Raw genomic sequence first — 70,548 nt, forward strand, 5'->3', positions numbered from 1 at the left:
CTACTCCGCTCGCACCATGCCCATATAATGGGCACAAGCATCGCCGATGGTCATGGTGCAATGGACCGACGAGGGTGGCCTTGTCTCGTCGTCGGAGGCGTCCTCCATTTGCATGCCGTCGTCCTCCTCCGGCTGCCTACCAGCCTGCCAGTCGACAACAATGACGACCATCTCCTTCTTCTGCTCCGACGTCAGCCGTCCCAAATAGCTTTGGTGGCGGGGGGGGGGGTCCATGGCGGGGAGTGGTGCAGAGAGGGATGACTGTGGCTATGTCCGGGGCATCGGGACAACAGTTTATATAGCACCGGCGGGCGGCAGAGGGACGAACAGGTGACACCGAGAGAGATGCCTCGGCAACCGCGTGCCATCAACGCGGGTGCCAGATGGACGGAAGGGCGACCATCATGTCGTTTGAACGCGCGGCTGTTGCCTGCACCGGGAAGCGGCGTGGGCGACACCCTCTTGGTCGGCGTACCGCTTCAATGCCGGTGCCAGTGAGCAGTCGTGTCCGCTCTGGTCGGGCATGAATGCTGGGGTTGACTAGATGACCGTTTCGGGCAGTAACGCACGCGAGCGCATAAGGAGGGGTTTTGGTGGGCCAGGATGGCCAGAAGCGGTCAGAACTCCCGCAAAGCCCCACGTTTATCTCTGGTTTGCGAAAGAAAACAAATCCGAACCACTTCACGAATCGATACATATCCGTGTTGGATGACTTCCACGATCCGGACGCATGCGGGAGATTTCTTGGTGAGGTTGGAGATGCCCTTACTATAGCTGAGTGATGCATGGGACCATACCGTGCTGAGGACTACAGGGCAGCGGCTCTGTGGCGGCACATGGTCAGCCTAGTCCGTCAGCAAGTCAGACCTGGCCAAACGGGCCGGCCCGACACGGCATGGCCCAGCCCGTGCTAATCGTGCCTGGCCCGGCACGGCTTGCCATGGCATGTTTAATAGCTGGGCCGTGCCGTGCCGACCCACGGGCGTGGCTCTCTGGCCCAGGCACGACCTGATTATTAAACGGGCCGGCCCGTGGCACGTTTAGCATGCTGGCCCATCTGATTTTTAACATGTTGGGTTGTATTTTAGGCCTATTGGACTGTATTTTAGGCCTATTGGGCTGTAATTTAGGTCATATATAAAAAAATCTGAAAAAAATTAAACGGGCCATGCCGTGCCGGCCCGTGTGCCCAGCCTCCAGGCCCAGGCATGGCCCATGGCGTGCCGCGTGCTGGGCCTAGCCCGTTTAGCTCGGGCCGTGCCGTTCCTGCGTGCTACCGGGCCGGCCCAGTTAGCACGGCCCGTTTGGCCAGCTATACAGCAAGTCCTCTGCTCTCCGCGTTTCCCTTATTTCTACCGCGTCTGGAGAGTGGGAGACTCACTGAGAAACAGAGAGACAGAGAGAGGGGGTAACCGTGGAGTCGATCTCGCGGCGGGGACTCCTCCGACGCTTGTACGTCTTGCCGACCACCGGCGGCCTGTTCGCCGGTGAGTTCCTGCAGCGGCCCGAAGAGGCACGTGCTCGCAGTGGGAGGGGGGAGGCGCCGGATCTAACGGGACAAGTGCGTCAACAACGTGTGGTATATTTCGTTTCTTCCTCACCTGGATCCGACTAGTTTAGTTTTTGAGTTTAACGACGAAGTAGATCTACTGTGTGAACTGTTGGTGGTCAGCCGTAGGTTCCCTTCAGCGTTACTTCTTTCTTCTTCTTCTTCTTCTTCTTCTATTCTAGATCCGATTGAGCTAGATTTGTTCGGCTAAGTTCATGGTGGTATGGATCTGAAATGCAACCTGTCGGTCATCCATTCCACCATAGGTTTCCTTCCGTTCTACTCCAACTCTCCAAGTGAATCGTGCGTCTACTTCGAGATCCAGTTAAATCATGAGTGGATCTAGTTTCTTCAAGCAAATCACGAGTGCCAAGCATTTGTTTTCCTGGCCGGCCGGTGTGTGCATCTTAATTCTTCAGTGCAAATTGCTTCCCATGCATGATAGATTTACAGTGCTAATTTGGTCGTACAAGCTACTTGACAACATCCACCAAAAGCTTCCTTTTCCGTGTTCTACTTGAGGCAATCAATCCTAGCTAGGTGGATCTGTATTAGATGCATCTTGAGCTCATCCACCAAAAGCTTCCTATGTGTGTTTAGTCTATGAAGAACTGTGTACTAGTCATACTAGTAGGGTGAAAATCACAACTGCCCGGGGACTTGAAAAGATGCTGCTGTGAAAGAAATGAAAGGATGTCGTTATTCACCTGTACCATCCACTGTTCTTTTTTGTGCTGGTTGATGTTTGATATAAGCTGTTTTTCTTTTAGGTTTTGCTTGTATTTGCCTAGATAGATAACTAGCTCATATTCTTGCTGATTTGCTTGCTGCTAATCATTCCAAAAACTTTCATTTGAACAGGTACCTTGCATGGGGTGAAGTGAAGGCTGTTTTATTAATCAATCATCGTATTATGTGCACAATAAGCTTTTGCTATGCTTTCACCGTCGATGCCCACTGGTTGGATCATGCTTCTGTTTATGAGCTCATTGAAGTAACTCTCTCCAAGCTCAAATGGGCCAATTTCTCGTTTGCATTATATATAAAACCTTCAGCTATCCATCTCCATATCAGTCCGTCTCTCTTAATTTTGTAATCTTTTGGAAATATGCTTAAATATCCTCGAACATAAGAACGAGCCACACATGCTGCACCAATACTGTGAAAAGTAGCATAGAATGAGTAAAAGAGGCTCTTGACTTTTAGATTATGCAAGAGCTTTGATCTACAAGTCAACCCTTTTTTACTAACTACTAGTAGCTTTGATCTGCCTTCTTATCTATAGGATTAGTTATTATGTTTAACTATGTTTTTAGAAGATTAAGCAAGCTTATTCGATATGTAAATGGATAGTTTGAGGTTTTATTTATAATGATAAACAAGGGATTAGCAAGTTTGAGCTCGGTGATAGAATTACTCAATGAGATCCTAAATAGAAGCATGGTTCAACCAATCGACATCAATGTTGATAAAGGCATGGAAAAATCTTATCGTATACATGATATGGTGATTGATTCCATATGTTTTTGCCAAGTGAAGAAAAACCATTTGCATGGCACTCAGTCAAAGGCAAGATTTGAAGTTCAAACATTCCAAAGAGCATGACAGGTAGCAGCGATGCCACAAGTGAGGTTTGTTGCAATTGTTGATTCAGTGTAGCTTATGCTGAGTGTTCCAAGTTCTACATGTGCTGGATTTAGAATATTATGCTGTATGCCTCCGTTCTTGCCAATCATAATGATTCAAGAGCACTGCATTTGTCTTGGTGTTTTGATTTGTTTTCCTTTTGCAACGACATGAAGCTCTCATTTTATTTATATCCACTTATGCTGAATTGTATTGTCATGAAGCTCACATTGTATTTGTACCCACTTGTGCTGAATTATATTGTCACTTCACTTGAGTCCAGAACCATCAAGTTTCTGTGTTGGCTCCTGCAATTGACTGATGATTAACTTGTTTTCCCATTTATTTATCTTGTACGGTTTCTTGCTGGTTAATCTGCCTGGTTTTAGCTGTCCATTGTGTCTCTTATATTTATAACAGCTTTCAGTGTCGTTTTACTCTACACTGAAATGAAATATTAGGTCATTCAGTTTGTGCAATGTTCTGAGATTTCACCTTTTAGGTCATTAATTTTGTTTATGGCCCTCTATGTGACACATTTGTTTGAATTTGACTGCACAAATCTGGCAGTGCTACGAGCCTGAATTGGTGCCTATGATTTTTTTGATGTAAAATGGTTTGGATAAGCAAGCAATACGATAACCTTTTGTAGTTTACAGTTACAACGTCATAACTGTTACTCTTTTGTCTTTTGTCTTAACAGTTAATGCCTGTTTCTGTTGAGCGTTCAACGGTTCAAGTTCTCCTCTTCTTGGATTTAGTTAGGATATATGCTTCCATTCTTGTCAATTGAGACTGCCTGAGAACACTGCATTTGCCTTGGTGTTTTGATTTGTCTTTCTTCTGCAACACATACATGAGAGTTCTCGATGAGATCCTACCCACTTACTCAGCAGTGCCTGCTGTACTTTGCTCATGAAGAACTTCTTTTCTCCATTTCTCTGTTTTGTAAGGAGTATAGAAGTAAGGTGTACTGTTGGGCTTGGACCATGTCTTTCTGTTTCCAGCAGCTTGCCGAGTCGTTTTACTCAATACTTGTGGACTGAAATTTAAGTCGTTCAGTTTGTACAACATGTCGTGATTTCACCTTTTATTTGTAGATGTTGCTATTGCCTTGCTTCTTCCGCAGTTTTCTTGAGGGCAAGGCGGGGCACCGTCTGTGCAGGCGACGGCAGCAGGAGCGGCGCAGCGCCACGATACCCGAGCACAACCTTGGTCGGACCGCCCCGCGACACCCCACGTGGAGCGCGGCGGCGGCGAGCGCGTCCGGGAGCCAAGGAGGCCCTTTTGCCAGCCGGCGTGACTGCGAGAGAGTGCCCGAGCCTACCACGCCGAGTGGCAGCCCGCTCTCCACGGCAGGTCACAAGCCAGACGAGCCGGAGGCTCCCGGCCGCACGATCGGCTGGCCGGCCCACGTCGTCAGCCTCTACGAAGTCGGCCCAACGCAGCTCCGAGCACAGCGCGGGGGTCGGGGAGGGAGACGAGGGGGCGGCAGGCGGCGCATCCGAGGAAGGGGCTACCGCGGGGAGGCGCTCCGGCGTGTCTCTGCTTTCTTTCTGCTTCTAATATCTTTCTGCTTCTAACCATCTGATTGATTTCAATTCTTTTATGATATGCATGGCAATATAAAAATAAGTTCATCACTGACATCTGCATGTGCGAAAAAGAAAGTCGAATGGACTTCATCCTACCTGGGTGTGCACCTTCACGAGAAAAGAATCCGCCTAGCTAACATGTTGTCGACGAAACAAGAGGAAGGTGTCCTTTTATATTGGCTAAACGAATTTTGTCAAAAAGAATTACAATGAAGGAAATGAGGTAAATGGAGGAGTTCCACTGTTATGAGCTTGGAAGGAAAGCAAAAAAAAAAGGAATAAATGGTCATCCTTATGATAATTAAGGCAGGAAGGGAAGGAATTAAAGGAAAAAATAAAAGATGGAATAAACTCGATTCTTTATGATAAGGTAGGACGCGAAGGAATTAAAGGAAAGAATGAAAGAAGGAAAAAAATAATTTTCCCTATTATATAAGAGGCATGAAGGAAGGAATTAAAGGAGAAATAAATTTCACAAGGAAAGAATAAAAGAAAAATTGAGTTTCACTAATTATATGAGGAATGAACAGAAGGAATTAAAGAGGAAATAAAATTCGCTGGGAACTAAAATAAGAAATCAAAATTTCACAGTTAAGGAATTAACAGAGCTAAATAAATTCTGTTGTGGACCAATAAAATATATTGAGTCATGCATCATCGACTGTGTGTGCACAAAAAAAGTTCCGTCATGCCTCTATCTAGGAATATATGGGGTCACGCTAATACATAAAAAAAAAAAGACTTGGATCGTGGAGGAGCTTGTCAAAAGTGACCATGTTACTTTTGAATCTCCTGTTGTTGTTGTTTTTCTTAAATTTGATGTGAGTTATTATAATTTGTAATGAGTTATTATTTATGGCAGAGTGAATGTCAAGTTAACAACTAATTGATTTGTAGGAATGGGAATGAACTTCATGAAAATTAGTTTTCGCCTTTTTCTCACACTTGATGGTTAGAACAATGAGTTCACTCTCACATTGCTTTGTCACGGAGTTATCATCATGTAATAATAATGATTCCTATGTACGTGAGAGCTGACAATAGGTATATGTGACTCTACCTTCTACTATTACAGGTGATCCAGTCACTTCCGTGTTACGAGTTTATTTGCAAGTTTTGCGGCAGTGGAGGCAAGAGTGAAGTCATCCCAAATCACTGCACCGGGGCTCTGTATTTCACAAGATCGCGCACGCATTGGCGGGGGATGAGCCGGGTATTCCATTTATTTTTGTGAGTTAATGCGGAACAAACCCAAATAGTTGAATTGGCCCTGCTGAAATATCAAATCAAGATTTTCAGCTCGTATACAGACATCCAAATGCATGGTTAAATTGCTTTGGCGGAACGACACGACATGGTTCACTGCTAGAAACATGTCGAAGTTCATGTTAGAGACGATTAAGGTGGACCGTGGCGATAGTGAAGTGGTTTAAGTTGAGTCAACAAGTTAATGACCTCACACCTTAATTTAATTTTGCATTAATAATTATTATTGTGAGCTCTTAATAAATAAATGCATCGCCAGGTATATTAAGACATGATTGGTGTTGAATCATACGAACATGTATGTGCGGCTGCAACACACAAGGAATTACAAGCTGTTGCACGTAGGGCTCGAGAAATCGACATGGTGATTGTGATGACCAAGATCGCTGCCTTGGGACGATCATATTTGATGAAATAGGCAGGCAAGTGATCAACATGGATGATGATGACGAAGAGGAGAAGTGACAACACAGATGACTCGTTGTGGGTGTGTGAGAGTTTATTTCTTCCGTTGCAACGCACGGGCATTTGTGCTAGTATGTACCTTAAATACATAAACTGACTTTATAAAATATATGGTTTCATGTGTGCTATAGATGAGATGCATAAAAAAGATCTATTTATGGGCACCGAGATTAAACATGCGGAATTTCCTGGGAGTTTAGATCATCTTCAATAGATGGTCCAAATGTAAAAGTAACTAATTTTTGAACTGTCTGAGGCCTAAAACGCAGCTTCAACAGACGGTCCATATATAAAAAAAAGGATCGCGGCCTCGCCGTGATGTAAAATACAACACCTCACGGTGCAAATTTAGATGACAAGGTGCATCTTGTCCAAAGCCAGCCGCCGTCCGCGAAAGCCCAACCGTCTCATTGCTTTATATGTAAAGCGGGGCGAAAACCTTTTTCGCCCAACCGCCAGTTCCTTTCCTTTCCTTTCCGCCCGCCCGCGACCTCCCGCCCGTCTGCCGCCGCCCGCGAACGCCCAACCGCCAGTTTCTTTCCTTTCCGTCCGCCCGCCCGCGACCTCCCGCCCATCTGCCGCCGCCCCGCAGCTCCGCCCCGCCCAGCTCCGGCCGCCACCGCCCCGGCCGCACGCCACCGCCGCTCCACCGCTCTCACCGCTCTCCGATGGCGTCGAAGAAGACGTCGAAGGGCAAGTCGGGCTTCTTCGGCGTGAGGCGGAACCCCTCTGGTAACTTCAGAGTGGAGTTCTCCGACGCCGGGAGGCATTGGTGGATCGGCACGTACCCCTCCGCCCACGAGGCCGTGCGTACCTACGACGTGGCGGTGTGGCGTGCCGAGAGGCCTCGGAAGCACCCCAACTCCCCAGAGATCGAGAGTCGGGCGGAAGTGGAGATGCTTGTGCCGCAGGGCATCAAGATGAAGGAGATCCCGACGAAGAACAAGATGACGAAGAAGCCGTCGGTTGTCGTCAGTGCCGGCGAGACCGACGAGGAGGCGATGGCAAGGTTTGCTCAGGAGCATCCGGAGTACGTCCAGGCCGAGCTGGAGTACTACTGGAAGCGTGAGGCGGAGCAGAAGAAGGAGGACGAGGTCGGTCCCTCGACGGTGATCCCCATCGAGTCCTCTTCCGAGGAGGACTGGGCAGACTTCTCGGAAGAGGAGGAGGAGGGGTGCGACAACCCGGAGAAGGAGGAGTTCTGGGCGCAGTTCCGCAACTCCGACGGTGAGGAGTAGTTTATCTAGTAGTTTGAATAAGTAGTAGTTGAAGTTCATGTATGAAACTATGTTGAATTTGATGTTTGAACTATGTTGAATGAATTAGTAGTTTGTCGTTTTAAGAAATTTACATCTTCATTTTGGACCATCTATTGGAGCTTGCTCTTTTGAACCATCAATTTGGACCATTTGTTGGAGTTGAGCTTTTTTCGGAGCTCCAAAATGCATTTTTTGGCGGTCCAAATTTTACATCTCCGGTTTTGGACCGCCAAATTTTGGACCATCTATTAGAGATGCTCTTAGACAAGATAAACCACCCTGACATAGATCTACCGGCTGCCGGTATGGCATCGACTACAGGGCCCCATGAGCTCAAATTGAACAGCCAATGGAACTCTCCCAGCTATGTATCTACCAACAGTCTTCACAGCTCTATGAGCTTCGTCAACACCTCTCTTGCTCATCGGCCAGCATTTGGCAATCCTACTTGAGGTAGTGCATTTGCCAATGGTACCAGGCCCTTGAATACACCTATTGTAGTCATAGGTTGTGTCCAGCGTCAAGCGCTCAAGCGAGTGTGTGCTCTCAAGGATGTGAACCGTGAGCTCAACCAGGCTCTTGGCTGAACAGAATCCCGTGATCGTCATGTGTCTGAGGCGGTTATGCGACAAGTCCAGCTTCTGCCTCGGGCATTCGTAATTATCTCCAACAACAGGATAGTGTTTCATGACATACTCATTTACCTGCATATATATATGTAGGATTAACATCAAATGTCAATGTCGAAGTGTAATACGGTAATACCATAGATACATCTGAGAGATATGGATAGTGACTTACGTGTAGGGTGAAAGACTCCAAGGCAGGAGAAGCATCAAGAAAAGAAACCAAAGAAAAGAAGTTATAGCTTGGAGGGGAGCCTTTGGGGTGGACTGCTCTGAGTCTAATTTCCAAGTTCTTGAGGTGGGGTAGCTTGGATTGTAGCAACGGAGTGTTGGCATTCTGAAAAACGATAAATTACAAGATTAATCACATGTTCCTGCATCAAACTACTCCTATACACTGTTCCCTATATACTTGAATGGTCCCAATAATTTGATCATTATAAGATGGTAAATGCACATACCTCGCTACGACCAACCAAAATAAGACTCTCAACATTCCGTGCGATGGACGGAAGACTAGTGCGAGCATAAAAAAGAACACCAGACGAGCGTGCAGATGATAACTGTACATGCTTAAGTTGAGAACAATTTCTCACGTAGAATTCTGGCAAAGCGCTGTCATAGTTAAAATAGCAGAGGTTTGGAGCATCAATCTCTACAAACCGCAGCATGTTGCAAAGTTGAACATCAAGTATCTTGAGATGCTGCATCGTACAAGGTATTTTCAAGCAAATTATCCCATGGCATGCGAATATTCTGAGCTCCTGTAGGGTAGAAGATTTTGAAAACAAGTGCTCCAATCCTTCCTCGGTAGTGTGGACAAAAGACAATCTTACAGTTTTCAACCTTGCCAAGGAGCCAAGTGTTGATGTGGGATGAAAAGTGCAAGAGCCGATGTTAAGAAACTGAATTGAACTTGCAGCTCCCTCATCAGACAAAACTGAACACGGGAATTTGTAAATTTTCTTCATGGATAAAGGCATCTCCAAGTAAAGATCTTTAAACCCAGACTTAACTGTTCTTCGGAGCCACCTGTCCAGGTAGGAGGCTTTGATATTGGTGCAAGGGGTAAGAATAAGGTTAAGTGTCTCCACCTTCACCCCTTTGTCATGATGATTTTTAAGAATTTTGTCAACTTTGTCAATGAGATAGATTTTTCTTTCCTCAAATTCTATGTGATTCAACCCAAGCGCACAGTCGTTGAGTATGAGTTTGGAATAGCATCTCCATGAACGCAGAAATGCATGAGACACACAGGCAGCACAAGCAGCGTCTTGTATTGGTAAGAGAGAATGTATACGATGTAAGATGTCCTGCAAAAACAAGGTTCATCAGTTATACTGTAGTACCTATTAGCTGACTGCAATAATAAATCGAATCAAAGACCAGTAAAGTAATGAATGAAGATGACAATGCATCAATAGAGCCAAGTAAATGTAAATATCATTGGAGGAGCACGGGCAAACAGTCGGTTTGTTATTTTTCCTATCGCCAAAGTTGTATCTTGTATGCCCAAATGTAATAATACGTATTCTTGTGCCAGCAGTTATGATAAAGAATCAATTGTATCTGAATACTTTGTTGACAGCAAAGTAAGCAAAACATACATCCGGTAGTTTGTCAAAAAGAGTTTGTTGTTTCATATTCTCAGCAGCAACTTGAGGAATATCAGTACCACCTTGATGATGGTTTATTTGAGCCGACGAAGCCTTTGATCCACTAGTATCTGCAATGCAGCAGAGAAGGTAATGTCACAGTTTTACTCAAGCAACCAGGAGAAGATAAGGTAAAATAGTCGGTCCGGCTATAAAGAGTCAATAATCTGAAAAATTGTTTACATGCAGCAGCCGTATGACGTTTCCGCAGCCAACACCAGCGATGCCGGTGCCGATGCCGATGCCGTGTCCTGTGCACCGCGTGGAGGATCGCCACGGATCGAGATGGGAAAAAACATAGGTGCCGACGACGACGAGGGGGCGACATGGATGGAGGCTCGAGGAGAGATAGACGGTTAGGCTTGAGGAAGGAGGTCGCGGTGAGAGAGATCTGGCGCGGCGACGGCGGAAATTAAGAAGGGTCCGCCGACCTGCCTGACTGGTATTGTCCCCTAGGCCCAACAGCCCAGTTAAAAGATGGATCGCTGAAGGGAATAATAAAAAGGTAAAAGTAAATAGTAAAGACAATCGAACTCTACTCAACTGGGCGGCTCGCGAGCGGACGGACGGCGAGTCGGCGTTGCCGCGCTGGGCTGACCGGCTGAGCAAGGGGCGACGAGCGACGCGGCGGCCGGCGGCCCTGGCTGTGGCTTGGGAGGCAAGCCAGATCTGCTAGTTTCTGTTTAACTCCGTTCCCCCAAAAGCTGTACTTCTAGACACTCATTAATCGGGGATTGAATTTACCCGGAACCGAAAGAGAGAGAGAAAGAGGATCCTTTTTAACTCGGGGAAATCTCCTTTGATCTACCGGCTGCCGGTATGGCATCGACTACAGGGCCCCATGAGCTCAAATTGAACAGCCAATGGAACTCTCCCAGCTATGTATCTACCAACAGTCTTCACAGCTCTATGAGCTTCGTCAACACCTCTCTTGCTCATCGGCCAGCATTTGGCAATCCTACTTGAGGTAGTGCATTTGCCAATGGTACCAGGCCCTTGAATACACCTATTGTAGTCATAGGTTGTGTCCAGCGTCAAGCGCTCAAGCGAGTGTGTGCTCTCAAGGATGTGAACCGTGAGCTCAACCAGGCTCTTGGCTGAACAGAATCCCGTGATCGTCATGTGTCTGAGGCGGTTATGCGACAAGTCCAGCTTCTGCCTCGGGCATTCGTAATTATCTCCAACAACAGGATAGTGTTTCATGACATACTCATTTACCTGCATATATATATGTAGGATTAACATCAAATGTCAATGTCGAAGTGTAATACGGTAATACCATAGATACATCTGAGAGATATGGATAGTGACTTACGTGTAGGGTGAAAGACTCCAAGGCAGGAGAAGCATCAAGAAAAGAAACCAAAGAAAAGAAGTTATAGCTTGGAGGGGAGCCTTTGGGGTGGACTGCTCTGAGTCTAATTTCCAAGTTCTTGAGGTGGGGTAGCTTGGATTGTAGCAACGGAGTGTTGGCATTCTGAAAAACGATAAATTACAAGATTAATCACATGTTCCTGCATCAAACTACTCCTATACACTGTTCCCTATATACTTGAATGGTCCCAATAATTTGATCATTATAAGATGGTAAATGCACATACCTCGCTACGACCAACCAAAATAAGACTCTCAACATTCCGTGCGATGGACGGAAGACTAGTGCGAGCATAAAAAAGAACACCAGACGAGCGTGCAGATGATAACTGTACATGCTTAAGTTGAGAACAATTTCTCACGTAGAATTCTGGCAAAGCGCTGTCATAGTTAAAATAGCAGAGGTTTGGAGCATCAATCTCTACAAACCGCAGCATGTTGCAAAGTTGAACATCAAGTATCTTGAGATGCTGCATCGTACAAGGTATTTTCAAGCAAATTATCCCATGGCATGCGAATATTCTGAGCTCCTGTAGGGTAGAAGATTTTGAAAACAAGTGCTCCAATCCTTCCTCGGTAGTGTGGACAAAAGACAATCTTACAGTTTTCAACCTTGCCAAGGAGCCAAGTGTTGATGTGGGATGAAAAGTGCAAGAGCCGATGTTAAGAAACTGAATTGAACTTGCAGCTCCCTCATCAGACAAAACTGAACACGGGAATTTGTAAATTTTCTTCATGGATAAAGGCATCTCCAAGTAAAGATCTTTAAACCCAGACTTAACTGTTCTTCGGAGCCACCTGTCCAGGTAGGAGGCTTTGATATTGGTGCAAGGGGTAAGAATAAGGTTAAGTGTCTCCACCTTCACCCCTTTGTCATGATGATTTTTAAGAATTTTGTCAACTTTGTCAATGAGATAGATTTTTCTTTCCTCAAATTCTATGTGATTCAACCCAAGCGCACAGTCGTTGAGTATGAGTTTGGAATAGCATCTCCATGAACGCAGAAATGCATGAGACACACAGGCAGCACAAGCAGCGTCTTGTATTGGTAAGAGAGAATGTATACGATGTAAGATGTCCTGCAAAAACAAGGTTCATCAGTTATACTGTAGTACCTATTAGCTGACTGCAATAATAAATCGAATCAAAGACCAGTAAAGTAATGAATGAAGATGACAATGCATCAATAGAGCCAAGTAAATGTAAATATCATTGGAGGAGCACGGGCAAACAGTCGGTTTGTTATTTTTCCTATCGCCAAAGTTGTATCTTGTATGCCCAAATGTAATAATACGTATTCTTGTGCCAGCAGTTATGATAAAGAATCAATTGTATCTGAATACTTTGTTGACAGCAAAGTAAGCAAAACATACATCCGGTAGTTTGTCAAAAAGAGTTTGTTGTTTCATATTCTCAGCAGCAACTTGAGGAATATCAGTACCACCTTGATGATGGTTTATTTGAGCCGACGAAGCCTTTGATCCACTAGTATCTGCAATGCAGCAGAGAAGGTAATGTCACAGTTTTACTCAAGCAACCAGGAGAAGATAAGGTAAAATAGTCGGTCCGGCTATAAAGAGTCAATAATCTGAAAAATTGTTTACATGCAGCAGCCGTATGACGTTTCCGCAGCCAACACCAGCGATGCCGGTGCCGATGCCGATGCCGTGTCCTGTGCACCGCGTGGAGGATCGCCACGGATCGAGATGGGAAAAAACATAGGTGCCGACGACGACGAGGGGGCGACATGGATGGAGGCTCGAGGAGAGATAGACGGTTAGGCTTGAGGAAGGAGGTCGCGGTGAGAGAGATCTGGCGCGGCGACGGCGGAAATTAAGAAGGGTCCGCCGACCTGCCTGACTGGTATTGTCCCCTAGGCCCAACAGCCCAGTTAAAAGATGGATCGCTGAAGGGAATAATAAAAAGGTAAAAGTAAATAGTAAAGACAATCGAACTCTACTCAACTGGGCGGCTCGCGAGCGGACGGACGGCGAGTCGGCGTTGCCGCGCTGGGCTGACCGGCTGAGCAAGGGGCGACGAGCGACGCGGCGGCCGGCGGCCTTGGCTGTGGCTTGGGAGGGCAGCCAGATCTGCTAGTTTCTGTTACCTCCGTTCCCCCCAAAAGCTATGTACTATCTAGACACTCATAATGGGGATTGAATTTACACCGGAAGAGAGAGAGAGAAAGAGGATCCTTTTTTTTAATAAAGGGGCGAAGAGAGATAGAAAGGGATTTGGGGAGACCGCCGCGCCCGGGTGCTGCGGTGACTCTAGAGCCACATCGATAGCTCCGCCCTTGACGATACGATTTGTTTGTCGGAATAGAGAGGAAGATATTTGCATTTGTGTTGTGGTTGAACATTGCGTGCAATGTGCTTGTTTATGGGAGTAAAATGAGTATTGTTTACAAATTCATTTGTTGGCCCGTGGCAACGCACAGGCAGTCTATTAGTAGCGACTAGATTTTCCTGTCCCTCACTCTGTAATGTAACGTGTACGTCACACAAAAAAATAGGCTATTGTACAAAGCAATGGGGAACGCACGCACGCATGCCTAGGTCAGATCAGATCGTGGCTATGTTGGTGGCTGCTACGCACAACGTGAAGGCCTTTGCTGCTATTGGGGAGGGGAACCGTCTAGAGTAGTTCATGATCCACCCACATGGAGCTTCCAATCTTTAGTCCAGTCTAGAATTGCTCAAGGGGAAGGAAATCAAGACCATGCACAACATGAGGGGCAACTAGGCTAGGCATGGAAAAATGGTTAGATTACTTTCTCTTCTTCTCAATTACTTTGTCGATGGATGGCTGACGTTTTGAGATTAGATTAACTTGTGCCTTTACAAGTAGGTAGAGCCCAAGTAGGAGTACAAGATTTCATCTCTATAAATAAACTACAAAAAAATATATTAACCGTGAGACATGGTTTTGCATTGGTTATCCGTCTCTCTAGTTGAACGATTTAGTTACATCCGAATTGCTTTCAGAATTTGCTTTATGAAAACTTCTGATTGAAATTGCGCCAATTTTCTTTGCTTGATTATTAGGATGGACATATGGTTCATCAAAATAGGCTATTGTCCCACTAAAAAAACTAGGCCACTGTGTCTCTCCATCATCTTCTTATAAGTTTACACACCCCTATGTTAGAATACTGGCTCCGTCCCTGCCTAGAAATATGATGGTTATACTTTGGGCCCTGTCCATACACCTAAATAAATTAAATAAACAGGGGCCAATAAAGAAGAGAAGAAAACCGACCCACCATGAACTTCCTATTTTGCTAGCTGCAAATCCACACAAAAGAAGACAAGAAAACTGCGGAAGAAGCAAGGCCTCACCCCCGGTTAAAGCAAGCTCATATGTGTTGATGGTCATTGGGCAGCCGTCGGCGTCCACCAGTTGACGCAGCCAGGGGTCAATAAAGGAATGTTTAACCAAATCGGATGACTGTTGGGTGGTAGGTGCGACATATGCCAACGGATGGCTTATCATTGTGGGAGCCAGTAAGACGTCGCCGATGCCTGGAAACGGGATGAGGCGAAGGCATGCACGCCGGCGAATCTTACCCAGCTTCGGGGCTCTCCGTGGAGATAACACCCCTACTGGTGCTCTACGGGGTCTCCGCATGGTCACTAGATGAACAAGTAGCTACACGGTGCTCCTTGAGCTGTTTGGCTAGAGGAGGAAGAAGGGCACGGCTTGCTCTCTTCTCCTCCCTATGTGGTGTCTGAAACTAGCAGGGCTTGATCACTCTTTGCATGCATGCCCCAGGGGGTTTATATAGGCCTACCCCCCGGGGGTACAATGGTAATCCGGCTGGGCGCGGGGCCCAGCCGTCTGTGTCTACGCTCTCCGGCTTCTGCGCCGGCTGCCGGCTCCTTGGTCGACAGGCAGGCCCCACTGTCAGGGCCTTGTCGGCGGCTGGTTACTGTTGCTCAATCTTGGTGGCGAGAGCTTCGCCGAAGTGGGCGTGGCTACAGTGCCGCCGCCCGGTGGGCGATCACTGTAGCCCCACCGCGTCTTGTCTCCTTAATGGGGCGTCTTCTTCGAGGGAGGTGGCAAGCCGGCTGTGGGGAGCCGGCTCTATCTTGGGCCGACTGGGGGAGGTCTGGCCACCTTCGGGTGTCTCTCTGCCCGAAGGGGCCCACCGCCCGTGGGCCGTACTGGTAGCCCGTCGTGGATGACATCAGAGTCAACGTGGCAACAGTGCTGCGCCGGACGGGTCATGGCCACCCATACGAAGCACTGTGCCAGGCGTGCTCTGGGATTCGAGGGTGGCAGGCTTCACTGTAGCCATGCCCCGTCACATCGCCGTTATGTGGATGCAGACTTCGAGGGTACGATCTTGACCGCTTTATTGGAGCCGGCTTCTTGGAGTCGGCCTTCTCGCGGCCGGCTTCTCGGAGCCGGCTCTCCCACGGCTTCTCTTCATGAGGGCTGAAGTCGGGCCGCCTTCCGATAGCCGGCCTGGAGACAGCCGGCAAGGGGAAGGCGGCCCTGTGTCTTGGATTCTTGAGGGCCGAATCGACTCGTAATTTTTTTAGAAGGGCCAGGGGAGCCGGCTAGGCTACCCATGGTTATTTACTCCGACAGTAGTCCCCGAAGCTGATCGAGCTTCGAGGCTGACAAAGGGACGAGAAACTAGGTCAGCTTCCTATCCCGAGGGGCCGGCTTTGCTCGTGCGCGCCGTCTTCGGAAAAGCTCCGTTTCTCGTAGGCGGGAACGCGGGCCACGTGGCGAGAAAATCCTGCCAACGCACGCGCGTGACGGGACGCCGCCGCAGGCCCGGGCCCGCCACTCGCAGGCCTCGGTCCGAGCACGGATCTTCTGCGGCCCACATGGACCGCTCACCTTCCCGCGGTGGTTTTATTCTGCCATCAAGGCACAATAATCGCGGGACGTGGGGGAGTGGACGCAGTTGATCCCCACGTTCCCCCACGCCGCGCCTCCTCGGCTCCGCCGCGCGGTCTATAAGTAGTAGGAGGAGGGGGAGCGGCAGAGGCTCGCGCGCTCTCCCTCACTCCGCCCCTTCTCGCCCTCCTTCTTCTTCTCTTCGCCGCAGCAACTCTTTGCCGCGCCGTTCCGCCGTCGCTTCATCTTGCTCCCCGCCGCAGCAATCCTTTGCCGCGCCGTTTCGCCGTCGCTTCATCTTGCTCCCCGCCGCATCGCTCCCATGGCGCTGTCGAGCTCGTGGGATGGCTCCGACGTCCACAAGGACCACGTCGAGTTCCTCCGCCGGACGCGGCGTCTGCCCGGCGAGATTCTTGTGCGGGTTCGTCAAGCGCCGGCGAGGGAGATTTCGCCGGCACCGGAGGAGGGCGAGCGAGTGATCTTCCGCTCGCACTGCCTGCGCGGCTTCGGCCTCCCGGCGAGCGGATTCCTTCGAGCCTCCCTCGAGTTCTACCACCTCCAGCCGCATCACCTCACGCCCAACGCGGTGATGCTGCTGTCGGCCTTCGTCACCCTGTGCGAGGGCTTTTTTGGAGTTCTCCCCACGCTCGAGCTCTGGGGGGAGTTCTTCCAAAGCAAGCTTGGCACCGTCGTCGCGGGCGTGCCCGCCCCCTGCGAAGCCTTCATTGCCATGAGGCGGGCGAGCGAGAACAATCCGTTCTCGTCCATTCCGCTGATCCAGTCGGTGAAGCTTTGGCAGAAGTCTTATTTCTACGTGAAGAACGTCGCCCAGCAAGGCGACTACGTCAACCTGTCGGATTACATAGCCGGCCCGCCGGCCGGGAGGTAGCCTTCGTGGAGCTACCGGGCCAGGTCGCTGTCTCAGGCCGGGAACGCAGCCGTCTCCCGGCTTCGGGTGATGATCCAGTCGGAGCGCCTGACCGGAGCCGACTTGGTGGCCGCCTTCGTGGAGCGCCGGTTTCTTCCGCTCCAAGGCCGGCCTCACATGATCTGCCAAATGAGCGGCCGCTTCGACCCATGCCGGCTGAGCACCAGGGAGATGCCTCACGCAGAGGTGTCTTACATGGTGAATTATATCTCCAACTGCAAGCTCGTCGAGGATTGGCGATACGGCAAGGAGCCGTATTCCCGCGCCAACCCTCCGCTTGTCGTAAGTTCTTTCTTCTTTTCTTCCTTTTTTGTAGCCGGCCTCATGATAGCCGACTCTTGATCAATTGGTTTGCCTTTTGCAGAACCCTCTTCTCCCGCCGATAGCCGGGGCCGCGGGGGTAGAACGCCAGCTCCTCCCCGACCGCACGGTGGACAAAGCCGACGATCCGGACCTGGGAGCGGCCGCCATGGAAGACGCCATCGTGGGGAAAGGCGACGAGGCCGGAGGCGCGGGACTCGGAGCCATCTTCGAGGACTGGCCGGATGACGACGAGGTCGAAGTCGCCCCGCACCGCCAGCCGGCGCCCGATCATCAAGGCACAAGCTCGTCTGCCGTGCCGGCTGCCCGTGGCGGCGCGCAGAAGCGCCGGGCCGCGTCAACCTTCTTCGGCAGCCGGCCGAAAAAATCCAAGGCCTTTACGGCGGCGACCAAGTGGGATGAGGCGGCCGCGAAGGCGGCCCGCTTCCGCAAGGCGGTGAAGCAGCCGCAGGCGATCTCTGCGTAAGTCGTCGAATGTCTTGCGTATATATTTTTTGTCTTCTTCATCCGAAACTCTTCTAAACCTTTCTTTTCTTGCCGAACAGGGCACCGCTTTCTCTCGAGCGAGGTCCTAGCGGCTCCGTAGTCGGGCCGACTGGAGGGTCTTCAAGCTCCCGCCGCGTGGATCCCCGCACCGACCTTAAGGAGGCCACGGAGCGGAACGCGCGGGAGGCGCGGGAGGAGTGGGAGGCGGCGGAGCGAAGGACCGCCCAGGCGACGAAGGAGCAGGCCGACGCGGCGGCCAAGGCCCGGGCGAAGGCGGCAGCCGCGGAGACGGAGGCGGAGGCCTCGCACAACCGGCCTCCGCTGCTCGTTGTTCCCCTCCGCGCCGTGGCCCCCGACGTTCCCGTGCCCCCGTCGGAGGAGGTCGACCAAGGCCCGCCGGTGATGGAGAGGCGAGAGGACCCCGTGATCAGCTGCGGCGCCAGAGCAGCCGTCCAGGTGCGAGCCGGCGGCAGGGGCCGGCCTCGAGGTGCAGCCGGCATTGCGCCGGCGCGCAGGGGGTGGCGCCTCTGCGCCGGAACCGCACCGAGCAGCGGGCGCCAGCCAGACGGCGGAGGCCCTGGAGGCGGCCAGCGTCAGCGCGTCTGAGTGGACTCCCAGCGGGGGGACGGGCGAGCTGAACGCGGCGGCCCAGGAGGTCCGGAACCGGCTTCAAGCTCAGGCCGCCTCGCTGCAGCGATGCACTCAAGAGTTTCTCTCGACGCGGGCAGTCATTCGGGTGAGTCTTCTGTCCTTGGTTATTTTGCTCTTTCGATTTCTTCCGTAGGGGCGCGTCAGCGCACCCACTGGGTGTAGTCCCCGAGTGGAACTTACTAGGTTCTGACAACTTAACTTATCCTTGCCTCCTGTATAATCTTCCAGGAGTATCATAACCTTCGCGCAGCTGCCTTCAACTCCCAGGCTCAGGAGCTGGGCCGGAGAACTGAGGACCTGACCAGCAGCCGGAGTGCGTGTTTGTCTCGTTCATCTCCTGTGGGGGCGCGTCAGCACACCCACTGGGTGTAGTCCCCGAGATTCGGGCCGACTGCTGAGCAGCCGGGTCGGATCTTCCTTGACGACTTCCCCTTATTAATTTTTCCTTTGTCTTCATGCTTGCAGGAGCCAATGCCGACCTGAGGGAGCAGCTCAGCGGGGCGCAGGCCGCCCTTCGCGCCAAGAAAACTGAGTATGACGCCTTGGTCCTGGAGCGTGACCGCCTGGCCAAGAAGCTGGCTGACCAGGAGGAGAGCCACAAGGCGGCCCTAAAGAAGGCGCAGGATAACGAAACCGCCCTGAAGGCCGAGTTTGAGACCGAAGCGGCGGGCTGGGCCGAGACCAGGCAAGCGCTGAATGAAGGCTTCAGCCGTATTGAGTATTTGATCAATGGTAAGCCGTCTTCCTTGCTCCTTGCATGCCCCTTGCCGCCTGATTTGTGTTCTGACTTGTGCTGCTTTTTATTCTCTGTGCAGACTACTTTTCCGGCTACTCCGTCTTCGCTACCCAAACCATCGAGGCCCATCGCGAAGCGCGCCATCAGGCGGGGGCCGACATCGCGCCGGACGCGAGTCGGACGCTTGAGGAGCAACTCTTTGGCGGTCCAAGCGCGGCTGCAGCCGGCTCATCGTATGCTCCGCCGCCTCCAGCGCGCCGGGGCACATGTGTTGGCCGCCCTCTGGCCAAGCGAGATGATTCCCCACACCCCAAGTCGGACTGCCGACTGGCTGGAAGTTGCGGTTGGCCGCTTCGAGGCTTGGAAAGCATCAGCGGCCCGGCTTGGAGCTGGGCGGGCGTTGGAGTTCGTCCGAGCTTGGTATCCGGGGCTGAACCTGGACCAGCTGCGCACCTGGCGGCTAGAGGCCGATGAAGAGCTGGAGGAGGTGCGGTCGGCTATCGCTCAGCGCGCTTCGACGATCGCCGAGTGTACTGACATCAGCGTCTTCGCTCCTGAGATCAATGACGACGGCGTTGCCCAGCCGGAGGAGTGGTTTGGGCTGGACCCGGCAGCGGGTGAAGACTCGGCAGAGGAAATCGCCTCCAGCGATGAAGGCGAAGACGACGAAGGAGAGGAGGGCGAAGACGTTGAGCCGGCCGGTGAAGCGGCCAGCCAGCCTCAGCCTGATCGTGCCTCCAGCAACGAGGCGCGTGTTAGCGCGCCCTCTGCGGGAGGCGGTGATCATGCCGAGGTTCGCCAGCCGGCCACTCCTCCAGCCGTCACTGCCGTCTCCACCGACCTGCCCGACTCGCCAGTCGCTCCCTTGGCTTAGTCTGCCGTTCTTGTTTTTTCCTGCTTGTTGCCTTTTGAACAACTTTATTAAATTTGCGCAGTTTCACCCACTGGGGGTGTATTCGAACTATATTGAATGCTGGCCTTTTGAAGGTCTTTTATGTAAATATTATTGCGTGTTTGGTTTCCATTCATGTATGCTTTTTATCCTTAGGCTGTTTCCTTTGCCGCCTTCCCCTTCTGGGAAGGCAAGTACTCGAGCTTTCTTAGATTGGAGCGAGGTGAATGGAAGCCGGCCGGCCGGCTACTCTGGTAGCCGGTCGGCGGTGGGAGAAAAATCGGCTTTTGTTATATTAGTCCGTTAGTCCCTAGCCGTTTTTCGTGTGGGCACCCGTTCCTGCCCTTAACTCTTGCCAGCCGGACAGCCGGTTCTTCGAACTGCGACTTTTGACAAGAGAAGGCTTGGGAGCCGGCACACTACTTGTCTGACTGCGGGTAGGACTTCTAATATAACTCCAGGCGGCCAGTCCCCGGGCCGACTAGTCGAACCCGGTGCCGGACGGAAAAAAGTGAATGCAATGACAAGGCCATAAGCATGATACTTTTCATTCATAGACAAAAGATGGCAGTCCCCGAGCTCTCCTGGGGGGGCCTATTATCTCGTACTTAGTACAAAAGTTAGCGTGATACATACTGCATTTCAACTGTAAAACCTTCGGAGGAGGTTGGCGTTCCATGGTCGTTCCGACTCCTTGCCGGAGTCGTCTCTCTTTCGTGCCTTCGGCTTCTGCGCGTCGATCAGGTAGTAGGAGTCGTTGCCTAAGGCTCTGCTGATGACGAAGGGGCCCTCCCAAGAGGTCGAGAGCTTATGCTGGCCGGCTGTTCGCTGGATCAGCCGGAGCACAAGATCGCCCTCTTGGAAGGATCTTGGCTTGACCTTCCGGCTGTGGTAGCGGCGCAGGCCCTGCTGATAGATGGCGGACCGGCTGAGGGCTAACAGCCGGCCTTCTTCCAGCAGGTCGACGCCGTCTTCTCGTGCTTCCTTGGCCTCGGCTTCCGTGTACATGGTTACCCGAGGCGAGTCGAACTCGGTGTCAGTTGGGATGACCGCCTCGGCACCATATACGAGGAAGAAAGGAGTGAAGCCGGTTGACTTGTTTGGTGTAGTGCGCAGACTCCAGAGGATAGCCGGCAGCTCATCGAGCCAACAGCTGGCTGAACGCTCCAGTGGTACGATCAGTCGGGGCTTGATGCCGGAAAGGATGAGGCCGTTGGCTCGCTCGACCTGGCCGTTTGACTGCGGGTGGGCGACGGACGCTAGGTCCAACCGGATGCCTTGCGTCGCGCAGAAACGTGCCAAGGCTCCCTTGGCGAAATTCATGCCATTGTCGGTGATGATGCTGCGTGGCACGCCGTACCGAGTTGTTATATCTGCGATAAATGTCACGGCAGTCGGCCCATTCAGCTTCTTGATCGGCTTTGCCTCAACCCATTTGGTGAATTTGTCCACGGCGACAAGCAGATGTGTCATGCCGCCGCGCGCCGTCTTGAATGGGCCCACCATGTCCAGTCCCCAAACAACGAAGGGCCAAGTGAGGGGAATGGTCTTGAGTGCTGAAGCCAGCATGTGTTGCTTGGAGCTGAAGAGTTGGCACCCTTTGCAATGTTTAACTAACTCCTTGGCGTCATCCAAAGCAGTCGGCCAAAAGAAACCATGGCGAAAGGCTTTGGCGACGAGTGATCTTGAGGCCGCATGGTGGCCGCATTCTCCTTGGTGGATGCCTCTAAGGATTGCAATGCCCTTCTCTTGCTCAACGCATCGCTGGAGGACTCCAGTGACACTACACTTGACGAGTTCTCTGTTGATGATTGTGTATGCTCCGGCTCGGCGTTGGACTTGTCTTGCCTCTACTTCGTCAGCCGGCAGATATTGGTTTATTAGGAAGTTGAGGATGGATTGAGCCCATGACGGAGCTGCGACTTCTTCTATTGCCAAAACGGCTACTGCGACCAGGGCGGGCGGGCTGGGCGGTGAAATGCTGGAGTCGGCCGCCGCCTGTTGTGTTGGTGTAGTCTCCGGGCCGACTACCGCAGTCCCCGAGCCGGGTGAGGCAGTCCCCTGGTCGGGCGTAACTACGGAAGTCCCCGAGCCGCCTGCTGATACCCCCTGGCCGACTATCGAAGTGCCCAGGTCACCTGCTTGGTTCTTCGAGCCGGCTGCGTCGGGGTCAGGCGGCACGAAGATGGAATCGGATTCTGGAGACGGCTTGATAGACGGCTTGAGGAGGCGTTGTAGAGCGACACCGGTTGGTATTGCTTGCCGAGTGGAGCCTATTCGAGCCAGGGCATCAGCTGGCTCGTTGTCGGCTCGTGGTACGTGAAGGAACTCGCATCCTTCAAAATACCCACTGATCTGCTGAACGAGGAAGCGGTAGCTTGCCATATTTGCGTCCTTGGCATCTCAGTCGCCGGATGATTGCTGGACCACCAAGTCCGAGTCGCCATAACATAGGATCCGGCGAATGCCGAGTTCTTTGGCAAGCCGGAGCCCGTGTATGAGCGCCTCGTACTCGGCCACGTTGTTGGAGGCGGCAAAGTGAATTTGCAGCGTGTATCTGAGCTTGTCGCCTTTGGGAGAGGTCAAGATGACGCCGGCTCCCAAGCCGGTGCGCATCTTGGACCCATCGAAGTGCATGCGCCAATGAGTGGAGTCGGGAGCCGGCGGTAGGTACTGGGTCTCGGCCCAGTCGACGAGGAAGTCGGCCAATGCTTGGGACTTGATGGCGGTGCGAGGCTGGTAGAAGATCGTATAGGGGGGCCAGCTCGATGGCCCATTTCGCCACCCGGCCGGATGCATCCCGGCTACCTATGATCTCGGCCAGCGGGGCGGTGCATACAACCGTGATGGGATGCTCTTGGAAGTAGGGCTTCAGCTTCTTGGCGGCGAAGTACACGCCGTAGCACATCTTCTAGTAGTGCGGGTAGTTCTGCTTCGAGGTAGACAACACCTCGCTCAAATAGTACACCGGCCTCTGGACCGGCTGGGCTCGGCCTTCTTCTGGGCGTTGGACCACGATGACGGTGCTGACCACCCGGCTGGTTGCGGCAATGTAGAGGAGCATGGGCTCTTTCTCAGTCGGCGCCGCCAGGATAGGCGGCGTGGCCAGCATCTTCTTCAGTTCGTGAAAAGCTTGATCGGCTTGGTCATTCCACTCGAAGTGGTTGGTCTTCTTCATGAGGCGGTAGAGGGGAAGAGCTTTCTCTTCGAGCCGGCTGATGAAGCGGTTCAGGGAGGCCAAGCATCCGGTAAACTTCTGGACGTCTCGAAGTTTGGTCCGCCACTCCACGGCCCGGGGGTGGCCTTCTGTGTCTCGCTCGATGGAGATTCGGGTTCGGCTTCGGCTGGCAGCCGGTTCTTTCTCGCGCCGCGCGCGGGTTTTACCCGTAGTCGGCATCCGGGACGTCGCGTCGTGATCTTGGTGCGGGGAAGGGCTTTTCGCGCGGGCGTCGGCTTCGTGCTGCTGCGCGAGTGCATCGATCAGCTGCTGGATGCGTCGGGTCATGTGGGGGAGTTCTTCGGCCCCCAGTCCATCTAGCTCGTCTACAGCCGCCTGGGCGGCGTGCAGGTTCTCGAGTGGAGTAGCGTAGACTGGGCGGTCGACTCCTAGCATATCGGCGATGACAGCGCCGCGCTGTCTGACAACGCCGGCCCAGCTAGGCCCGCCTGGGGGCGGCGTGCCAAAGGCGGCGCGGTCGGCCTCGCGTCGGTGGGCCTCAGCGAGGCGTCTCATGGAAACCAACTTTCGGCCCTCCGCGAGGAGGGCAAGGCGGCGAGCTTCCAGTGCTTCAGCGTCGGCATCGGCCGGGAGGGGGATGGACAAGTCGTGGACCGCCGCGGGCGGGGCGTCGTGGGCGCTCTCGTCAGAAGCGCCGCCGTGGCCGATGACCATCACCTCGGTGGTGACAGCGTCGCAGCCATCGGCCCGGGGAAGCGGGTCGTTGTAGATCGCGACGTTGGTGGGGAACGTGTCGAGTGAGGCCGTGTCGGAGTCGACAGACATCGGATCGATGGAGCCAACCGACTCCAAGTCCACGGCAGGCTCGCCGGAGACGTGGAGCTGGTCGAGGAGGTTGACGAGGTGGTCGGTGCCCGCGTCGAAGGCGAGCTCGTCAGAGATGAGAGTCTTGTCAAGGAGATCGGCGAGGCTGCTCGCCGCACAGATGTTGGTGACGCCTTGTAGAACGTCGTGGCAAGCGCCATCGGGCGTGCTGGGCTGGCTACGCTCGCGGGGAGGAAGAGGGTTCCCGTCCAGAACAGGTCTCCGGACGGCGGTGCACCTGGCCCCATAGTGGGCGCCAAATGCCGGGTGGTAGGTGCGACATATGCCAATGGGTGGCTTATCATTATGGAAGCCAGTAAGACGTCACCGGTGCCTGGAAACGGGATGAGGCGAAGACATGCACGCCGGCAAATCTTACCCAGCTTCGGGGCTCTCCGTGGAGATAACACCCCTACTGCTGCTCTGCGGGGTCTCCGTATGGTCACTACATGAACAAGTAGCTACACGGTGCTCCTTGAGCTGTTTGGCTAGAGGAGGAAGAAGGGCACGGCTTGCTCTCTTCTCCTCCCTATGTGGTGTCTGAAACTAGCAGGGCTTGATCTCTCTTTGCATGGATGCCCCGGAGGTACAATGGTAATCCGGCTGGGCGCGGGGCTCAGTCGTCTGTGTCTACGCTCTCCGGCTTCTGCGCCGGCTGCTGCGGCCGGCCGGCTAGTGGGTCCCGCCGACTGCCGGCTCCTTGGTCGACAGGCAGGCCCCACTGTCAGGGCCTTGTCGGCGGCTGGTTACTGTTGCTCAATCTTGGTGGCGAGGGCTTCGCCGAAGTGGGCGTGGCTACAGTGCCGCCACCCGGTGGGCGATCACTATAGCCCCACCGCGTCTTGTCTCCTTAATGGGGCGTCTTCTTCGAGGGAGGTGGCAAGCCGGCTATGGGGAGCCGGCTCTATCTTGGGCCGACTGGGGGAGGTCTGGCCGCCTTCGGGTGTCTCTCTGCCCGAAGGGGCCCACCGCCCGTGGGCCGTACTGGTAGCCCGTCGTGGATGACATCAGGGTCAACGTGGCAACAGTGCTGCGTCGGACGGTTCATGACCACCCGTACGGCGCATTGTGCCAGGCGTGCTCCGGGATTCGAGGGTGGCAGGCTTCACTGTAGCCATGCCCCGTCACATCGCCGTTATGTGGATGCAGACTTCGAGGGTACGATCTTGACCGCTTTATTGGAGCCGGCTTCTTGGAGTCGGCCTTCTCGCGGCCGGCTTCTCTTCATGAGGGCTGAAGTCGGGCCGCCTTCCGATAGCCGGCCTGGAGACAGCCGGCAAGGGGAAGGCGGCCCTGTGTCTTGGATTCTTGAGGGCCGAATCGGCTCGTAATTTTTTCAGAAGGGCCAGGGGGAGCCGGCTAGGCTACCCATGGTTATTTACTCCGACAATGACGGAGGAGTAAATTTTGGCGAGGACAGCCTGGGAGGCTTTTTTTTTTACCAGCAATATTTCTCCCTGGCTCATTTCATGCTCATCTACACCCCACGTGCTTCATCATTACACTACACACGTTAATTAGGTTCAGTTTATACAACAAATATACTGGAAATCATGAAAAAGAAAACAAATACATAGGAAGAATCAAGCACCACGAATATCTCAGCAGTCACTATAAGACCAAAAGAATCAAGCTCCTCGACGCTCCATCCAACCTCTGCATGGCAGTAAAGCAAAACTAAGATCCATGTCATGATAAGCTTTCCAAAAAAATCAGTCTTCTTAACTAATGCATCTAAAAATCATTATTTGACTACAAAAATAGGTGCAAGATTATACGAACAATTCAGCATCAAACCCGTTGGGCATTTGAACTAACATGTCTATCCCACAAAACTAAAATGCGCTGGACCTTGGCTCCGGCAGAACCTATTTCATGACAAAACAATCAATCATGAAATCCTATCAGGTGACTGCAGGAGATTGTAATTAACCAAAAGGGTTAATAGATGATATTATATTGTATCCAACTAACCGAATAACCAAGCAGACTAAAGGGATGAAGAGGCATACACGGCATCAGGTACATCGACGCTTGTGTGGAGAGTTGTTGTCGCTGCTACCAGTACAACAGCTGTGCTGTTGGAGGAATTGGTGGTGCGCTCTACTCATGGTCCTGCGGCTCGAACCTTCTCGAGACAGGTCAGAGGCATCTAAGAAATAAGGGAAAAGTAGGGAAAAATAAGATGGTGATTTGGTTAATTGATTGACAAGAACTGTAGTTTGCAGGGAAGGGAGACGAGTTTGCAACTCGGTGCTCACCCTCACCGTCAGCCATCAGGTAGCAAGAATTTGTGCACGTGCAGGGGATCCTCTTATTCCCATTTCATCTGCTCCCTGTGCCACATCCACTGCATCCACGAGCTACAGATCTTTGGGGAGCAGACCACTACTGCATCTATGCTGAAAGTACTACAACAGGCAAAACAGCGTCCTGAACCAAATTTTATTAAGAAAAGTAACCTTCAGCAAAAGTAGGTATTTAGTCTATGCAAAAATGATACTACGGTACAATACATGATAATGCCTAGTCGAACTGATGCATTTCTTAGCCACAAATCGTAATAGGACAGTACCAAAAGGACCTACTATTCAATTCCAGTCTTTAGAGAACAAAATCACATTGGTCATATTTTCTTAAATTTCATAAAATAATAAAACAGTACTAAAGAGGCAATGTTCAGAATCTGAGCGCTCACCATTTAAAAGAGAATCCAAAGCAAAAAATGGGAGTGCAGGGAGGTCACCATCTAAGTGAAATAGGTAAAATCAACCTTCACAATGATGAAAAAGAAAATCTGTTTGGAAAGGGTGTTTTCGTGAGCTTCCCACCACTCTGCTCAATGAACCGGCCGATATTGTCCTGAATCATCAGCTAAAACATTGTTAACTGATCATTATTGCTAACTCAAAAGAGAAATGAAGTAAATATAGTGTATTCAGCAAAGCCAAATTATAAGGGTGCAGTACAAAACAAAACAAAATGTATGTGTTAGTCTATCTCAGTGATGGCTAAACAACTAATATACTCTAAAGGACAATTTTTGTCACCTCTTCCAATGAAGAAACACTCTCCTGACACTCTTCTGGCTGGCCGGACTCGGTATCTCAGTGGTTCTTACCATCATTCTTCCTTTCTTTCTTCTCTACCTGTAGTGTTACTTCACCATGCTATAGCTGCACCTGGGCGCAGATGAGCATAGAGCTACAGAATGGAAAATAGATTTCTGTAGTGTGTGACGAGCTATCACTAAAATCGCAATCAAGTTAACAATTATACACAGACCACACCAATAACATCAAACAAAAAGGTAGGCCTGAGCATATAGTTCAAAATGAGTATTGATATTTAGATACAAATGGTTGAAAGAAACAGCATATGCATGGAGAAGGTTACTTAAATTTATGTCAGCAAAAAATTCAAGCTCTTCTGCTGTGGACACTTCAGTGCGTTCAATGCTTGCTTTATTGCAAAAAAATGCTTTCTGTCTTACAGCAATCTGTGTTGAAGTAAAACACTTGCTAAAGTAGCAGCTTAGTCTTGTCATAAAGATAAGGTACAACTTTAAAATGAGTCAGATTGTGTACTTTCAACAGCAAGAATGACCATCTTCATTAACTGTCATATTCAACATACCCTTAAGTTGACTAAAAGAGACTATTGGTCTAATTTGCAGAAAGGAAAATAACGGAGATAAGTCAAATGCCTCATCTATCATTTAGGAGAGGGTTAGTATATGAAGAACTAGATCGTGGATGGCGCGCTTTGCGCGCCCGTCAATTTTGGCAATAGAATGGTCGGAATTTCTAAAATTAGTCCCAAAATATGTTAAATTTGTGGCAAACATATATCACTAATCAAATAGTTGGTTGGAGCTTGGTTTTGATTTGTATGATTTGATGCTCGGCTTATTCATTATTTTCCCTTGACAAGACTTCACCTAAGTTGGACCTCCTTCCGCATGACACCAAGTTACTGAAGCAATATTCACATGTTGAACCATGAGAGAAAGTGTGTATATAGCACATACAAAAGTGTTTCAGATACATAAACTAAGTTATGCAGTACCATTTAATGCATAATTGGAAATTCTCCATAAGCATATGGAAAATGAACTAAAATAGCATCCCTTAATAAGTGTTAGAAATATGATTTTGGCCTACTTTTACGAAGGCATAGAGCTGAAGGCACATATCAAAACAATCTTCACATAAGAACTATTCTGCAATATCTGAGAACAAACTCTTTGATACACGAATTTTAAGCACGCGCACACTCTAAATGGTAATTAATTGGTCCAGGAGCAACCCTGCTGATAAGAAATTTTGTTTGTTGTAGTGGTTGGATTGGTCACAGATTTCTTGTCTTACAAACCAATGGTATGATTAGGTCCAAACTGATATAAATTATCTGAGAACAAATTAGGAATCATTATTTCCTCAATATATCTGTCAAAACACACTTCATAATTCATATATGTGACATATATTCTCCAGAAGTTCATCTTACAACAAGTATGATACATTTAGTAATTGTAATCACCAAATAATAAAAATAGGCAGCACCTCGCAATGGTCAACATGGCATTTCTCCAAGATTCAAAGATCCCGAAAAGACCATGGTACCTTCAATTAAGGTCAATGTCTCAAAAAGTCAAGGACATGCTCAAATCATTACAGACCATAATGTTGTGCAGATTGAACACATTCATAATTTTGTAAAGATTGAACACATTGAGGGAGTTACCAACCTCACATAATCAAGTGCGCTCCAGAACATTGACATAATCTACAGATGCAGATCTGTAGCAGATAATATGATCAAACATCTTTCTTGTATACACTGCTGCACAAAATAAAAAATTCAAGGAATTTAAATACATGAACAATAAATAATATATAACCATGAACAAGTCTGGAAACAGTAATCTGACCCAAAGAAAATATGTTTGATACCTTTGTAGCAAGTGCCACCACAAGTTAGTTTCAAGATGCTTGTTACATTAACTTCCTTGTGCACATCTTCTGGAATTGGTATGCCTGTAAATGGAAGGGAAATGCGTTAGGAAGCAACTATGATAAGCATAGAGTATTGGACCATCTTGGCTATAAACAGACATGGTTCTGCAGAAGTTCATCTAGAAGATCAATTTAAGTAAAATGGTTGAAGCTGGTAGCATCCAGTCATAACATTATTTTTCTAAAACTGTAATGAACCTGGCAATGACCAACTTTCAATTGTCGGAATTATAAAGAAATTGTATAAAAAATACAATCAACTAAAGCGAGGGAATTATCAAGAAATTAGTAGAAAAATTACGAACAGCTAAAGCATCAGCCGGAAACAGCATATACAAATAAGTAGCACACCAAATTACATGAAATTACTCAATTGTTCATACGTATCTTATCAGATAGATGTTGGATATACAACTACTATAATTTCCAAAAATGATAAATGATCCAAACTATTTGAAAGGACAGCAGAATCAATGAGCACCAGTCAATTGAACATACAACAATGGAGATATTAACCAAAAACTATGTGTGAAACCTTTGTATCCATTGAAGCTGCAAGGATGTCTCATTTGCTATGTCGCATGCCAGTTGCAGGAGAAGGGCCAGAAGGACCCCTTGGTTTAGAGGAACAGGTTCAGTCCACACAAATCAACCTGGCCGAATGGGCATTTAGAGTATCAGGTATCCACAGTTATACATACATATGGGTGTAAGAGATGGACTAACTATGAGATGCAAATTTGTACTAAAAAATATTGTACTCCCTCCGTTTTGAACTAAAGCCACTACACTACACTCATTTTGGAATGGAGGGAGTACATATGTGTGTAGACTGTAGACATCTCTTGATTTGCTCAAGCGGCAAGAAAAAAACAGGGAATAAGCCAACAACTGCACTTCAAATTTTTAAATGTGCCTCCTGACGTGAGTAGTATTAAGTACCTCGGGAGATTAGTCGTTGATCCATCAGTGGGCTGCAAAGCACCAGTACTTGATGAGATTGATATCGAGCCGCTCACGACCCAAGGCGTGGCCGGCGTGCCGCCCCGCCTCCGCCGCGAGGAAGACCAAGCCGATCTCACCGTCGATGAGGAAACCCGGACGACACTGGATCCGGGATCGGCAGCCTGCTCGCGTGCAGCGAGGGAGAGGGGCCGCCGGCGAACTGGGCGGGCGTGAGGCTGAGACGCGGACGGCGCATAAGGCGTACAGGAGATGGTCAGGGCCGGGGCGGGGGCGGGGGCTGTGGGCGGCGGCGGCGGCGGGCTATCCATTCGCTCGCTGCCAGATAGAAAGACGAAGCGGGTGACGAGATAGAGACGAGGGTCGATCCAGACACCGCGGGCGATGCGGGGATCGGTCGGTCCACCGGACTGGGCTTCCATAGCAGCCCAATTAAGCCCAAGCCCAATCAATCGCAGGCCTTGAAAAAAATCACGAGAGTAGCAGCCACAGATGTTCTTGTTTCGCTTAGTTTTCGTTTTTTGTTTTTTCTTTCTTAAATAATTCGGGATTTCGAAAAAGTTCCAAAATTCTAAAACGTTGCCGAATCCGAATAATGTTCACAAATTTTACAAATGTTCGTTATTTCAAAGAAAGTTCGTGAATTTCATATTGATGAACATCTTTTGTCAGATGAATAAATTTTCAATTAAAAGAACATTTTTTTAAAAAAAATCGGATGAACTTTTTTAAAAATGGATGACCATTTTTCTTAATTTGGTAAAGACTTTTTAAAATTATGTTGAACATTTTAGATTTTTTTACTTGAAGAAACAATTCTGAATTCAACATTTTTTAACCCGGATGAATTTTAAAAATGGACGAACATGTTTTGAGTTTGATGAACATTATGGTGAAGAATTTTGAATACGATGAACAAATCTGAATTTCCTGAACATTTTTTGAATTCACTGAACAAAAAAATGTTCACGATTTAAAAAAATATTCACGAAAACAAGAAAAGGAAAAAACAAAGAAGAAAAAAGGAAATGAAGAAGAAAATAAAAGACACTAAAACGTAAATACAAAATGAAAAAGCAAAAAAGAAATAAAACAAAATTGAAAAGGAGAAACCCTCCAAAAAAAGAAAACCAGTGTTCATAATTCTTGTATACTTGGCTGGCTGAAGTTAATCACGGTTATCTGTCCTTGTACTGCACTAGCCGCATTAATAAAATACATTGTTGAGTTGTGAATACTCAAAATGTTAGGAGTGTACACCAATCATGCATGGATTAGCTTTCTAGCGGCAGCTAGTAGTGAAGTAATGGCTGAATGCATCATTCTGATGCAGAGGCTGGAGGTTATCATCCTTTTCAAAAAAAAAAGCTAGTACTAGTGAAGTAGTTGAAGGACCAATTTTCTTTGGCTCATAGTTTTATTGTATACAGAAGGATCCTACAGAAGCCTCCATTTGCTTTGCGGATGTGGCAGCCGGTTACTATTGTTGACACTAAGCATGTGGAGTACAATGCGACAGAGATGCTGAAATGTTTGAACAAGTCAGATTTGTTGGCTGGACAGCGAGCGGCAACACTTATTAACAAAAAAATTATGTAGGTCCATAGCAGTTAAAGGACACAAAATTCCCGCGAAAGATTATAAATATGTGAAGAACGTAACGTGCGCGGCAATCTCTTTTGATGGTGACTAATGAGGTACGTAGCTAATAACAAATTAATTTGTACCAGCAGAATTGTAACTAGGAACAGTTGACAGTTGTTTAGTGACATCAGAGTTTGCAACCACTCCTGCAGAAAGAGTCTAAGGTATATCAAGAGAGAATTACAAAGTCTTCGACTGGACTCACTTTCCCCTATATGTCCAGGAGAATAGCCCGGACACAGTCCAAAAAAAGATCAGACCCTCTACAGTCAGCCCATTTTCCGGGCTGTCTGATACACATTATATTCAGTCCATTTGGGGGGCCGGTCCGGACGCGCTCTGATGTGGCCGCAAGGTCGAATCAACCTGCACTAGCCCATTCCGATCCCACAAAAACTTCACCTCGGGCCCAACTCTAGCTGCAATCTCACTCGACGGCTCCACTCCCTGTCCTCTTCCTTCCCGCCGTCCATCAAGACCATGGCCGGATCCGGCAACAATGATTCCTCTGAAGTTGACCTTTTGGATTGGGACACCTTCGCGACAGAGTCGGACGAGGAGCTGGGCATCCGTGTAGGTGTGGCCCTCGGTTGGTCATCGATGGATAGGGGCGGAAACTTGAGCTCCACACCCTCCACGATTACCCTACATGGCTCCTCCATCTCTGCTCCCAACCGCGTCGGCTCGCCGCGGTCCACGCCCGTCCTGGTGGCCCGGTAGGGTTCGTGCAGATTCAAGCCAACACCTCCGCCCCTTGCTCCTCCCGGGCAGTGCTTGGTGCTGGACCTAGCACCTCTAATTGCGTGGAGTTGGCTCCTAGAGTTGGAGCCTGGGCAACTTGCCGTGCAAGGCAGGTGTCCCGGGCTGGATCCAGCTGCCCCGTCTGCGGCTTTGCAGATCAGCGTTGGTTGGCCCTGTCCACTGATTCCAACGATGAGGGCAAGCTCGTCTGTCGCGTACTATGTCGATCATTGACCACCGCCGAGACAGGCACCTACCGCCGCCGATGCAAAAATGCGAAAAGCATTGCAGCTCGGCCTCGAGGAGTCCGAGTTGCTAGCCAAGGAGACAGTGGTGGAAACTGCCTCACCAAGGAGCAGGTCTGCGTTGCCCGAGGTTTGACCAGACTTCTCTCCTCACATGAATCCTCTGGCACCTCTGGCAACGATGACGACCCTCCATATGCTGACGCGTACGCCGACTTCGACGCCCGCTACCGTTGGTCGGAGACGGCAAGGAGGGGGGCATTGATTGCTATGCTATGTCCAGTTGTACTCCCTCCATTCTCTTATACAAGGTCACAAACGTAAATTACAGGTACCAAGGTAAAACTTAATGACTGCTTTGCAAGCCAACTTTTCTTCTCGTTAACCGGGATCATTAATACGTCCACATGCATGCAAAGAAGGAATGAGAAGAAAGTAGCACAGTGTCATTATGACTACATGCATGCAAGTATTAAACAAGTTGGTAGTACGAGGAAACAACATTAAATTTTGCCTTGATTAGTGTTAGTGGTCTTATATAGATGCAAAATATATTTTTCATAGTGGCCTTGTATAAGGGAATGGAGGAAGTATGATTTACTAGTCTGTGTTAGATTTATCTACGTTGCATGAGATTGTATGAATTTGGGAGTATGGATATGAGGGAGACGGCTGCAGATGTTAAGAAATGAGAGCCGAATTGGTGCTATCCGCGAATATATATGTGGTCAATTTGTCCAGTCCAAATTGGAGTTTTTTTTAGAATACTCACACACATGTATCATATATTGATAGGTGAAGGGGGTGAAGAGACCCATCCACGGTTCTACAACACGGGGAAACAACCCAAAGGTAAATCAACTACTCGCTAACACGCCACCTATACAAGCTTGCAAGCCTACCTCCTACCTCTTTGCTGAACAAACCAGCTGACTGCTAGCTCTTCCCCTCGTGTTGAACCCAAGCGATCACAGCCTCGACGGAAGGGCAAGCTTTATTGAAAACAATGTCGTTCCCGTGCTTCCAAAACTGGCAAGCAATGAGGGTCGTTAGGGTGTGGTAGTCCTTCCTAAGTCGTGTAGGCAAAGCCCTCGACTCCGTGCACCACGGCGGTCACAAATCGTTGCTCGTCGGCATCCACTCCACATTCCCCCCATGATTGCAAGATGACATTCCAAACTGTTCTTGTGAAATCAGAGTTGAGGAGTATGTGATCAATGCGCTCGGGCACTTGATTAGAAAGGGGGCAAGCCACCTGGTGTGGGAGGCCCCTCCTGGCCAAACGACATGATGCCATCTAGTCCGAAAATGCAAGTCATGGAAAAAAATCACCTCAAGGGCGCGCGAGAGTCCTAGACCACCGTTGCCGCAAGATCGTACCGACGACCAACAAAGCGTGAAAGTTGAATTGGAGTTGGAGATGCCCTTGGGCCAATCTTTTTGAAGTTATGGAGAGCAATTTCCTACCTACTGGCAATGCCATTGTTAAGTTCTCCGCTGTCACTTTTGCCGGTGCATTTGAAATTCGAGCCGCACACGTACAGATTTGTGGCGTGGCGCGTTGTGGCTTGGCCGGAACGAGGTTCGGGTTTAAGGTAAACGTCGGCATCTCCCAGCTTTCATTCGCTTTCTCTTTTCCCCTCCCCTAACCACAACCACGTAGTACAAAGATATCGCTTTCGCTTTGGCACGGAGGCATAACACAACAGCTGTGCATGGCTTGGCCACAAGCCGTCGTGGAGTCATCAAAGGTAGGTAGGAATACAATGCGCAAGCGAAGCATCGAATTGTTTTTAGTATCCCGTACGACGTACGCGACGCGACACCCTCCAACGGCAGCGCGGCATCCAGCATATACCGGGCACAATCAAGGAACATGTCAACCGGCGCATGCATTAGGCTAACTTCACTGTGCGATCCTATCATGTCCCGTCCCGTCCATTTGGATACAACGGACAAAGGAGGCAGCCCAGCGTGTGACGGTCCGGACTCATCTTATCCGTTTTGTGTCCGGGCCAACCCATTTCAAACGCAAACTTGCGCTGGATTTGGGTCGCGACAGACACTAAACGGACGCGCGCCTCGTCCGTGTCGGGACCGCGTGGCAGGTGGCCTCCTACCTTCCACCCGCCCACATCAATGCGCACGAGCGGGCGGCCCCACCTGTCATCCACACGTCGAACAGTCGTCGTTCTTCTTTAAGTGGGAAGCGTGGACGGGTCGTCGTCCACACTGCCCCACGCCACCCCGCGGCCTCCTCAAAACCCGACAGCGTCGAATCCAAACCCTAGCCAATAACTCGCCGGCCGGCCGCCCACATCCATGGGCCTCTTGAACTACGGCCGCAAAGGCAAGCACGACCGCGAAGCTGGTTCCTCGTCGGGACGCCGCCGCGGCTCGGTGAAGAAAGAGGAGTCCGCGTCGCCATCGCCACCACGTCGGACGCCCGCGCCGCCCGCCTTCTCCATCGCGCCCACGGCCGCCGGCTCGCGTGACCGGCACTACATCGAGGCGGGCGTCTGCCGCCGTTATTGGGAGACGAGGACGCCGCTGCCCTGGAGCGACGTCCACCTTCCCAATAACTGGCATCTGTCGGCCGACCATGTGCTGATCCCGTCCGTCCCGCAGAGCGGCCGTGCGTGCCGCCAGGAGATCGAGCGCCGCCGCCGCCTCCTCCGGGATGACCTCTACCACGACGAGAGGTACGCCCCTGACTCGACATTTTGGGACACGTGGTTCCGCGATGAGCACGACGTGCGGCGGGCGTCGTTCTTCGCCGGCACGTCGACGGGGCCGCGGCGGCCACGTTTGCCCCGAGCGGCTCCCCAGGCGCTCGGCGTACGCGGGTCCGCGGCCTGACGCCCACGCCGTCGCCGTTGCCATCTCCATCGCCACCCCCGCCTCCTCGCATAACGGCGGAGGAGGAGGCCCGGCTCATGGCGCGTGTGCTGGAGGACTCCATGCACACGCACGACGATCGCCAATGGGCGGACCTCGAGACGACGATGGCCCTCTCCGCGGCCGGCGACATCGCCATCCCCGAGGAGCCGCCGGTGGCCGCGTTGCACCCTGACCTGGTGGGCCAGGGGTGGAGCTGGTCGTGCTCCGCTGAGCAGATGGAGGCCGCCCTGGGGGCCATGAACTGGTGCCCCACGCCGCCGCGGTCGCCGGAGCGGGAGGCCTCGCCTCGGGAGGAAGTGGTGCAGGCACCACCGGCCACCTTGCAGCCCGCCGCCCCCGTGCACCACGGACCGCCGGCCCACCTGTGGACGCCGCCGGAATACATCGACCTCGTCAGCGACGACGACGACACCGGCGCCAGTGAAGACGGCGACGGTCACGGCATCGACGGACGCGACAGGAGCGCGCATGAGGCGTCTTTTTTTTTGGTTTTATGTTAATTATGAACTAGGCCGTTTAAGTGGACTGAACTGGGCCGTTTTGTGGCCGTAAACCCTATATATGTTTTATGTTTTTTTAACTGCGTTTATTTACCTTTTTAGTTATTTCAATTAAAATTTTTAAATTTTTTATTCACGTCCACCCCAGACAGGTTTTGGGGTGCGGCCGCGCGTTGGACGCACCCACACGTTAAGCGCACCCACAACCCATTGGACAAACGCAGACATTGACGAATCCATCGACGCTTCAAAGGACAAAATCCGGTTAAACCGGACGTCCGTTTAGGGTCGCACGGTGGAGTTGGCCTTAGTTGGTGACCGGCCGGCGTGAAAGTCTGGCCGTGTTTGTCGTATTTCCGTGCAGCAGCCAGCAACAGGCCATGTGTCCGTCTGCCAAGAGGAAGAAAAAGACGAAACGTGGCGGCCATGTTTTTGGTCATGGCGTGGCCGACTCGACGGGCAGTGCCAGTGCCAGTGCGCGCGCAACTGGCAGGCTGCCTTCGCGCCGAAGCAACGCAAGCAAAAGAAAAGGCGGAACGGCTGGCCCTCGCTGTGCAGACGTTTCTAGAGAGATCGCCGAGACGTGTCAACCGCCCATAGGCCCGCCAGCTGTCACCTCCCGCGGCTCCGCAAAATAAATAGCCCCTCCACCCCTGCACCTTTCCCCACACCACCAACAACAGAGATCCTCTCCACTCCTATTCGTACTCAACCCCACGCCGCAGATCGCATCACCAGCCGAAGCGATGGCCACCGTCGCGTCCAGGGCCGTGGCCGTCCTCGCCGTCCTGTCGGTCGCCGCCTTCTCCGTCGTCTCCGCGCAGGAGGCCCCGGCCCCCAGCCCCGCGTCCGCCGCCGGCGCAGCGGCGCCGTCCCTCGCCGCAGCGCTCGTCGCCTCCGGCGCCGCCTTCCTCTTCGCCGCCGTCCGCCACTGAAGCGGCCGCCTCCGTCTTCCCCGACCGTCCGCCCGTCGATGGCTACTCCTCTACATCTACATAGTACCGCCGCGTAGATCCGTTTAGAGCGCCGCTGCTGTTACCACTAGCGATTTGTTGGTTGTCCGTGTCCGCTTGGCCTGATCTGCCTGCTACTGTCGATGACGATGATGATGATTACTATCTCCTGCTTGTAGATACTTCTCACCACTGCTATTTATCCGGTTTGATCTGCTGATATATTCGCTCCCCATTTGATTTTGATGATGCTTTTCTGTCAGTGGTGATTCCTGAATTTTGATGCTCGTGATCGTGGTGAATCTGTTTCTCACCACTGCAGCAGTGCACAAGCCTATTTTTCTCTCTTGTTGGCTAGCAGAATCGTTATTTTGCTTGCTCAGTCGAGGCTCGCAGAAATGGATGTATCTAGAACTAAAATACATCTAAATACATTCATACCTGCGACAAATAATTCGGAACGGAGAAAGTACATGCAAGAGATGCTAATCTCGCAACAGATGAAAACCTAGATTTATTAATATAAATGAATATTAAATTGGAGAAGAATCTGCACATGTTTGAGTAAACATGAATGATGGGCTGATGCAGGGGTCATGGGTGGCGTGTGCTGCTCGTTTGGACTGCCTGCCGTGAATTGACCGGGGTCATTTTCTTGTTGCGATTCTCGGTAAAAAAAAGAAAAACTTTCCCCGGTCTATGAAACAAGTGCCTTGTTACCACCATTCTACCCAGCTTAACATCAACAGTCATCACAAGGAAACAATAACAGCTAAACAGTCCATTCCATAGACAGGCAAATGCAAGTGACCATTTGCCATTTGGCCTGTGTTGTAGCGTTCCATGTCACATATTCCAGTGTTTGTTTCGGTCGATAATTGCCAATGCAAGCTGTGAGCATTTGCTGTGTCTGTGAACCGTGGGCATGTTTGCCCGCCCTCCATTCGCATTTTCATTTGCTGTCCTTTTGCCACCATATCGCACCATTAAAACTGCTAGGAGATTCAGACTAAGAAGTCGTTCCGTTTCAGTTGGCACTATGATACGGTGTACCATGCAAGCGTGTCCATGAATTTCTTTGCACATACGAAATCTGGTCAAATTAGCATCACATCACATAGTTTGCCATAACTATGTGTACAATGCAACAAATTTGGGTCAAATTAGCATCACATCGCATAGTTTGCAGTGTGATATATAAAAATCCAGATATAAGTTTGCTCCGATTAAGCATCACATCACAAAAAGGTTTGCTATGAACTACTCCCTCCGTAAACTAGTATAAGAGCGTTTAGATTACTAAAGTGCAAAGTCCATAAAAAATTGTAGGGGGTGTGCATCCACGGGGAGAACCTGACATGCTGCTACCGTTAGTTCCTGATGAAGCTCTTCCCCTCCTGCTTCTGCGCGTCAACGGGGGATCTTCTCCATCGACCCTAGTAGATACGGCGGCCAGGGCATCCCGCGCCACCACGCGCCCGCCTCCCATGTAGGATGATGGCGCCTCCACCTCCCCAGGTCACCATCGCCTCCATCGCACCCAAGGCCTCGCAAACATCGCCATCAATCTCGCTCCCTCTTGAGCAACATCTCCGTGCATCCCTCATCCTTGTCGTCCTCGACCCCTCGTCGCGACAATGTCGGGATCTGGTCGGGGACAAGCCTCATCGTCAGCGCAAGGCCATCTCCGAGGTCCGAGTGAGCGGTGGAGAGAATGCAGTGTGCTCTGTTCGAGCGGTGGAGACAAATGGAGAAGAGGATAGGATAAGGTAATGTTTGGGACGAAGCCTAGTTTTACCAAACGAGAAAATAGGTTGACTTGGTTACTATAAGATTTCTGTCTAGAAAAACTTTAGGAAACAAACTGCCTACCGCTTCATTCTCAACCGCCCAGGAGAGGCGACTTGGCACTCGTTCCGTCCGGTCTGTTAATAGGTTTAGGATAGGTATGTCGGATGACGGCGCTCGTTCGATGCAGACGCCGCCATCGCGAATAAAGTTTTCCGGGCCACTGCCTCGACGGCATTCTTCAACGATGTTGAGGAGCCATAGATTTGTGTTTGAACAAGTTCTCCAAGACGGCGGTGGAGTTCTTGCTTTGGTTCTTGTTTCTTCGGCTCCGTCCGCGTCGCGCCGGCTGCGTCTCCAGCGCCGTCGCAGAGCCGAAAGTATGTGTCTTGGAGTTGGCTGACGCTCCAATGCCTGTCTTGTCCAAGGGATGGTCCACAAGGAGATTTGGCGTGGAAGATGGTTGCTGGTTCTTAAGTTTTTTGGCGGCTCTGCCATTCGAGAACTTCAAGGATGTGTGTAGTATTACTTGGACCGACGACCCACATCGACATGTGCGATGTCACTTGTGACCGCACCTGTTCACAGGCTCATAACACAACTTGGTTGCTATGGCACTATCTTGGATGTTGGCAAGTTTCTTCCCTCCGGCGAACGCTCTGGCGACGACGGCGACTGGATTCTTTGGCCATGACGGTGGTGGATGCAGGAACCCAAAAGATCAATTTTCAACCTTTTATTTTTATGGGTTTTTCGTAGATTTTCTTGTGTGTTGTCTCTCCGGGCTGTTCTAGAGAGATGTTCCTGCTTTTATGAATGTATAGATGATACTCCTCCTAGAAAAAAAGATTCACGTCTAGAATCAACGGTTAGAAGGACGACCCAAATTATTAGAATCTGACTTTTTTTTTATCATTTTGAAAAATACAAGTCTTGGTGCCTAAGAGCATCTCCAGCCGTTGGCCCCCCAAGCGCCTCGAAAAATAGTCGCCTGGGGACGAACCGGCGGTAAAATCGGCTTGGGGGCGATCGGGTTCCCAGCCGACGCCCTCAGGGTCGGCCCCAGGCGCCTGTTTTAAACTTTTTTGAACATCTATTTGACTAAAATTCGGCGAACGGGACAAATATTCGGTGAAACAGTGCATTACTTCGGCGAACTGAAATAGTTTTTTACATAGATAAAATACTTAAAAAAATAAACGCGACTACAGGCCGAATAACGTGCTGAGAGAGGCGACGTTGCCGCCGTCGCGTTGTCCTCGTCGTCCTTCTCCTTCACGCGGCCGCCCCTGCCGGACCCCTGCCCGGGGTCGCCCTGGCGGACCAGTGGCAGTGCGTCGTCGTCGTCGAGGACGACGACGCCTCCTCGTCGCGGCGACGGCGCCGAGCGGCGAACTGCTCTAGGGCGAGGCGCTGGCGCTCCAACTCCGTCCACGCTCAGTCTTCGCGCGTCCACTTCAAGGCCGCCGCGTCGTCTAGCCCTGGCTCCACCTTCACGCCGGCGAGCCCTGGCTCCATCTTCACGACGGAGAGCCCCGGCTCCGTCTTCGGCTTGACGAAGCAGGAAGGAGCCGAGGAGGAGGCGCGTCCTCCCTCGTTGATGACGACGCCGAGAGAGAGAGAAGGGAGGGTGAGGTGAGGGGGGGCCAAGGGAAAACAACTGTTAAAACGGTCGGTTTCTTTGCCACCCGCTGGCTGACGACAAAGAAACCGCTAGCAGACGGCAAAGAAACTGGCCGTTAGGTTGTTCTTAAAGTCCACCACCCATCATCTTTGTCGTTTGCTAGCAGACGGCAAAGACTCTATGCCGTCAGCTAGCATACGACAAATAGAAGGCTGACGGCAAACACCTTCTTTGCCGTCCACTCATTCTTTGCCTTCAGTTAGCATACGACAAATAGAAGGCTGACGGCAAACACCTTCTTTGCCGTCCGCTCATTTTTTGCCGTCAGCTAGCCGACGACAAAGAGCTGGCTGACGGCAAAGATCCCGATTCCAGTAGTTATCTTTGTTGGAAATATGCCCTAGAGGCAATAATAAAAGCGTTATTATTATATTTCCTTGTTCATGATAATTGTCTTTATTCATGCTATAATTGTGTTATCCGGAAATCATAATACATGTGTGAATAACAGACACCAACATGTCCCTAGTAAGCCTCTAGTTGACTAGCTCGTTGATCAACAGATAGTCATGGTTTCCTGACTATGGACATTGGATGTCATTGATAACGAGATCACATCATTAGGAGAATGATGTGATGGACAAGACCCAATCCTAAACATAGCACAAGATCGTATAGTTCGTTTGCTAGAGTTTTCCAATGTCAAAGTATCTTTTCCTTAGACCATGAGATCGTGTAACTCCCGGATACCGTAGGAGTGCTTTGGGTATACCAAACGTCACAACGTAACCGGGTGACTATAAAGGTATACTACGGGTATCTCCGAAAGTGTCTGTTGGGTTGACACGGATCAAGACTGGGATTTGTCACTCCGTATGACGGAGAGGTATCACCGGGCCCACTCGGTAATGCATCATCATAATGAGCTCAAAGTGACCAAGTGTCTGGTCACGGGATCATGCATTACGGTAACATATCGATTGATAAAGGGAATTGCATACGGGGTTGATTGAATCCTCGACATCGTGGTTCATACAATGAGATTATCGTGGAGCATGTGGTGTACCTGCACGGATGAGCTCGGCCGGCTGTGGAGCATGTGAAGCATGTGGAGCATCGTGGAGCATGTGGTGTAACATATCGACCCGGATGAGCTCGGCCGGCTGGTGCACCTGCACGCGGCCCTGTGCGAGTTGCTCCGGTTGTACCCGCCGGTGCCGTTTGAGCACAAGGGCGTGGTCGCCGCCGAGGCGCTGCCGAGCGGGCACGAGGTGCGGCCAGGGGACAAGATCTTTGTGTCGCTGTACGCGATGGGGAGGATGGAGGCCGTGTGGGGCAAGGACTGCCGGGAGTTCCGGCCGGAGCGGTGGATCGGGGAGGACGGTAAGCTGCAGTACGTGCCGTCGTACAGGTTCGCCTCCTTCAACGCCGGGCCGCGGACCTGCCTGGGCAAGGACATGGCGTTCGTGCAGCTCAAGACCGTGGCGGCCGCCGTGGTGAGGAACTTCGAGGTGGAGGCCGTGCCGGGGCACGTCGTGGAGCCCAAGATCTCCATCATTCTCCACATGAAGAACGGCTTCAAGGCCAGGATTAAGAGGAGGCACGTGATGAACAGCTGATTCAGAGTAACAAAGTTAGCCTGTGTGCCCGCTCTCTGTCTCCATCGTAACAGGCTTATGACTGTTTCGAATAAATATCTACAAATAATTTCCTCTAGAAAAAGTCTATCTACAAATAATGGTACCTGGTATATTCGTGAGATCTTAGTAAATCTCAGAGACTTGTTATGTCTGTCGATGCTAGATTCGTGAGATATTACATGAAGATGCAATTTTTTCTTTTTAATTATTTTTTCTTTTTAACTACATATTATGTCACTTGATTAGGACTTAGTTTTTTTTTGAAAAACACCTGTCCATATATTAATTAATTAAAATGTCATTACAATCGTTCATAACAGCAGGCGCCACACATGACGGAAAATTATTAAAAAGAAAACCATCACATCTATTATCGAAACTAAATTTACCAATCTCATGCGCTACTGAATTGACCCTTCTATTTATTTTTGACAACTTGAAGTTTTCCAAAAGCCTGATGATGCTAAGTGCTTCCTTCTTAAGGTCTATGAGCGAGAATCTGTCACAACTTTCATTTGGTAGGAAAGAAGCCACGAACGCACAATCGGTTTTCAAAATAATAGGCATGTTAAGAGAAATACCGATATAAAGTCTAGCTAGGTATGCTCGAAACTCCGCTTCATCCACACCAGAGCATAACCCAATGAAGTCCCAAGATGAGACAATGATATCACCCGTACAACTCCTGGCCACCACCCCAACGCTCGCGGCACTTAAACTCTCCACAAAACTTGCATCGACATTGATCTTGATATGGACAAAAGGAGGCGGCTGCCACACCTCTCTGGGCCTCACAACAGTATTACCTGCACCAAAATCAACCACCACCTCTTTTCCTTTGTAATTGGTGATTACCTCATTTGTAGGCTGACACGATGAAAATGCCGACCAGTAACTTTCCAAAAACATGGCAGATCCTTTAACAATTTCTTTTCCTTCCCCAAAAATCAAATCATTCCTCAAGTACCAAGCTCGCCAGAAAAGAAACAAGACGTGTTCCCTTTGCGAACAACCTAACCGGTCTAAAAGAATAAGTAACCAATCAGGCCTAGAATAATTGAAAGCCTCTTCCCTTGGCAAATTCCACACTTTCCTCAACGCCAAACGAAGTGCACGAGGCTTTGGGCAAGAAACAAGAGCGTGGAAGGTACTCTCATCCTCAACCCCGCAGATAGAGCAAGTACGAATGGTAGCTTGATGATGTAAAACTCTATTAACCTGAACCGCCAGGCTATCAGATGCTGCACGCCATCCAAAGATTCTAATCTTTTGTGGGACGTTGGCCTTCCAGATAATATGCCATAATCTCCTTTCTCCGTTAATAGCATTACTGGATTGCCCACCATTCTCTTTCTGGTCCTTAAGCTTTAGCGCCGGATTGTACGCACTTTCAACAGAAAATAATCCATTCTTTTCAAAGTGCCAAGCAATGAAATCACCATCCCTTGAGGATTGAATTCGCAACTATAATATCTCTTACGTGTCGTGATGATAAAAAAGATGCCTAATGATATTATCGTCCCAATCCCTAGACCCTCTCTTGAATAAATCTGAAACCCATTTTAGTCTTGATCTGTTCTTTTTGCCAGAGATCTTGAGGCCAGAAATCCTTGGGAGCCAATTGTCCCTCCAGATATCGATATTCCCTCCATCAACCACCCTCCAAATGACACCATTGTTAAGGAGTTTCAGACCATGCATAATACCTTGCCAAGTCACTGAGGTTGACTGAGGAAAAACCGTGTCAACAAGATGCCCCCGAGGATAATATTTTGCCTTCATTACCTTAGCACATAACGAGTCCGGGTTAAATAACCTCAGGTCACGGAAGCCCATTCCACCCTCACCCTTTGGTCGCGTTAATTTATCCCAAGCCAACCAATGGGGTTTCCTCCTGTCCTCCTCATCGCCCCACCAATTTTCTTTTAATAATCTGCGATAAATCCTCACAAAGAGAAGTAGTGAATTTAAAAATACCCATGGCGTACACCAGGAGAGCCTGAATTACCGACTTAAAAAGGTCTTCTTTCACCCCGCTTGAAGCATATTTATCAATCCAGTCAGAGAGACGTTTCACTGCCTTTTCCTTAGTAGACTGGAATCTACTAGCTTTCATTCTTCCTTGAGGAACAGGAAGGCCGAGATATTTATCCTCAAAACCCTCCGCAGTGATCTTTAAGATGATCATTGTAGACACTTGGTTTTCCATACTGCACGACTTCCCAAACATAATCGAACATTTATCCGGACTGAGTAACTGACTAGTTCCCCTCTCGTACATATTCAAAATATTCTTGATGGTCATAGCTTGATCAATGGATCCTTTAAAGAATAATAGACTATCATCGGCAAATAATAAATGAGAGATACCTGGAGCATTTTTGTTCAGCCTGAAATCCTTGAGGGTAACATTCACACAAGCATTCTGGAGCAACAACGAAAGTGCTTCTGCCACAAACAAGAACAAGTATGGGGATAACGGATCACCTTGCCTTAGTCCACAAGAGGGGGAGAACGTCCCCAACAGCTGCCCATTCAAACGCACAACAAACTTCACATTCATAACACATGTCATAATCCAATTAATCCACATAGGTGCAAAGCCCAATGCGCCAAGCATACTCCTCAAAAAATGTCAATCCACCCGATCATATGCCTTAGCAAGATCGAGCTTGTAAGCGCAAAACTCCCCCCTTTGATCTTTTAACGTACTCAAAGAATGCATGCATTCAAAAGCTATAAGAGCATTATCAGAAATTAACCTGACTGGAATGAACACACTTTGAGAAGGGGAGATCATACCATCCAATAGGGGTCTCAGTCTATTAACAAGGCATTTGGAAATAATCTTGTAAATAACATTGCATAGACTGATTGGCCGAAAATCTTTCATTGACTGTGGATTCTTCACTTTAGGAATAAGAACAATAGACGTGTCATTGACCCCATCTGGCATCCTTCCAGAAGTAAAAAATTATTGCACTGCTCGGACAATATCATTCTTAATCAATCCCCAATTACGTTGGAAGAATCTAGCCGGAAAGCCATCCGGACCCGGAGCTTTTAAAGGCCCAATTTGGAAAACGGCATCACTAATTTCTTGCTCAGTGAAAGGTTTGCATAACTCATCATTCATATCATCACTAACAAGAGGTCTCACAAGCGGTATAATAATAGTCGGGTCAACCATGGCATCAAAAATATACAATTGCTTAAAGAAGGAATTAGCAATACCTTGAATTTCTTCCACATTTTCTGTAAGCGAACCATCGTCCTTCCTGAGAGAAGAAATATTATTCTTTTTTGCTCTCCAAGAAGCCTTCCGACGAAAGAAATTTGTATTCCGATCTCCCCATCTCATTTTATCAAGGCACGATCTTTGCTTCCACATAATCTCTTCCTTTAACAGTAATTCATCCATCTCATTGAGAATCTTATTCCTCTCCAAAATAGCACACTGATTCTCAGACAAGAAAAGTACATTTAACCTTTTACGAGCAGACTCGAGTTTTTTTAGGAAGATAACCAATATGAACTCGACTCCACCCATGTAGAGATTTCATAACTCTATCTAGATTATTCGCAACATCCCCCAAATCTTCCACATGAATCCCTTTAGTCCAGCAGGACTTAACTTGATCATCCAACACCATCCCTTCCCTCTCCCAGTATGATTCATACCTCAAGTGCTTTGTAATTTTACCAACTTTGGGATCTCCCAGCAGATGAATAATAATAGGACAATGGTTTGATCTTGAGCTCAGAATGTGCGATACCTTACAACGAGGGAATAACAAAGACCATTGAGGGCAAGCCACCGCGCGATCAAGACGCACCTTGACATTTCTGTCGCCTTCTTGCTTATTATTATAAGTCCATGGGACGCCTTGGAAACCCAAATCAAATAAATTACATTCCAAAAGGACTTCACGAAAATTATCCATGAGTCTATTTGACCTCTTATGACGAGAAAAGTGCTCATTTTGCCACATAGCCTCGTTAAAGTCACCCACCATAAAACCAAGGACCCGTGCCAAGAGGTTTTATCCGCCTCAAAAGATCCCACATAATGTACCTTTGGCTCGCCTTTGGTTCCCCGTAAACGAAGGTACATCTCCATTTAGATCCATCTCCATTGCTGATGTACATGTCAATAAAATGATCACCAAACTTATTTAGTTCAAGAGAATATTTCTCATCCCAAAAAACTGCCAAGCCCCCACCTTTTCCTTGTACAGAAACAATATAAACATATTTCAAGCCCAATCGATAACACAAACTCTCAACATACTTTTTGTTTTGTCTAGTTTCAGAAAGAAGGATAACATTGGGTTGATGCGTCTTTGAGAGACACACAAGTTCTTGGACTGTCCGAAGCTGACCCAAGCCTCGATAGTTCCAGCTCATCATTTTCGTGTCTCCTGACAGACGTCATCAAACGCGCCCGTCAGTTGACCGGTAGCCCCAAGGCCAGTAGCTTCCTTAGTTGGGTCACCCACCTCTTTTTCCTCTCGTACAGATTCCCTCCTCCTATACTGTAGCACCTCTTCCCCCCATCCACTACCTCAGTAACATGACAGATAGAACCATCTATGTCCAGCACTGCCTCAACCCTCTCACCACAAACTCTCTTACAAGAAACACTAATATTACCAGCACACCTAAGGTCTCAGTCGATTGAGATCTAACCTAGACACATCCTTCAACAATATACTACTCCCTCCATCCCATAATATAAGAGCGTTTTTACACTAGTGTAGTGTCAAAACGTTCTTATATTATGGGACGGAGGGAGTAGTTGACAATAGTGATATCACAGTCTTGTCATAACTACTATCATTCACTAAATAGACATTTCTCTACATTCACTAAATGAGATGTTTCCTCCTATTCCCACGCTTTACAGTTTAATTTTAACCACCTCATAATTTGTATTACCATACAAACATCAGACCGACACATGTTGATCTAAAAGTCGACGAATATCATTAGTGTAACACCCTCGATGCGACTATATCTCCCACGTGTCGAGGCACGACTTAGAGGCATAATCGCATTGAAGGCATATGTCGCAAGTGAGGTAATCTTCACACAACCCATGTAATATATAAAGGAAAGAGATACATAGTTGGCTTACAATCGCCACTTCACACAATTACATGAATAAAGCATTACATCAACCAAATACACTCATGGTCCGACTATGGAACCAAAATAAAAGAAGAACCCCAAATGCGACAAAGGTCCCCGATCGACCCCAACTGGGCTCCACTACTGATCAACTGGAAACGGAACAACACAAAGGACAAGATCTTCATTGAGCTCCTCCTGAGCTTGGTTGCATCATCTGCACGAACTCATCGGCACCTGCAAACTGGTTTTGGAAGTATCTGTGAGCCACAGGGACTCAGCAATCTCGCACCCTCGCGATCAAGACTATTTAAGCTTATGGGTAAGGTAAAAGGTATGAGGTGGAGCTGCAGCAAGCGACTAGCATATATGGTGGCTAACATACGCAAATGAGAGCGAGAAGAGAAGGCAAAGCACGGTCGATAAAAGTATGATCAAGAAGTGATCCTGGACTACCTACGTCAAGCATAACTCCAACAACTGTGTTCACTTCCCGGACTCCGCCGGAAAGAGACCATCATGGTTACACACGCGGTTGATTCATTTTAATTAAGGTCAAGTTCAGGTTTTCTACAACCGGACGTTAACAAATTCCCATCTGCCCATAACCGCGGGCACGGCTTTCGAAAGTTCAATCCCTGCAGGGGGGTCCCAACTTAGCCCATCACAAGCTCTCACGGTCAACGAAGGAATAGACCTCCTCCCGAGACGTTCCGATCAGACTCGGTATCCCGGTACAACAAGACATTTCGACAGGGTAAAACTAAACCAGCAACACCGCCCGAATGTGCCGACAAATCCCGATAGGAGCTGCACATATCTCTTTCTCAGGGCACACTCAGATTGTCTTACGTACGGGTAGGCCAGCCCAGAGTTGCCCCTGGTGGCCACCGGCAGCTGACAGGTGGACCAACACTCAGAGGAGCACTGGCCCGGGGGGGTAAAATAATGATGACCCTTGAGTCCGCGAAACCCAAGGGAAAAAGAGGCTAGGTGGAAAATGGTAAAACCAATGTTGGGCATTGCTGGAAAAGCTTTACTTAAGGCGAACTGTCAAGGGGTTCCCATTATAGCCCAACCGCGTGAGGAACGCAAAATCCGGGAACATAACACCGATATGACGGAAACTAGGGCGGCAAGAGTGGAACAAAACACCAGGCATAAGGCCGAGCCTTCCACCCTTTACCAAGTATATAGATGCATTAATTAAATAAGATATATAGTGATATCCCAACAAGTAAACATGTTCCAACAAGGAACGGCCTCCAATCTTCACCTGCAACTAGCAACGCTATAAGAGGGGCTGAGCAAAGCGGTAACATAGCCAATCAACGGTTTGCTAGGACATGGTGGGTTAGAGGTTTGACATGGCAATTTGGGAGGCTGACAAGCAAATGGTAGGCATCGTAGTATTGGCATAGCAAAAGAGCGAGCAAACTAGCATAGCAAAGATAGTAGTGATTTCAAGGGTATGATCATCTTGCCTGAGATCCCGCAAGGAAGAAGAACGAGTCCATGAAGAAGACAAACGGACGTAGACGAACGGGTCCTCACAAACTCGACATTAACGGAACCAACCCGAAGAAGCAATCACCGGAAAAATAAGCACACAACATAGTAAACAACCATCGCATAACATGGCATGATGCGCAAAACAAGTATGATGCATGTCCGGTTTAAAGAAGCATGGCATGGCAAAGTGCACAAACAATCCTACAAATTAAGTGGAGCTCAATATGCAACGAGTTGCATATTGACGGAGCACCACATCAATTATTTAGTTCGATCTCGTTTATGCACCCAACCATATTAAATGTTGTTAAACATGGCAAGAGGGGAAACAAATGAAAACTACCTATCTAGTCAAGGTTAAATGAGGCCGGAAGCAACGAACAACAATTCCGGTAAATCCCCATATGCATTAGCAATTTAATGCAACAACAATTTAAATATTTTAATAGTTTTTATCATGATGCAGATGACATGAACAAGTTTGTGCAATTTTTATTAAAACTTGACAAGAGCATTATTATGAAGCATTTGACATCGTGGTGGAAAGGAAAAGGGTGCCACGACGACGAATCCGAAAATGATGCCACGACAACATATCGGTTCTCCGGTAGCCCACGGGGATACCGGTGCAAAAGGAAGTGATGGGAGCGTGTCATGCAAGGATGGTGGGGTGCTCCCAATTACCGGGTTCCCACATGTCGGTGGCAAGGAGAAAGAGGGGCAACGTGCACCGAACAACTCCGACACGGAGCAAACACGAGCATTTCATACAACATATGCATTCGGTCCACGGGTCATCGTCTCGGCGGTTATACCTTCGAAGGGGTGCATACTCGGAGCGGTTCGAGTTCGTCGAAGGAAGTAGTGGTACACGGGTCGTAGTGGAAGTAGAGGCTCACGACGTCTTGTCAAAAATCACGGCGGCGGTAGTCGTACACATGTCGTAGAGGAACTTGGTCTTGCGAAGAGGTACTTGACGGTAGTGGTACTTGACGCGTTCGAGGATCGTCATGTCATGGTACTTGGCAAAATCCTCGAAGAAGGTGCTTGACGGTTCGGGTACGTACGGTTCTTCGGAGACGGTAGTTTGTTCACGTTGTAGTCGGACTTGACGCAAAGCGCACTAGCTGTAGAGGTACACGACTCGCAGCCATCCAGGGTTGTGGTACTGGTACTTGACGTCCATGGAAAATTAGCAGCGAAGGCAACGGGTCTCAGGTCCTAGGTCGTGAACTCGAGGAGGTCAGCGGGAGCTGGGCCGGAGGAGCTGGCGAAGCTGGGCCTTGGCGAGGCCGGCATCGGACCGCTTGGTCCCTGGGTAAGCAGCAAGGGCGAGAACGCAGCCCAGGCGCGGTCGAGGCGGGCGTCCTCATGGCGCTCCTGATCCTGCTCGATGGAGAGGGCTGCGGGGGCGGTGCCTAGAGGTGTAGGGAAGCGACGGCGAGGACGAGGAAGCAGGGCAGCGCTGTGACTTGATGCGGCTCCGGTGAGAGAAGAACACAGTAGGAGGCGGCGATGGCTTGAGGCGCGATGCAAGGGCGACGACCACGGGACTTGCAGCGTCATCGGCGGGAACTTGGCGCGGCGGCATGGGCACGATGCAGAAGGGGCCCGAGCGAAGCTGCTCCATGGCGAGGCGACGGCGTAGGAGGAGGTCGGGCAAGGCTTGGCGCGCAGAGCTTGGCGGCGACCATGGCGCCATGGGGATCGGGCTGTGAGGCCATGGCGAAGGAGAGGCGAGCTCCTGGCGCTGGCTGTGGGGTGCTATGCGGGTGTGTGTGTGTGCGCGGCGGCGGTAGGAAACAGAGGAGGAGAGGGATCGAGGGAGGAGCGAGACGAGGGAGAGATCGATGTGCGGGGCTTCTCCCTGGCGGCGGTGGACGAACGAGGGAGTGAGGGGAGATGCGAGGGAATCGGGCTAGGTTAGAGGGTTAGGTGGGCCGGGGGAGTGGGCCTTGGAGCCGGCTAGGTTAGATGCAGCCGGGCCCAAATGGCCTGTTGGGCTCCCTTCTCTCCCTCTCTTGATTCTACACTTAACAAAAACAGACACAAAAAATAGGAGAAAGGAAAAGGGAGAAGAGAAGGTTAGAGGAAGAATTTGGGCAGGAGGACAACTTTTCCAGAGTCATAAAATATGAGGAATTTGACAAAAAATGGCCTGACAATTTTTGGAGGAAGTAAAATCCACACACGTTGGATTTAACTCAGTAAGTTCGAATTTCGAAACTCATTAAAATGAACTCCAAATGGGTTGAAATTATAGGAGGTGACCCTACACAATATATGTGATTTATGGGCAGATTTGGGACATTTATGGGTAAAGTAAAATTGCCACTCAATTTTTACTAAAAGGCCCCAAAGGAAGAAGGGGAAGTTGAGAAGGATAAAAGGAAAATTGAAGAACGGTGCATATGTGTTTGAGGGTGATTCCAAGCCAATGGAATGGTTTAATATAGCTCCCTAAATATCGGGAGGGTATGTTATAAAGAGAAGTCATCCTTCCCTCGATTTAAATGGATCGAAGATCCATACGATTTATTTAGTTGAGATGCAAAAGATTAAATGCAATGGACCAAACAAACTCACATGACGAAAAACCCGGAAACCCTGGGAGGCATCTGAAACTCCGGTCTTGGGGCGTTACAATTAGCTAAGCATCACCGGCGGGACACATGTTGTGAGGAGCAAATAGGGTTTGACGTTGCTAGAGTCTATGTGCAGGGTCTGATTAGGCCGATGGAAGTACATGTTCTACTATGATGAATGTGGTTATCAATCTAGTTGAAAGGAGGTCCATAGGTTCAAATTCAAAACTCCTGTTTTGCATCCAAGAAAAAAAGGAATGTCCTAAACCTAGCCGGCTGAAATTACGCTCGCGTCGCTCGCCTCCTCATCCCTCATATTCATGGACCCATACGTGTCTCCACCTCATCCTTCCCCAAAGTACCATGCGTGGTTTCATATCTTTCTTTCTTGTCTTTCACCTCCCCTCCCCTTTCCCCTCCCCAGCACGACGACACCCACTATTGCCAGACGCCGCTACGCCACTGCCACTCCAAGTGTTTCTTCGCGCGGTCAACAACCCCTTGAATCACCGATGCACCCAACTGCTACAACCCTCAACCATCATTGCCAAGTTGCACGCGGGGGATGCTGTGACATGTGGCGAAGACGATGATTGGGTGTTGCATGATCTTCTCGTGCATTATTTTTCACGATACCTAAAAGGTGAAATGGAGATTTTCACTTTCTCCAAAGTGCACCTCTTCTCAAACTCTCAACACAAGAAGTTACGAAGTTGGATTCCCATTTTTAGATTCTTGTGGTTTCGAGGAATCCAACTACAAACTCTCCCCTTTTCCCACTTGAATCTTTGATCTTAAGCTTTAAAATGCTAATTTTACGAATGAGTGAGTGCCCTTCTCCGACCCTTACTGCCCAACTGAAGAGTAGACAGCTAATGGGTTCCATTTATTGAACATGGTCTATGGTCCGTTTGTGGGGATCGGTGCAAGACAACCACTGCTAGTTCTTGGGCAGTGAGCACATCATTGGTGCACGGCACCAGAGTAGTAGTTGTTGCAAATTATGACAACTGATGCTTCAGGGAGACACCGTCGGTGCTTCAAGGACTGTTGAGTGGGGTTGATGAGGAAGCGACTTCGCACGATGGATGCGAAGGAATGACACTGCAGTTGCAAGTTCAATTGCCTGCATTACAACAGGGGCACATGTGCTGGAAAAGACTACCACTACTACAACGAGCTCATCGTCGTAACTGCACTGCGCACGGTGGAGATGTCAGGGAGTCATGGGGCGAAGAGGTGAAGGAAACGATTAAGAGGCAAGATCCAAGAACAAGCGTGTCCTAGTCAGACGTCTGGGCCCGATCCTTACCAAAGGTCAGCCGGTTGATGCCTGTCTGAAAGCAAAGTGAAAGGCCTTGTGTCACACAGAGAAAGTGCAAATATGTGTATGTGTTGCATCAAACACTTACACTGACGCTCTGCAAACTGAGATGCTCAATTATGGATTGATTTATTTGATTACCAAAGATGAAGGGTGCTAATACAATTCAGAACTTTAGACCTATTTGACTTCTCAATGCAAGCATTATTTTTAAACAAAAATACTAATTAGTATAATTGCTAGTGTGGTTGGAGCCGTGATTTTCCCTACACATAGAACTTTGCTAGAAAATAGGAATATTATGGAAGAAGTTTTAGTGTTGCATGAAACCTTGAACTCTGTTCATCATGGTAAGCCATATGCTATGCTTTTTAAAGTAGATTTTGAAAAGGTGTGTGATAAAATAAAATGGCATGTTGTATATCAAATGTTGCAATTGAAAAGGTTTCCTACTAAGTGGTATGACTCGATGATGAGCATTATGAGAGGGAAAAAGTGAATGTTAGGGTAAATGATAGTTTTGAGCCTTACTTCCCTGCTTCTAAAGGGTTAATGCATGGGGATCCCACGTCTCCCTTGTTGTTTGACTTATCTGCCGAGGCTCTGCCAATTATAATGAAATGTTAACAAGGAATGTTTAATCAAATGGTGTGATGTTGGATGTTATTGAAAGGGGAGCAGGGGTTAATCTCCTTCAATATGTGGATGATGCGACTTTGTTGTTAGACGATGATTTAGAAAGCACAGAACTTTGAAGTTTATACTTTATGTGTTTGAACAAATGTCGGGGTTGAAAATTAATTTTCACAAGAGCAGCTGTTTTGTTTCGAGGATGCTAAGAAAAGGGGTAAGCTTTATAGTGATATTTTCGCTTGTAAAGTTGGAGAGATGCCTATTGCATACATGGGCATGCCTGTGAATGAGATGAGATTGAGAAACAGGGATTGGAAGAAGGTGGAGAACAAGTTTGAAAATAGATTGGGATATTGTTATGGGAGGTTGCCATCATATTGGGGCATGCTTATTTTAATTAACTCTTGCTCGAGTAGTTTACCTCTTTATATGTTATGTTTTTATGAGCTCCCTATCAAAGTTGAGAAAAGATTTAATTGCTTTAGAGCAAGGATGTTTCGGCAGGATGAAGAAGGGGTGAGCAAATATCATCTAGTAACTTGGGATAAAATCTGTAAACTTAAAGAACAAGAACATTGAGGGGGGGGGGGGGGGGGGGGGTGGGGGGGGGGGGGATTAGTTGTGAACCGGCCTGATTTGGGCACGTGGCTGTGGAAAATGGAACATGCCCAAACATAAAGAACTAGTGAAGGGATTTGGCAAAGCTTGCTTCTTGCTAGATATTTGAGGTACAAGCGTGTGACTGGACTAAAGCATAGAACATGAGATTCTTAGTTTTGGTCTGCCTTGCTCGCTTGCTCAAAATTAGGGATAAATATTATGCCAATTGCACTAGAATTACTGACAATGGGCGTATGACTAGGTTTTCACGTGATGTATGGATAGAGACAACACCTTTAAATGATACCTATCTTTCTTTTGTTCAATATTTGCTTTGATCAAGAGATTTTGGTGACAGATGTATTTGATTATGGAGATAGGTCTGTGTTGTTTAGAAGGACTTTTTGTATTTCTCTGTGTGTGTGTGTGGTGGGGGGGGGGGGGGGGGGGGGGGGGGGGGGGGGGCTTGGAGCAATGGCAAAAATTGATGCAAAAGTGTGGTAGTATCCACATTTTGCCAGGTAATTATTTTGTTAGGTCGAACCTAACTGCAAATGGGGTGTTTTGGGTTGGATTCCTTTATAATTGGCTGATATGTTGTGACGTGCATTTTCCACATATGTGATATGTTTTTGTGTAGAATCAAGACCCTCTTAAAATTAAGACTTTTGCTTGGCTGGTGGTACATAGAAGTATCCCGACAAGATAATGTTTAGTTAAAAGAGGATGAATTGGGAATGCATTGTGCTAATACCGTGTGCAGGAGACGCGATTGATCATGTGTTTTTATCCTTCCCATTGGGATGCTTCATCTGGAGTGTTTTGAAATTTGCTTTGGAACACGCATGATGAGGCGTGTTTTAGACAGAGAAACTTCTGTTGCAATGCAAATGATTGGGTATTGGATTCATTAGTGGTCGCTTTTGCGGAGAAAATTGGCAATTAAAAAGTGTTGCAGTGGGGAGTAAAGCCTTTTAGACATGGCGCCACGCAAGAAGCACACCCCCGGTTCCTTTTCATTGAAAACGAAACCACGACAAAACTCCTTCCCTAGCAACTCGAAGGCGGCTGGGTTGCTCGTGTCCTGTCGACACCACCGTAGGTCTACCGATCTACTGTGGTCTTAGGTCATGGAGGCATGGTGAATCTCGGTCCTTACTGGTTGGAGGGCTCCAACTCTGTTTTTAGGTGTCTTTTTGTGCCTGTTTAGGTTTGTGTCTTGCTCAGGAAGGCTAAACGGCGACGGCTCTTTGAAGATAGAATAAGCTTCTCCCCGCCCAGCCCGGTTTCGGTGGTGCATCTCGCATCGCCGGTGCATGTGTGGAGGTGTGTCTCCGGCGGATTTGTCTTTGGTGGATTTGCTCGGATCTGGTTGTCGTTTGGTTTGATCCTTCCGATCTACGCTACTCTTCATCGGTGACGGCTGTTGTTTTGGTGTGCTGGTCCTATAGAGTCTTAGCATGAAGACTTCCCCTTTTTTTTAGAAAATTACCGATCTATTTATTTTCAATCATGGCCGTACAACAAACATGAAAAATAATAAAAATTATATCCAAATTCGTAGACCACCTAGCGACGACTACAAGCACTGAAGTGAGCTGAAGGCGCGCCGTTGTCATTGCCCCTTCCTTGCCGGAGCCCGGCAATACTTGTTTTAGATGCAATCAGGAAGCCGTTGTGCTTAAGGCCCCATAGGACTAGCGCATCAGAACAACAACTGGCACCGATGAAGAGTAGCATAGATTGGAAGGATCCAACCTAAAGATACACAAACGAAGAACGACAACCAGATCCGAGCAAATCCAACGAAGAAAGATCCGCCGGAGACACACCTTCACACCTCCGTCGGCGATGCTAGACGCACCACCGGAACGTGGGCTACGAGGGGAGAACGTTATTCCATCTTCAGGGAGCCGCCACCGCCTCGTCTTTCTGAGCAAGATACAAAATCGTAACAAAACTCGAAGAAACATCTAAGAATGGAGCCCTCCGACCGACAAAGGCAGGGATCCACCGTGTACTCATGGCTCTAAGGCCATAGGAGACGAGGCGGACTGGCGGCGGCGCAGGTGGGAGGCAGAGGAGCCCTAATAGTATTATTTTGGAGAGGAGGCAGCTGTATGGAGGTTGCATAACACGGCGACTTTCCGAATGTCTACTACAACAAGGTCCTGACTCCGGTGAAAGAGGGATGATGACGCGGATCGGAGGTTTTCTTGAAAAAAAAGAAAAAAAATATGAAGCCTCGCCTGAATGTATGTGCACAGCCGTGTGAGGTTTCTTCTGCGAGTGCTGCGGTTCTTAGCTTATTTTGGCATGCACGTTGGTTGTAAGCCTGGCCGGTGGCTGTTCACCCAATCTGCGAGTTGCTTGACGCCTACGTAGTTACCTGGAGTTGATTTGTGCTACCGACGCGCTCCTCTCGGGGTCGACCACAACGACCGAGCTGGAAAAAGGAAAGTCATGGAAACCGTTCGCGGATACTCCTACTACTACAGACCCAACACAGCCCGTGCCGGTTTCCTTTCCAGATTACTACAAGTCGTTGCGCCCAGCTGGCCACCCAAACCGCTTCCCATATAACCCTCTGCATGCCGCCGTGATCGAACTCCCAGTTACGTGCCAACCTACGGCGGCGGCGGCGGAACTAGACCATGGACGACGCCGGCGAGATCCACCGCGGGTTCGGGGGCCTGCGGCGGGGCGGGAGCTCGAACGCCTTCTCGCGGTCGTCCCACCGCGCGGACGAGCACGACGACGAGGAGGCGCTGCGGTGGGCGGCGCTGGAGCGGCTCCCCACCCGCGACCGCGCCCGGACGGCGGTGCTCGACCACTTCCCGGGGCGGGACGACGGCGTCAGGGCCGTCGACGTCGGCAGGCTCGGCGCCGGCGAGCGGGCCGCGCTGCTCCGGCGCGTCGCCAGCGTCGCCGACGACCACGGCCGGTTCCTCGCCCGGTTCAAGGAGCGCGTCGACCGGGTCGGGATCGAGCTGCCGACAATCGAGGTCAGGTACGAGAACCTCTGCGTGGAGGCCGAGGCGTACGTGGGGAGCCGGGGCCTGCCCACCATCCTGCATACCTACGCCAATGTACTCGAGGTACGTATATACTGAAAATTCTACCATATGCTTTCTTCTCTATGTTTTCCTCATAAAACCCTAAACCCCCGACATCAACATAGAATAATTGACTTATCTTTGACATGAGAAATAATGGTCTGTATGCCAAATCAGGCCACGCCTACTTTTTTGATAAATATATATATATATATATATATATATATATTAATATCTTTTCTCACAAAAAGTATTAATATCAAGATGATACAAGTACACCCAACGACCACTGGAACAACACAATGTCAGGAGCTAGTCGATAGACGTCGAGGATGCTCACATGACCTTAGATTTTCGTTTCTCTATTATGTGGTATGCACACCGGCCGATTGACATGGCCTAATCGACTTCAAACAGGGAATGGCAAATTCTCTGCACATTACACCAAATAGGAAGCAGAAGATATCAGTCCTTCACAATGTCAGCGGGACCATCAAGCCTCACAGGTAAATTAAATTCCCAGCATATATTACTACGAGTTTGCAAATCATCTTCATTGGGTGTATTATTTACGTTTACCTCATCCCTGCTCTTGCTAGGATGACCTTGCTTTTGGGTCCTCCTGGTGCCGGAAAAACCACGCTACTCCTGGCGTTGGCGGGAACACTCCCTTCAAGCCTCGAGGTAACTAATTCTTTGTTCTTCTTCTTCTCATTACAAATAAGTAGGTTGATCGTTTCACCCTTCGGTATATCATGATTACACCTGCCAAGTATATATACTTATATGAAGAAACCCAAAAGATGTCAGGCAAAATAACATACAACGGGCACACGATGGACGAGTTTGTGCCCCGGAGGTCAGCAGCTTATGTGAGCCAAAACGACCTGCATATCGGCGAACTGACGGTTCGTGAGACAGTCAATTTCTCTGCAAAATGTCAAGGAAGTGGTCACCGCTTTGGTAAGAACGGGAAAAACAAGTAGTAGTACTTAAAAATAAGTAGCAGTACACGCTGAGAAACTTACATTTTCTGCAAAATGACTAGATCTTCTAATGGAGCTATCGAGGAGAGAAAAGGAAGCAAATATCAAACCAGATCCAGAAATAGACGTCTACTTGAAGGTTCGGTGCAGTTCTTAAATCACAAGTCATTCATTAAGCCTTGAGCTATATAAGCTCTAGCTGTTTTGACCATCTGGATGTCTCAAAAAGTTTTGACACACGTCTAATTAATCTCTCATTTTGTTTATATAGGCTGCTGCAACAGGAGAACAGAAAGCTGAGGTGGTCACGAACCACATACTAAAGGTGCGTGCAAACTAGCAACATATATACAAACTCCCCACCTAAGTTCAAAGGGACAGATAGAATACAAAAATGTGTTCATGTTACTGATTCTTTATTTTTTTCCTTTTCAACCACTGAAGATCCTGGGATTGGATATGTGTGCCGACACAATCGTAGGAAATAACATGTTGAGAGGAATATCAGGAGGGCAAAAAAAGAGAGTGACCACAGGTGATTCATCAAGGGAGTAAGTAAAATACCATGTGTCCTGTACGATCCAAGTATCTAACGCACCCATCCCATCTGCAGCGGAGATGCTCGTCACGCCAGGACGAGCCCTTTTCATGGACGAGATATCAACTGGACTTGACAGTTCGACTACCTTCCAGATTGTGAACTCCATCCGGCAAACTATTCACACTCTTGGTGGAACAGCAGTTATTTCCTTGCTGCAACCAGCACCTGAGACATATGAATTGTTTGACGATATAATTCTCCTCTCAGACGGTCAGGTTGTCTACAATGGCCCCCGTGAACAAGTGCTCGAGTTCTTTGAATCAGCGGGTTTCAGATGTCCTGAGAGAAAAGGCGTGGCAGACTTCTTGCAGGAGGTGAGTTTCATTGTTATGTTCTATCAAGCTTTCTGCAATTATGCATTTGCTACTATAAAACCCTGAAATGTTCAAATACCTTTGAAATACAAAACTAGAAATATCTAGGAATGTTTTGATGCAAAGTTTATTGACAAGTGCAACAGATAGAGCATCAACATATTTTAGTATTTTGTAATGGTATGCTTGAGGAAATAAAAAAAACCATATTTGTACAAACCTCTGTCCCAAAGTCAGCGATTTTCTAATGCTAGGATCATAATTGACTACAATGCTGAAGTAGACTGACTGTAATTGAAATGTGGTATGCAGGTTACATCAAGGAAAGATCAGAGACAATACTGGATACACAGTGACGAGACATACCGATATGTTCCTGTTAAGAACTTTGCAGAGGCATTTCAATCTTTCCATGTTGGTCAGGCTATAAGAAGTGAGTTGGCTGTCCCATTTGATAAGAGCAGGAGCCATCCTGCTGCCCTGAAAACATCAAAATATGGTGCCAGCATGAAAGAACTGCTTAAAGCTAACATCAACAGAGAGATGTTGCTCATGAGAAGAAACTCCTTTGTGTATATATTCAAGGCGACTCAGGTGATTCCAGAAAACTAAATTTTATTTTCAGTACATACTGATCACGCACTGTATAATTATAGTCTATAGAAGTTTGAAGTTAAAAGTATCTCATCATGTTATATCTCTTTATTGTTCAGTTGACGCTTATGGCAATCATTACAATGACGGTCTTTCTTTGGACAAATATGCATCATGACTCGATAACAAATGGAGGGATATACATGGGTGCACTGTTCTTTGGGATCGTGATGATCATGTTCAATGGGTTGGCAGAAGTGGGCCTAACTGTTGCAAAGCTCCCTGTTTTCTTCAAACAAAGGGATCTCCTTTTCTTTCCAGCATGGACGTACTCCTTGCCCTCATGGATCATTAAAACACCCCTCTCCTTGCTGAATGCATCAATATGGGTCTTCATAACATACTACGTCATCGGATTTGATCCCAATGTAGAGAGGTAAGGAAACTAATATTGCTACCATACTTTTTTTATGAATGTTTTGCAGAAGCTAACAAAAGTAATGAATTACTGCAGACTTTTTAGGCAATTCCTGCTCCTGTTAGTAATGAGTGAGACAGCGTCTGGCCTCTTCCGCTTCATTGCTGGTCTTGCAAGGAATCAAATTGTTGCAAACACCATTGGTTCATTCTTCTTACTAATCTGTATGCTTACAGGCGGATTCGTCCTGTCAAGAGGTATGCAATAATACCAGCCTAAAACACCATGTTTGAGATAGCAAGCAAAGAATGCTTCGATCAAATTGCCTAAGTGCAGTTGCTATTGGCACATTAAATGTGATGCTTTGTATGAGAATTGGAAATTAAACTGTTGCTTTGTTTTAACAGAGAATGTGAAGAAATGGTGGATATGGGGGTACTGGATATCACCGCTGATGTATGCACAAAATGCCATATCAGTAAATGAATTCCTAGGTGACAGCTGGAACAAGGTAAGGACTTCATAAATTATTCAGAAATGAATAAATAATCATCTAACTGAAAATGGTAGACTAAATCATATTATTACTGCTATATTACAGACAATCCCCGGTTTCAAAGAATCACTTGGAAGACTAGTTCTGGAATCTCGTGGAATGTTTACTGAGGCAAAATGGTATTGGATTGGTGTTGGTGCATTGCTCGGATATGTGCTGCTATTCAATGCCCTCTACACCATCTGCCTAACATTTCTCAAACGTGAGTTACAATAACTTGTATTTAGGTCCCAATAGAAAGGGTCCTTACAATTGGAGGTCTATTTTTAATCTTATACATTTTGCTCTGCAGCATTTGACAGCAGTCAGCAAACAATATCTGAGGAAACGATGAAGATAAAACAGGCTAATTTAACTGGTGAAATCCTGGAAGAAACATCAGGAGAGCATAAAAATACAACAACACTCGGTAAAGCACTTGTTTTTACATTCATCAATCAAAATATGATATGCAATATAATGGATTTAAAATTAATCCCATGATTATGTCCATCAGATACTGCAGATGAGAGCAACGGTGAATCAACTTCAAACAACGCAACAGTGAATTCTTGTCCCAGCAAGAAAGGAATGATCCTCCCTTTTACACCTCTCTCCCTCACATTCGAAGATATAAGATACAGTGTAGACATGCCAGAGGTATTCTTTTTTAATGGAAATACTATTAAAATTACAATATTTCCTAATATGCATGCTCACTGTGCAAATTGACCTATGTATATACCATCATACCTAATGGCTTATCCGATAAAATGCAGGAAGTCAAAGCACAAGGTGTGAAAGAGGACCGATTGGAACTATTGAAGGGTATCAGTGGTTCATTTAGGCCAGGTGTGCTTACAGCTCTCATGGGTGTCAGTGGTGCCGGTAAGACCACACTGATGGATGTGCTGGCTGGGAGGAAGACCAGTGGATACGTAGAAGGCAACATTACAATATCTGGCTACCCAAAGAAGCAAGAAACTTTTGCTCGTGTGTCAGGATACTGTGAGCAGAATGATATCCATTCACCAAATGTGACCGTCTACGAGTCCCTTGCATTCTCTGCATGGCTACGATTACCAGTTGATGTTGATTCCTCAACAAGAAAGGTTTTCAAAGAACAAAGACTCTACTATAATTTGAATAGTAATACATCACATAATAAGCATATATCATAAAAGAACGCGATGAGATTATTTAGTCAGTCTTTTCTCCTTTTTATACAGTTTATTATTTAATTGTGTTCTGTACTAACTAATTCATCGCACCACCTGGTACACAGATGTTCATCGATGAGGTCATGGAGCTTGTGGAGCTTTCCCCCTTAAAAGATTCATTGGTTGGACTACCTGGTGTGACTGGATTATCAACTGAGCAAAGGAAAAGATTAACAATTGCAGTGGAGCTGGTAGCTAACCCTTCTATCATTTTCATGGATGAACCGACATCTGGACTTGATGCAAGAGCTGCAGCCATTGTCATGAGGACAATAAGGAATACAGTGGATACAGGAAGGACAGTAGTTTGCACAATTCACCAACCAAGCATCGACATATTTGAATCTTTTGATGAGGTACTAAAACCTTTTTTATAGAAGATAAGGCAGAACAACACATTGGCAGTTAACTATGTCTGCAGACACTTTTAACAACTATATCATATATGTTCATACGTGTCTATGCAGCTCTTCCTGATGAAACGAGGAGGTGAAGAGATTTATGTAGGTCCACTGGGACGCCATTCGTGTGAATTGATTAAATATTTTGAGGTGAGTTGAGAGAGAGAAAACGTATTGTATGTTTCCATATGCAGTTTTATACTGAACAAACATGTCATTTAACTGCTTTGCTTTGATTCTACCAAGGCTATTGAAGGTGTGAGCAAGATTAAAGACAGCTATAATCCTTCAACATGGATGCTGGAAGTGACTAGTGCAGTACAAGAACAGATAACTGGGATCAACTTCAGCCAAGTATACAAGAATTCTGAACTATATGGGTAGGTTTCTGGTGGCATTATTGTCCGTAGTTTAAAATCTAATCAATTACTCAAAAAATGCAGACATTTCTATTTTCGATTTAAGACCTTATCTTATATTTTTTCAATTTTGGTTGTGTTTCAGGATGAACAAAAATTTAATAAAGGAGCTAAGCACACCCCCCGAAGGTTCAAATGACCTATCCTTTCCAACACAGTACTCGCAGACCTTCCTCACACAATGTTTCGCTTGCCTGTGGAAGCAAAGTCAGTCATATTGGAGAAATCCCCCATATACTGCTGTCAAGTACTTCTACACCGTAGTAATGGCACTCTTGTTTGGAACAATGTTCTGGGGCATTGGCAGGAAAAGGTAATAATATATACAAAAGAATAAACGGGAATCCAGTTCCTACTTATCGAAATTAACCAGGGATTTTTCACTCTTGCAGGCAGAGTCAACAGGACTTATTCAATGCCATGGGTTCCATGTACGCCTCAGTTTTGTACATGGGGGTACAGAATTCCGCGACAGTTCAGCCAGTTGTGGCTGTTGAGCGCACTGTCTTTTATAGGGAAAGAGCGGCTCACATGTATTCGCCTTTGCCATATGCATTGGGGCAGGTAGAGTTTACTTGGCCTAAGCTTTATTATTTGGTCACTTTATTTATATGCTAAAAAACAAGACTACGAATAAGATGCAAGAATGCACATAGGAGGCCTTGCTAAAATGTTTAAGATCAGATTGAATTCACAGAAAAGATGGTTGAACCAATTTCCATATAAAGTGGAATGAAATAAAAGAACACAAATCGCTTAACATCTATTTCCATTTGCAGGTTGCAATAGAACTTCCATACATATTTGTTCAGTCCTTAATATATGGCGTGATAGTGTATGCCATGATTGGGTTCGAATGGACAGCTGTGAAGTTGTTCTGGTACCTGTTCTTCATGTTCTTCACCCTATCATACTACACATTTTACGGGATGATGACGGTGGGCCTGACACCAAACTACAACATCGCTTCCGTTGTTTCCTCGGCTTTCTACACCATGTGGAACCTTTTCTCGGGATTTATAATACCAAGAACAGTAAGTATACTAGTATCTGTTATCAACAGTGAATGGACTTTGCTCCTTGTTTTCCCTAACATACATTCTAATTGGCTACTTTAACTCTTTCTACAGAGAATCCCAATATGGTGGAGGTGGTATTACTGGCTCTGCCCTGTTTCGTGGACACTCTATGGTCTGGTAGCTTCACAGTTTGGGGACGTTACGGAGAAGTTCGACAATGGCATGCTCGTGTCCGAGTTTGTCAAGGGCTACTTTGGTTACCATCACGACTTCCTGTGGGCAGTCGGTCTGGTGGTTGCGTCCTTTGCAGTTCTCTTCGCTTTCCTCTTCGGACTCTCAATCAAGCTATTCAACTGGCAGAAGAGATGAGTAACCAACTAATCAAAGAAGATACATCTGAGCTTGCACAGAGGTCATTGTAGTTGTTTGTATAGTAGTGATGTGAAAATTAATACTAGCGGATAGATCTGAGGACGTGGAAGTTCAATTGTACAGCCGAGGCAACAATTCCTAGAAACGCAACAGCAAGTTCAGGTTTTGCTATAGTTGAAACTGAATGAATTGTGTTTTTGGCAGACAACTATTTGGTCAAGAAGCTATGAATATCTCACAGAACTGTTTAACACAATATCATCAAATCTCAACTAGCATCTGCTTCTTAATCATTTGGGAATATAAAGGGAGAATTTGATTTGCAGCACTAACCAAGTAATTGTCGAAAATCTTCTACTTGGTCTCCCTCCTTGTTCTAAACAAGCGCCCGCCCAACCCCAGGCATCCCCTCACCGCTGCCCTCCTCGAACGCATCATAGCTTAGGCAGCCGCCGCCCGCCGGCGACCCAACCTCTCTCCCTCCCCCGATTCGGAGTTAATGCCGAGGTACTCCCTCATCCTGGGTCGATCCCCCACCCTCCGCCGAAACCGCGATTCAGGATAGATGCGGAGCCGGGCGAGGAAACCCGCGGCGGCGTCGCCGCGGCACCTCGGGAGGTGGTGGAGATGCTGGGCAGCGACCGCCCGTACGGCGCGGGCTGGAACGAGTCGACCTCGCCGCGATGGTTGCCGTCTTCCACCCTTCCCCCTCCACTTCTCGGTGGACATGTCAGGACGTCTTTTTTTTTTAACATTAGTACAGACGACAAGCGCTCATACATACGCGCATACATTCACCCTTATGAACACACACATACATATCTTATCCCTACGAGCACCTCCGAGAGACTGAGCCGACATGTCATCTTAAAATTTACGAAGTCACACGCCTTGTCGTCGATAAGAACGTCTCCTCCTATTGAAAGTGTGTTGCCGGAAATTCTGAAATAAATCAAAGAATAATATGAGCACCATGACTTGAACCCTGATGGGCTGAGGATACCACTATCCCTCTAACCATTCAATCATAGGTTGGTTCACGACATGTTAGGATGTCTGAAGGCTTGGCAAGTTGGCATTTTCTGAACTGAAGAATAGAATAGACAGCGCGAGCGGCCCATTTAGAAGCTCAGATAAACATGGAGGTATAATTTTTTTTTTGAGAAACTTCTAATCTATTCGATGACAGTACAAAAAACAATAGAGGTAACAAAATTTACAACCACATGTCTGTGGACCATCTAGCAACGACTACAAATACTAGAGCGAGCTGAAGACGCGACACCGTCATCACCCCTCCCTCACCGGAGTTGGTCAAACCTTGTTGTAGTAAGTCGTTTTGCTAAGGCATCGTAAGACCAACGCAACAGAGCAACAACCATCGCTGATGAAAAAAAACGTACGTACATCAAAAGGATCAAACTTGTAAACACTTAAACGAAGATGAACAAATACCGGATCCAAATAGATCCTCCGAAATCAACACCGACCGAATCCTGCGAGATTCGACGAAGACACACCTCCACACACTTTCCAACAATGCTAGGTGCACCATCGGGACAGAGGACAGGGGGCCCTCAACGAGATGTGGAGTCTGGCCGCGCATGGCCGACGGCTTGACCATCGTTCACATACGGCGCATAACCCACATATCGTTTTTTCCACCCAAACGATCACGTCAATCTCCAATCCCCCGATCGCGGGAAGGCCATCGTTGCCGATGCCGCCGCCGCCGCCACGATGAAGGATAAATCTGTAGGCTCATCTTCACACCCTGGTAGGTACTAGGTAGGGATCCCTTTGCTCTTTTTTGGATTGAATCTCGTCAATTCGTATTGATTTTGAGATTTCTGCCCTTTTTTGCTCTCCGTTGAAAAAATTATAGTCCACATGAGCAGGATTTTTTGCTTTGAGTCAAAAATTACGACCGTCTCCAAGGCGTTCAGATGGTCCCTGCCATATAGTAGAAGATTTCAATTTGGATTTTGGATCACAAATTCAGGATCAAAGTGGACACAACATGATGCTTTTGTATCTGCATATAGTACAACTAATACAATGAATCTTCTGTTCATTTCTCACATTGCTTATGAAATTTAACCCATTATCCATATACCCAAGCCCCTATTTTCGGGGACGTTTTCGCTTTGAGGTTTCACCACTTGTATGAAAATGACCCCTGGGTAAACTGGTCCAGGGCACGTGTATTTTCTTGGGAAATGACTGTGTACGAATGCGTGGTGTGTCCAGGTTTTCGTTTCAATTTTTTTGAACATGTGTGCGGGTTGCGTTGGTTGGTTTAGCATTTTTTGCTGTGCGTGGGCCAGTTTGTACGGTGGAGTCCGTGCCCTGACACGTTCCTTCTGCCTCGATGCTTCTCTGGATTTCTATTGGTCAACGGGTTGTGTTCCTGCCGCTGTTGGCCCAATCGTTTCTGTGGCATTCTGTTCCTGCCGCTCTTGGCTCAATTGTTCGGTGGCTTTCCATTGGTCATCGGGTTGCGTGCGTGCCGCTGTTGGTCCAGCCGGTGTTCCTTCGTTACGCGATGTCGTGTTCCCTTCTGAGAGAGCGGTGCCGCTTCGGTCGTTTCATCTACTTCCTTCGTTCCTAAATATTCGTCTTTTTAGAGATTTCAAATGAAATACCACATACAGATGTATATAGACGTATTTTAGAGTGTAGATTTACTCATTTTACTCCGTATGCAGTCACTTATTGAAATATCTAGAAAGACAAATATTTAGGAACAGAGGGAGCAGATGGTGCTGACGCTGCGACCTGCGGCATGCGGCAGCGAGGCTCTGCCTAATCTTCTCTGCCGTCACTATCTCGCCTCCTCGCGGCATCGGCGGCGCCAGGGATATTCACGTGTATTCATATGAATACTCAAGATTTGGCCTTAAAAAATTAATACATGTCTTATTTAATGGCCCATAGCCCACACAGGATATCAGCTATACTCGCCCCATTCACTTGATCCAACCCCCACTCGGCCGTTTCCCAAGTCCCCAACCTAACCTAGCGACTGCGGCCAGCGGCGGTGGCGGCGGCGAGTAGCGGCCAGCGGCGACGGCCAGTACTGATTGCAGGCAACGGCAAGCGGAGCCGCTGAACGGGCGACCAGCGGCAGGCCGGCAGCGGACCAGGTTCTATTCTCCTCTTCTCCTAGTTCTAATTCCTATAGGCTTATGCGACAGCGCCTGGTCAAATTGTAGCAGCGCCTGGAGCATCACAGAGCGAGCTAGTGCTAGATTTGTCCTAGTTCCCAATTCTTAATTCCCGGTTCCTAGTCAAATCACATGCTCCTAATTCCTAATTCCTAGTTCTATTATCTGTAGGTGGATTGGTAGTGCAGTCAAATTGGACAAATTGCTGCTAGTGCTGGATTTGAATGCAACGAGCTACTGCCTAAGATGGGTATTTCGGGTTAAAGTTTTGGGGACAAATTGCTGCTTGTGTTGCTGTCAAATATGCACATCACTCTGCTACTGCCTACTGAGTGCGCGAAAATATTATTGGTTGAATAATTCGGTACAACTCCTCTGCTATTCATGATGTTGTAGAATGATTTTTTTGTGTCAGGATAAATTCTTGTGCTGTAAAATGCATTCATATTCATTTGTTTAGAATGATCCGAACACTAGTTTGCTACACGACTAACTTAGTAGATTACTAGATTACTGATGTATTTTTTTTTTCTGATCTTGTATCACAGATGAAGAAGAAGGGTGTTAGTATTTTTGCATTGTGGGAAAGAGCTTCCAAGGCAAATAAAAGAACTTCGACATCTACACCAAATCCTCCTGATGTTGAAGTTGACAACAGTAGTATCATTCCTCCTACTATTGAGAGCAATCTGCAACTGGCACATGAACCTGATGATGGCCATCCAGAATCTGAGAGTGCAGCTGGCTCCCCAACCCCAATTGTAGAAGATGATGAAGCAAATGATGAAGTTCAGTTTGAAGTAGATTTGGAAGCACTTGAGTCTGATCTTGGGAAACGGATCCCCATCTCTAGGTACAATGTCAATGACCAGAATAAAGTTAGAAGGAGATATATCGAGTTGGAGGTATGTCAACCAAAGAATCATAATTTTGAGTATAGAGATATAAGTGGATTACAGCGTTGCTTTTCTCCTTCTTGGTTTAAGGATTACAAGTGGCTTGAGTATAGTGTGGACAAAGAAGCCGCTTTCTGCTTCGTTTGCTATTTGTTCAAGGATAAAACAAGATGTCCCGGTGGAGATGCTTTTGTGAAGAAGGGATTTAATATATTGTAAGAAGGATATCATCACTTTATTAATCAAAAGGTACTTATGTATTTATGTTGTTATCGTCTGATACATTGAAATATTGCTATTGCCGTTATGCTAGTGTTGTTTTGTTCATATATTGCTAGTGTTGTGTTATTTGATTCATATACTACATTTAGAGTCAGAAAAAAATTAAATGAATACCCAGCCTTCATTTCCTGGCGCCGCCACTGCCTCGCGGCCCTCCCCATCCCACCACCGAGCTCCTATCTTCCCTCCTGGTTGAGCCCCCCACCGCATCTCCTCTCCCCATGGCCGAGCTGGTGGCAGGAGCCATCAGAGATGGCGTACAGGAAGCACGGCGAGGTGGTTACCTCGAGCCACGAAAGCACAATTGAGTTCCTGGAGCGGCGGCGGCAGCGGCCACCATCCCGTCCGCCGACGTCCTCTTCCACTCCCAGGCCATCTAAGAAGACTGCCACGGCTACCACATCTCTTCCCATGGCAGCCTCCGAGATGTCGATCGAGTTCTTCCACAGTTCCACCAGCGGTGGCTAGAGCCTCAGAGGAACGCCCGGAGTGACGTGGCCTCGAATTGGAGCATTTGATGTCCATGGGATAAGGCGTCGTGGACATCCAGCCTAGCGAGCTACAGTTCATCTGTAGGCACACAAGATTCCCCCCTTCCACATCTGTAGTAATTTATTAATTCTGAATTTTGGATACGTGCCAACCGGCGAACAAATCCAGTGGGCGCTAAGCGTTCGTGTGATGTCTCCCTGCTTGCCCTGATTTCATGCTTTGCCCGGTCGCGTCATCTCGCTGGCCATGTATTCATCACTCCAGCGTGTATGGCGTTAGGCAATAAGTACTGTATTTGCGTTCCTTTTCCATTGGGTTGGTCGGAGCATAGGCTTAGTGTGAATTTCTAATATCGGCGTTTGTTTCCGAGTAGGGCTGTGATGTGGAAGCTCAGGTTTAATTTGAAATTGGTGTGTTATCTACACATTTATCGGACAAATTGTATGATTCTGATGTAAGATTGGTTGTATTATTGGAGATGTATGTCTTCTGCTTTCTCCAACGATTCTGCTCTTCCTAACTGTTATATCTTATTTGAAAGTGATACGTTTCCATCTTAGTTCAATGGTGTCAAGAGGTTGACTAATGGATATTAACACCGCTGATGAAAACTGTGTTTTGTAAGACTCATTTAAAATTACCAGTTATATTCGTATAAAGGAAATAAAGGTTTATCAAGCAGTTGAGATTATCAGCATTTGTTTCATCAGTTCTGAACAATTCTTTGGCTGACAGAGAGAAGATGAGATTAAATAATGTTCCTCTGTTTATCAAACTCATTTGACGCCAACCAGGGATAGATGTGATCTAATAATGCTATATCAGGTAGTTCATAATGATAAGGTAGTTTATCTGCAAAGAGGGGTGCAGCAGTTCATAATGACGGGACTACACCTGGGGATAGGCGAGTTCGTTTGTTTATTCATTCCAGGAAGTGAATTTGCAGATGGAATGTTTTTTTAAAAATTTCAGAGATGATTCAAATCCAAAAGATAGATAGCTACTACTTCTGCAGTGGTTTTTGCTTCAGCTACTGGCAGGAAGGCTGATAGTGAAACTGGTGCTCCCGTGTAATATGGTATGTTGGTGCTAAATCCTCCGCTTAAATCTGTTTACGAGTTCATTTCTGAAGCCTGCAATGTTTGGCTTCCCAATACTTCCCTTCACCCTCAACATGGTATTGGACAGGGGAGGCTGGTGTATGGGGAACATCCTAGACTACTACAGTTGAGGCAATACCCAAGATTCAGAGAACATCCTAACTGCAACAGTTCTAGAGGAAAGATAGCACGGCTACCACATAACAAGATATTATGTGAAGGGGCACTCAGATAACATAGATGCTTGCATGGTAACACAAGTCTGAATTCCTAAAGGTCACTAATAAAAAACAGGGCTTTGGTCTAGGCCGGGCCAGCCTATTAGTCCTGGTTCAATCACGAATCGGGACCCATGGGGGCATAGGTCCCGGTTCGTGAGGCCAGGAGGCCGGCCGGGCCTCGTGGGGCATTGGTCCCGGTTCGTCTGGCCCCTTTGATCCTGATTCCAGACACGAACCGGGACCAATGGTCCTAGCTCCTGGCCCACAACCATTGGTCCCGGTTCGTGGCTGGAACTGGGGCCAAAGGGGGTCCTTTAGTCCCGGTTCCA

General features: G+C 48.3%; 3 protein-coding genes and 3 long non-coding RNA genes across 26 annotated transcripts; 3 read left to right on the forward strand and 3 right to left on the reverse strand.

The window, feature by feature from the left end:
* Positions 1–1,323: 1,323 nt before the first annotated feature.
* LOC125546003 lies at positions 1,324–2,543 on the forward strand. The gene is made up of 2 exons (XR_007300397.1): positions 1,324–1,579; positions 2,411–2,543. It is a non-coding gene; the product is annotated as an uncharacterized LOC125546003 (long non-coding RNA).
* Positions 2,544–7,169: 4,626 nt separating this feature from the next.
* LOC125546006 (ethylene-responsive transcription factor 1-like) lies at positions 7,170–7,887 on the forward strand. The gene has a single exon (XM_048710082.1). The coding sequence runs from the start codon at positions 7,170–7,172 to the stop codon at positions 7,737–7,739; it is 570 nt and encodes a 189-aa protein (XP_048566039.1). The 3' UTR covers positions 7,740–7,887.
* A 135-nt stretch (positions 7,888–8,022) lies between these two features.
* LOC125546004 lies at positions 8,023–13,609 on the reverse strand. Of its 3 annotated transcripts, XM_048710080.1 has the most exons (7): positions 13,381–13,609; positions 13,020–13,288; positions 12,789–12,907; positions 11,643–12,494; positions 11,357–11,518; positions 10,893–11,259; positions 8,023–8,097 (listed from the first exon to the last, which is right to left on the reverse strand). In XM_048710080.1, the coding sequence occupies exons 2-7, from the start codon at positions 13,162–13,164 to the stop codon at positions 8,051–8,053; spliced, it is 1,692 nt and encodes a 563-aa protein (XP_048566037.1). In that variant the 5' UTR covers positions 13,165–13,288; positions 13,381–13,609; the 3' UTR covers positions 8,023–8,050. The 3 variants fall into 3 exon arrangements, with proteins under 3 accessions (XP_048566037.1, XP_048566038.1, XP_048566036.1); XM_048710081.1 differs by lacking the exons at positions 10,893–11,259; positions 11,357–11,518; positions 11,643–12,494; ... (1 more) ...; positions 13,020–13,288; positions 13,381–13,609 and adding exons at positions 8,562–8,723; positions 8,848–9,699; positions 9,994–10,112; positions 10,225–10,493; positions 10,586–10,683 and having other exon boundaries at positions 8,023–8,464; XM_048710079.1 differs by lacking the exons at positions 10,893–11,259; positions 11,357–11,518; positions 11,643–12,494; ... (1 more) ...; positions 13,020–13,288; positions 13,381–13,609 and adding exons at positions 8,562–8,723; positions 8,848–9,699; positions 9,994–10,112; positions 10,225–10,683 and having other exon boundaries at positions 8,023–8,464.
* A 12,111-nt stretch (positions 13,610–25,720) lies between these two features.
* LOC125546007 lies at positions 25,721–30,660 on the reverse strand. Of its 18 annotated transcripts, none has more exons than XR_007300407.1 (10): positions 30,286–30,660; positions 29,879–29,996; positions 29,281–29,364; positions 29,076–29,170; positions 27,376–28,950; positions 26,587–27,187; positions 26,338–26,477; positions 26,144–26,193; positions 25,917–25,981; positions 25,721–25,829 (listed from the first exon to the last, which is right to left on the reverse strand). It is a non-coding gene; the product is annotated as an uncharacterized LOC125546007 (long non-coding RNA). The 18 variants fall into 18 exon arrangements; XR_007300410.1 differs by having other exon boundaries at positions 26,108–26,193; XR_007300412.1 differs by lacking the exon at positions 26,144–26,193.
* Positions 30,661–56,780: 26,120 nt separating this feature from the next.
* On the forward strand, positions 56,781–57,239 carry LOC125547217 (ABC transporter G family member 53-like). The gene has a single exon (XM_048711182.1). The coding sequence runs from the start codon at positions 56,781–56,783 to the stop codon at positions 57,237–57,239; it is 459 nt and encodes a 152-aa protein (XP_048567139.1).
* A 141-nt stretch (positions 57,240–57,380) lies between these two features.
* LOC125546008 lies at positions 57,381–64,779 on the reverse strand. 2 transcript variants are annotated; one of them, XR_007300416.1, is made up of 3 exons: positions 64,395–64,779; positions 57,762–59,563; positions 57,381–57,614 (listed from the first exon to the last, which is right to left on the reverse strand). It is a non-coding gene; the product is annotated as an uncharacterized LOC125546008 (long non-coding RNA). The 2 variants fall into 2 exon arrangements; XR_007300417.1 differs by having other exon boundaries at positions 57,394–59,115; positions 59,450–59,563.
* Between the last annotated feature and the right edge of the window lie 5,769 nt (positions 64,780–70,548).

The sequence above is a fragment of the Triticum urartu genome, chromosome 3 (assembly GCF_003073215.2).
Source record: "Triticum urartu cultivar G1812 chromosome 3, Tu2.1, whole genome shotgun sequence".
NCBI lineage: Eukaryota > Viridiplantae > Streptophyta > Magnoliopsida > Poales > Poaceae > Triticum > Triticum urartu.

Bases quoted from the DNA above. Each gene is read 5' to 3' on its own strand.
- LOC125546006 (XM_048710082.1), top strand. From the start codon at position 7,170: ATGGCGTCGAAGAAGACGTCGAAGGGCAAGTCGGGCTTCTTCGGCGTG.
- LOC125546004 (XM_048710080.1), bottom strand. From the start codon at position 13,164: ATGTCGCCCCCTCGTCGTCGTCGGCACCTATGTTTTTTCCCATCTCGA. The intron at 11,519-11,642 runs GTATGTGCATTT...ATCGTTTTTCAG, and splicing joins TTTTGGTTGGTCGTAGCGAG to AATGCCAACACTCCGTTGCT. The intron at 11,260-11,356 runs GTAAGTCACTAT...ATATATATGCAG, and splicing joins TGGAGTCTTTCACCCTACAC to GTAAATGAGTATGTCATGAA.
- LOC125547217 (XM_048711182.1), top strand. From the start codon at position 56,781: ATGGACGACGCCGGCGAGATCCACCGCGGGTTCGGGGGCCTGCGGCGG.